The sequence below is a fragment of the Scyliorhinus canicula genome, chromosome 19 (genome assembly GCF_902713615.1).
Source record: "Scyliorhinus canicula chromosome 19, sScyCan1.1, whole genome shotgun sequence".
Classification (NCBI taxonomy): Eukaryota; Metazoa; Chordata; class Chondrichthyes; order Carcharhiniformes; family Scyliorhinidae; genus Scyliorhinus; species Scyliorhinus canicula.
In genome coordinates this window covers 67,129,371-67,190,318 of record NC_052164.1, presented here as the reverse complement: position 1 = coordinate 67,190,318, position 60,948 = coordinate 67,129,371, and the positions used below count along the sequence as shown (strand labels likewise).

At 46.0% G+C, this 60,948-nt stretch overlaps 1 protein-coding gene across 4 annotated transcripts; it reads left to right on the top strand.

Annotated features, from left to right (window-relative positions):
• Nucleotides 1-680: 680 nt before the first annotated feature.
• chek1 (checkpoint kinase 1) lies at nt 681-50,916 on the top strand. 4 transcript variants are annotated; one of them, XM_038779177.1, is made up of 13 exons: nt 697-794; nt 2,994-3,082; nt 4,071-4,294; nt 15,352-15,416; nt 17,427-17,496; nt 22,475-22,663; nt 24,895-24,999; nt 34,909-35,004; nt 37,404-37,515; nt 39,477-39,654; nt 43,288-43,419; nt 44,403-44,504; nt 48,617-50,916. In XM_038779177.1, the coding sequence occupies exons 2-13, from the start codon at nt 3,018-3,020 to the stop codon at nt 48,710-48,712; spliced, it is 1,434 nt and encodes a 477-aa protein (XP_038635105.1). In that variant the 5' UTR covers nt 697-794; nt 2,994-3,017; the 3' UTR covers nt 48,713-50,916. The 4 variants fall into 4 exon arrangements, with proteins under 4 accessions (XP_038635107.1, XP_038635105.1, XP_038635106.1 ...); XM_038779178.1 differs by having other exon boundaries at nt 764-890; XM_038779179.1 differs by lacking the exon at nt 4,071-4,294 and having other exon boundaries at nt 681-794.
• Nucleotides 50,917-60,948: the final 10,032 nt, after the last annotated feature.

Below are 60,948 nucleotides of genomic sequence, written 5' to 3'. Positions count from 1 at the left end.
TTTACGCCTTAATCACAGACTTTCCCTATTGTTCTTTTCCACCCTCCCTCATTTCTGTACTTAAAAGTTACAACATCTGTAATCTGCCCCCGGTTCTGATTAAATGTTGACCTGAAACATTAACTGTTTCTCTCTCCACAGATAGTTCCATAGAATCATAGAATTATCATAGAATTTACAGTGCAGAAGGAGGCCATTCGGCCCATCGAGTTTACACCGGCCCTTGGAAAGAGCACCCTACCCAAGCCCACACCCCCACCCTATCCCCACCTGCCCTTTTTGGACACAAAGGGCAATTTATCATGGCTAATCCACGTAACCTGCACATCTTTGGACTGCGGGACGAAACCGGAGCACCCGGAGGAAACCCATGCACACACGGGGAGAACCTGCAGACGCCGCACAGACACTGACCCAAGCCGAGAATTGAACCTGGGACCCTGGAGCTGGGAAGCAACAATGCTAACCACTGTGGTACCATGCCACCCACTACCTGAGTATTTCCAGCATTTTCTATTGTTGTTAAGTTGTTGTTGTGCATGCAAAATTTAACTTGCCAGATTTCCAGTCCATGTATTTAACATGACCCTTCAATGTTGTAAAATCACCCCCAGGGGCCAGGTTTGAATCTCCCGCCCGTGTCGACGTCATGGGCTGATGTAAGACGCCGGCAGCGTGACGATGTTCTTAGCGTCATGACGTACGCGCGACGTGATGTCGATACGCAAGGCGCCAAAACTTGATGGTTGTCTGAGGCGAGAGAGTTTCTTAGCCGGAGCCGGCGGCGGAGCCAGGTGCAGGAGGCGGCCGGAGCCTTAATCCGGGGTCGGGCTGCTGCTTCGGGGATCCGGGGAGAGGGGATCACCAGGGCGAACATCATTTTTTTCGGGGTGATGTGGGGTTTGGGTCCTGGTTCGGGGGGTGTGGGGTTAGGGTCGGGTGTGGGGTTAGGGTTCCGGGGGGGGGGGGGGGGGGGTGGTGGTGTGGGGTTAGGGTTCGGGTTCGGGGGGGGGGGGGGTGGTGGTGGTGTGGTGTGGGGTTAGGGTTCGGGGGGGGTGTGGGTGTGGGTGTGGGGTTAGGGTTTCGGGGGCGGGGGGTTGGTGGTGTGGGGTTAGGGTCCTATTTTGGGGTGGGTAGGGTAGGGGTCCTAGTTGGGTTGGGGGGGAAGGGTGTGGGGTTAGAGGTCTGGTTCAGGGGGTGGATGGAGTTAGGGTCCTGGTTCAGGGGGTGGATGGAGTTAGGGTCCTGGTTCAGGGGGTGGATGGAGTTAGGGTCCTGATGTGGGATTTTGGGGTGGTGTGGGGTTGGGTCCTGGTTTCGGGGGAGGTGTGGGGTTAGGGTGCTGGTTTGAGGGAGGGGGGTGGAGTTGGGGTCCTGATGTGGGGTTGGGTCCTGGTTTGGGGTGTGTGTGTGGTTGGGTCCTGGTTTTTGGGGGGGGATATGTGTGATTAGGGTCCTGGTTTTCGGGATGTGTTCGGTTAGCGTCCTGATGTTGGGGGAAGTATGGGTAGGGAGAGTCTTGTTCTGAGAATCGGTTTGTGATGATCCTGGTATGGGTGAGTTTGGAATGGAGAGTCATTTTTTGGTGTTGTCTGGTAGGGGTGAGACACCTGGTTTGGATCTCGTGGTAGTGCAGATTTCTCGCTTTGGTCTTGAGGGAATGGGCCCTGATATTGGGCTTACAATGACTGTCACTGGGCTGATGCTAAAAGGTTGTGTAGAGAAGATCTTGTTTGTCTGGTAGAAAGCAGTGGAAGAGTTGGGATTGAAGGACCTCAAGCAAATAAAGCGTTAAGAGACAGTCTTTCTGACATATACTGGAGCCTGTTAGACTGAAGAAATTTCAAAAGTGCAGCAAGTCATCAGACTTGAACATACTGTCTACAGGAAGGCAGGAAGATAATAGTGCTGAATTGATCAAAAGCACACAGCTCTTTGCGGGATTCTACTGATGAGAATTTGATGTTGCACAAAATTCTTGATTGCGAAGAACTTCAATGAGAGATTTTGAATGCTGTGTTGAACATAATGGACTCAGTAATGGAGTACATAAATGCAGGACGATTGTTGACCATTCTCCTGTATTTGGCTCCTATTGTGATAGTGGGATTGATGTGTGGTGTTTACCCTATCGTGGTCTTTTAAAGCCTTGTATCATTCAGGATAGAGATTGTTGGAAGTAGTAGAAGAGGGAACATGTGAATTGTGAACAATTTTGCAGCGGTTTCTCTGCCGCAGATTAGTTAGAAAGATGTTTTACCATCGTTCACATCCTAATAGTTAATGATTTGTAGCCTATTGATATGTTTGGGATGCTGCCGATGCAGACTTCATGCAGTACAACTGATGACATGCCAACATGGAGTTTTACTTTAGCTGCCTTTAGTATTCTAAAATGACTTGAGGAATGGAGGTTACGTGCAGTAATTGGAAGGTAGTTTTTAAGGAGGCTGTTAAAGGTGGGACAGAGAGAGTTACTGACTATAGTTCACTGAACTCAGTTTGTACATTGGGCCAGAAGAGTGGTAGCGTACCGGGGTCTGGCAGCTTTCCTCCTCACAGTAACTGGAAAAACTGCAAGACCAGATTTAAAAGAAAAGGTTTCTCAAAATGGATGAAAGACAGCAGTTTGTTCTTTATATCTCAAAAAAAATTAACTTTGCAAACCTTGTTGTAAAACTCTATTTTAAAATTTGAAAATGTGTACCCAAAATACAATGTACCCATCTCTTTGGATTTTGTTCCTCTGCTCTCATTAGCAGGGAAATGAGAAAGGACAGTAACCTGGAAAAAAATGTCCAGATATTACTTTCCATTATGTATAAGTCTCTATCTTGATTTTACTTTAATATTCAGCTTTCAACGAGATGATGGTGTCAGGGGTTAGTATCCTGGGTCAGGAGTTTTATTTGGATGCGGCAAAAGAAAAGTTAGATCTTGAGTACCTAATGATTACGTTCTCTTGTGTTGACAAATACTGTTTATTTTTTCAGTGCTCTTGGTGATTGGCTGGGAAGATGGCAGTTCCATTTGTCGAGGATTGGGATCTGGTGCAGACGCTTGGTGAAGGTGCATATGGCGAGTGAGTCTTAGCTGCTAATCCATGCTTTTTCAAAGAGGTGAATAGTCGATGTATCCCTCCTGTGGATATTTAGGAGAGTTGGGACTCTTAAAAATAAAAACGGCCACTAGGACCTCTCCATAAGACAGAGGAGCTGAATTAGGCCACTCGGCCCATCGAGTCTGCTCCGCCATTCAATCATGGCTGATATTTTTCTCATCCCCATTCTCCTGCCTTCTCCCCATAACCCCTGATCCCCTTATTGATCAAAAACCTATCTATCTCTGTTTTAAAGACACTCAGTGATTTGGCTTCCACAGCCTTCTGCGGCAAAGATGTCCACAGATTCCCCACCCTCTGGCTGAAGAAATTCCTCCTCATCTCTGTTTTAAAGGATCGTCCCTTTAGTGTGAGATTGTGTCCTCTCCTTCTAGTTTTTCCTACAAGTGGAAGCATTCTCTCCACGTCCACTCTATCCAGGCTCTCAAATTGGTTAAAAATGAAATCTGAAAAGTTAGCTGAATCTTCAAACCTTGCTCAAAATGTCAAGTTGCTGAAGTAGATGGAATGGTTTTGGAATAAAAACAAAATGCTGATTAAAATCTCAACCGATCTGGCAGCATCTGGGGAGCGAGAAACAGAGTTGATGTTTTGTGGCCCTTCACAGTTAGAGGGAGAAATATACTGAATAAGAGGGGTGGAGTAGAGTAGGCCCGTGATAGGTGGGGGAACAAAAGATGTGGAGGGCAGGTGGAGAAACCAGGGAAATGGGATGGACCACTTAAGAAGTGGGGTGTGAGGAGGTGCAGTCGAGATAGCTGTGGGAGTCAGTGGGCTTTTAATGAATATTGGTGGTCAATCTATCACCAGGAATGGGAGCAGAAGTATCGGAGGTGGACCATGTGAAGGTGAGAGAGGGGTGGAAATTGGAAGTGAAATTGCTAAGTTTTTCCAGATGTTTTTGGAATTGCTTTGCATTGTATTTTAAGCAACTTCTGCTTGCCTGTAGGGTGCAATTGGCTGTGAATCGGCGAACAGAGGAGGCGGTCGCGGTGAAGAAAGTGGACACTGCACGGGCTCTCGATTGTCCCGAGAATATCAAAAAGGAAATCTGCATCAATAAGATGTTGAACCACCCAAACATTGTTCGTTTCTATGGACATCGGCGAGAGGCCAACATCCAGTACCTTTTTCTGGAGTATTGCAGTGGAGGAGAACTCTTTGACAGAATAGGTAGGAGCCTTAGATACACCTCTGGGTGATGGGGAAGAACAACAATTTTCATTAATATCGCACCTTTAATATCTCAAGGTATTTCACAGGAGAATTGTCAAACATAATTTGACGCTGTATCTTAGAGATATTAGGACAAACAACCAAAAGTTAGGGAAGGTGATCGGTTTAAGTTTGCTATGAAGGAAGAGAAAGAGATCTCGGGAGAAAATTTTATAATTTAGGGCCGAGGCAGTTGTTCAGTGATGAAAATTGGGTGATATGCAAGAGGCCAGAGTTGGAGGAGTGTGGGTACTTGCAGAGTTGTGTGGCTGGAGGAGGGTATAGCAATAAGGAGGGGCAAAGTCTTGGAGGGATTTAGAAAGAAGGAAGGAATGTTTTTTTTTAAATTTAGAGTACCCAATTGATTTTTCCGATTAAGGGGCAATTTAGCGTGGCCAATCCATCTAGCCTGCACATCTTTGGGTTGTGGGGGTGAAACCCATGCAAACACGGAGAGAATGTGCAAACTCCACACGGGACAGTGACCCAGAGCCAGGATCGAACCTGGGACCTCGACGCCGTGAGGCAGCAGGGCTAACCCACTGTGCTACCGTGTTGCCCAAGAAGGAAGGAATGTTGATGGACTGGGTGCCACTGTAGATCAGGAGGCAAAGATAAATAGATTTAATAGCAGAGTATTTGGAAAACAGAAGTCGAATAGAACAGAGTCAGCATGGAATTACGAGAGGGAAAACCGATGTACTGGAATTCTTCGAGGATGTAATTGGTAGAGTTCATGAGGGAGAACTAGTGGATGTGGTTTATTTAGACTGTCAGAAAGCTTTTGGCAAAGTCCCACAGAAGAGATTAGCTTGTAAAATTAAAGCATATGGGATTGTGGTTGCGAAATGAGATGGATAGAAAACTAGTTGACAAAGATGAAACGAAGAGTAGGAATAAATGGGTCTTTTCCCAAAAGGCAGACGGTGTCTTGTGGGGTATCGCAGGGATTGGTGCTGGGACTCCGGCTATTTGCTATATAGGTTAATGATTTACATGAGGAAACTAAATGTAATATCTCCAAATTTGCAGATGATACAAAGCTGGGTGGGAGGTGAGCTGTGAGGAGGATGTATCGCCTTTATAGCGACAGGATTTGAGTACAGGAGCAGGGATGTATTGCTGCAATTCTACAGGGTCTTGGGGAGACCACACCTGGAATATTGTGTGCAGTTTAGATCTCATTATCTGAGGAAGGATGTTCTTGCTATAGTGGGATTGCAGTGAAGGTTTATCAGACTGATTCCTGGAATTACGGGACAGACATACGGGGAGAGATTGAGTCAGAATTGTATCAGCTGGAGTTCAAAAGAATGACAGGAAATTTCATAGAAACCTATAAAATTCTAACAGGACCAGACAGGGTAGATGTAGAAAGGATATTATAGGAAGGATATTGTTAAACTAGAAAGAGTGCAGAAGAGATTTGAAAAAAAAAAGAAAAATGAAAATCGCTTATTGTCACGAGTAGGCTTCAATGAAGTTACTGTGAAAAGCCCCTAGTCGCCACATTCCGGCGCCTGTCCGGGGAGGCTGATACGGGAATCGAACCGTGCTGCTGGCCTGCTTGGTCTGCTTTCAAAGCCAGCGATTTAGCCCAGTGAGCCAAACAAGCCCCTCCAACCCAATTTGAGGAAGCTACCAAAACTTGATGAGTTATAAGGATAGGCTGGGACTTTTTTCCCTGGAGCATAGGAGGCTTAGGGGTGATCTTGTAGAGGTCAATAAAATAATGAGGAGCATCGATAAGGTAGATAATCAGCATCTTTTCCCAAAGGTAGAGGAGTCTAGAACTAGAGGGCATAAGTTTAAGGGGAGAGATACAAAAGAGACCAGAGGGAAAATTGCTTCACACAGAGGGTGGTGAGCATCTGGTATGGCTGCCAGAGGCAGTGGTAGAGGTGGGTACAATTTTGTCTTTTAAAAATCAGTTAAACAGTTACATGGGCAGCGTGGGTATAGAGGGATATGGGCCAAATGTGGGCAAGTGGGACTGGCTTAGTGATAGAAACTGGGTGGCATGGACAAGCTGGGCCGAAGGGCCCGTTTCCATGCTGTAAACATCTATGATTCTATAAAGTTGCCAATGGCGGGGGAGTCAAGAACCAGGGATCATATTCTCTGGATACGGGGTAGACAACTTACGACTGAGATGAGGAGAATTTCTTCATCCAGTGAGTGGTGAGCCTGTGGAATTCACTACTGCAGAAAGCAGTTGAGGGGGATTTCCAGTGATGTGCTGAAGTGGCGGGTCAAAGACACGCCAGAAGTGGCGGAAAGAACCACGAGAAGCAGGTGGAACAAACGGCGGACCCATGAGGCGAAGGAGCCCCGGTCACCCAGGAGACCGGGTGGCCATCAACCCGACCATCAGCACCCCCAACCACCACCACCTGGAGACAGATGGGAGAACTTCCTTATGAAGGAGCTGACCGCCATGAAAGAGGTGATCAAGGCAGAAATCCAGGTTGCGGTGGCAGAGGTGTTGGCCACCATGCAAATGGCAATTGGTGGGCTGGGGAAGAAAGTAGAGACTCTGGAGAGGATGATCCTCGACCAGGATGGACCTGAACGACAGAATCGTCATCTTGGAGACAGCGTGAGAAGGTTGGTGGCGGCCCAGGGGAATGTCGAGGGCCAAGAAAACAGGTCCCGACTCAAAATATTCAGATTGTGGGCCTGCTGGAAGGCATCGAGGGCAGAGATCCGACGGGCTATGTCACCCAAGTATTGGGCAACCTAGTTGGGAAAGATAGCTTCCCCAGAGCTTGACAGAGCACACCGGTCGCTCAGGCTGAGACCCAAAGCCATGGAGCAACTGAGGCCGATGGTTGCAAAGCTCCACCAATATCAGGATCATGAGAGGATCCTGCGGTGGGCACGCCAGATGAAAGCGAGCACCTGGGAAGGACATAAAATCCGAATTTATGAGGACATTGGAGCTGATCTAGCAAAACGCAGGGCTGAGTTCAACCAGGCGAAGCCGACCCTGTACACGAACGCGGTGCGATTCGATAAGCTGTTCCCAGCCAGGCACTGTGTCATGTGCCAGAAGAAACAACATTACTTTAACAAATGAATTTGTCCAAGCCAACAGCCTGAGAAAGGGAATAGAACAGGAAAATTAAGTTGATTTTTGTATGGGAGACATATCTGAATGAGAAGAACTGACTGCTGACTGCAGGTAAGAAAGGGCTGGGTGGGACAGACGTGTACCATTCATGCTACGGAATGAGGGCTTCGGAGAGTAGCCATATTGATTAATAAGATGACGAGGTTCACTGAGACAAGGACTGTTATGGACAAAGGGGAGCGGTACTTCATGGTCAGCGGTGTCCTAGACGGGCACCGGTAATCCTGGTAAATGTGTGCACGCTCAACTGGGAAGGCACATGTTTCACAAAAAAGGCCATGGCGGAAATCCCCGACCTTGACACACACACCGACGGATCATGGGGGGGGGGGGGGCGACTTCAACTGTGTATAGGACTCACTGTCGGACCGATCGAACCCCAGATCGGGGAAAAGGACGGACATGGCTAGGGAGCTTGGAACATTCATGGAGCAGGTGGGGGCGGTGGACCCATGGCGGTTCCTTCACCCCGGTGAAAAGGAATTCTCATTCTTCTCACCGGTCCACAAAGCGTACTCGAGGATAGTCTTCTTTGCAGTGAGGAATGTGGTGCTTCCTGGAATAGTACGGCTGGACTACTCCACGGTAGTTATCTCCTACCACGTTCCACATTACGTGGGTGTGAGGTTGGAGATGGGCCTTGCCCAACGCCTCGCGTGGAGGTTGAGCACGGACCTATTGGCCGATAAGGTCTTCTGCCACAAAATATCAGAAGCCATAGGTGAGTACTTTACAAATAACTGGAATGGGGAAATCTCATCTTCCATGTTCTGGGAGGCATTGAAGGCGTGATTAAGGGAGAGATTATAGCCTACAAGGCACAAAGAGATCGGGAAAAGAGGGTAGTCAGGAAACAACTGATCGACTCCATTCTGGAGGTCGACATAGTTCTCCGAGGCCTTGATCGTGGAGTGTCTGGCGGAGAGGAAAAAGCTGCAGATGGGCTTTGACATGCTATCCACCAGGAAAGCAGTGCACCTTCTCTCAGACACTGGGGACCTTCGACAAACGCTGGGAAAGAGCTGGCTCACCAGCTGAGAAAGCAGGCAGCCACAAGGGTGATAACGCAGGTGAAGGATAGCAGAGGCAGGCTGCTAATCGAACAAAAAATAGGCCAATCAAGCATTTGAGACCTTCTACCGAGGGCTGTGCACCTCCGAATCCCCCAAAGGGGATGAAACGGTTCCTCGATGGACTGGGCATGCCAGTCATGGGGGACGATAGATGGAGGGAGCTGGAAGTACCAATATGACTGGGAGAGATCATGGAGAGCATCAGCTCCATGTAGCTGGGGTAGGCACCGGAACGCAACAGGTTCCTGGCGGACTTCTATCCAAAATTTGCACCAGCCCTGGCCCCACACCTGGGGGACATGTTCGCAGACCCGCTAGCAAGGGGTGCCTTGCCTCCTACGCTAACACAGGCCACGATATTGCTGATACCCAAAAAAGACAAGGACCCGACGGAATGCGGATCATACAGATCCATTTCGCTGCTTAATGTAGATAAGATACTTGTGAAAGTCCTGGCCAAGAGATTGGAGAACTGCATACCAGAGCTGGTCGTAGAGGACCAGATGGCTTTGTCAAGGGTAGGCAGCTAACTGCGAACATCTGGCGGCTGCTGAATGTAATTATGATCCCATCCGGGGAGAGAACACCAGAGGTGATCGTCTCTCTGGGCACAGAAACGGCCTTCAACACAGTTGAATGGAAGTACCTCATTGAGGTACTGGAGTGGTTTGGTCTAGGGACAGGGTTCACCTCGTGGGTGAAATTCCTGAACAACGCTCCCAAGGTAAGCGTTTGGACCAACGGCACTAGCTCTGAATATTTCCAGCTGCACAGAGGAACAAGGCAGGGATGCCCACTGTCCCCGCATGTTCGCCCTGGCAATTGAACTCCTAACAATCGCCCTGCGAGACCCGAAAAGCTGGAAGGGTATCCAAAGAGGGGGGCAGAGAGCACAGTGTCGCTCTATGCGGATGATCTGCTCCTCTACGTCTCGGACCCACAGAACGGCCTGAAAGTAATCATGTAACTTCTCCGGCTACAAACCCAACCTGGGCAAGAGCAAGGCATGCCTGGTGAACCCGAACGGGGGAGAGGCCGAGCTGGAGGGACTACCATTCAAACTAGCCCAAAACAATTCCCGCTACCCGGCGATCTAGATAGCCCAGACTGGACACAGATTCGCAAGTGGAATCTGACCAGCTTGGCGGAGGAAGTTCAGAAGGAACTACAGAGATGGGACACGCTCCCACTCCCTGGTGGGGAGGGTGCAGACAATCAAAATGAACGTGCTGCTGAGGTTCCTCTTCCTGCTTAGTTCCATACCGATTTTCATCCCCAAGACCTATTTCCACAAAGTAGACAAAATGATCACAGCATGTGCGTGCGTGTGTGCGTGCGCGCAGTATGTACCGAAGGATCCCTAAGTCGACGCTGCAAAGGAGGAAAAACATGGGCGGTCTGTCCCTGGTTTCACAGGCTGGAGGATTCCTCTGCAAGGGAACCACCCTCCGAGCCCTCGCCACAGCAGCACTCCACCCCCTCCCCCACAAACAATGTACACATCCCAGTGGTGGTAGCCACTTTGAAAACATGGAATCAAATGAGGCAGCATTTCGGTTTAACTGAGATGGCCCCGATCTGTGGCAACCACAAATTTCCGCCAGCCATGCTTGACGCCACCTTTAAAAAATGTAGATAGGACAGGGGGAAGCTAGCGGTCATGGACTTTTACATAGGGGACAGACGCGCGACTTTGGACGAGCTGATGGAGGACTTCGACCTGCCAACAGGACAGGAACTCCGGGACCTCCAAATTAAACACTTTCCTCAAGGAGACGCAAGATACCCCAGGGCCCCGGGAGACACAGTATTAGGGGAACTAATAAACATGGACAGTAGGAGGGGGGGTTAATGTGGGAACACATACAGATGGGTTGCTGGACAGGGAAAGACTACCACTGGATGAAGTCATGGAAATGGGAGGATGAGTTGGGGCCAAGTGGGTTGGGGACTCTGGAGCGAAGTACTGAGTGGGGCCAACTCCACCTCCTCCTCCTCCTCTTGCAGTTTAAAGTGGTGTACAGAGCTCACCCAACCAGAACCTGAATGAACAGGTTCTTCCCAGAGTGGAAGATAAATGTGAACGGTGCAAGGGATGCCCGGCCAACCATACCCCCATGTTCTGGGCTTCCCCCCCAGACTTGTAGGGTTCTGGACAGCCTTCTTCGAGGCTATGTCCAAGGTTGTGGGGTGTAAGATTCTCCTTATCTCTCGATCATAGATCAGTCTCAGTCCGGTTGAATAGGTATAAGAAGCACTCTTTATTTCTTTAAGAATTCATTTGATACCTTTGCACAAAATTAAATCGAAAAACTTTTCTGTGAGTACATGAGTACATTGAAATGTCCTTGAGACACTGAAGAGTGAAAGCAAAAACGTCAAAATAATAGTGACTCTAGATTTACAAATTAAAAATAATTTCAACAAAAGGCCTTTTTAAAAGTAATGTACACGGATGCTTCAAGGTCCGACAGCTAAAATTCTTCTCTCTAATCAGTCATACGGATCACATTCTTAAGGGAATCCTTATCTGGGTTTAGCCCCTTACTTAGTTTCATTGGCTCTAATTCTCAGCTGAGGCTTTCTGATTTATTCAAACAACTGTCTGTCACTTTGAACATGATTTATTATCCAGGCATTGATCATTACTTAAAATTCACCAATGTCCATCAAATTAATTAAATGTCTACATGCATCTGCCATGTATCCCAATTCTGCAGAGATAATGTGCTTGCACTAACTTTGCTTTTGATACATTTTTATTACTAAACGTATTGTGGAACAAAGGCCTATTCATTAAGCAGGCCTTATGAAAGTGTCTTTTGAAACACTATTAGCTTTGACCAGCAATTCTCTTTTTCTATCTGAAACCATGACTTTGGCTTTGTGGATATTCCACTTTCTGTCTTAAGTACTGAATTTAAAAATTATACTGCATCAATTCTTAAACGTCCTCAATGAAGCAATTAATAAATGAATAAACCTGTGATCTGTCATGGAGTGAGGGTGGAGCCGTGCCCGAGAGTGGCAATCTCTGGGTTATCGGACCAGCCAAAACGACACATAGGGAAGATGGCTGACGCCCTAGCTTTTGCTTCCTTAGTCACACACCGGAGAATCCTGCTCAGCTGGCAATCAGCGGCATCACACACAGCTGCAAACTGGCTGGCACACCTGTCGGAATTTCTCTATTTGGAGAAGATCAAGTACATCATCAGAGGAGCGGACGATGGCTTCCACAAAACGTGGGGACCATTCATCAGCCTGTTCCAAGACGTATTCAAGGCCAATAGCGACTAGGAAGAGGGGTGGAGGGGAGAAAGAGAGGATGGAAGACAAGGGAAGACAGACGAGGGGTGGGGGAGGAGAAGGGAACTTAAGGGAATCATAGAACAAAGTATAGGCGCACTACTGGATACTGATCTACCAGAACTTGCTCTCCAAACCTCTGCAGCTCTCCCCATCCAGAAACCTTGGATAATGCAGCACAGTGGTTAGCACTGTTGCCTCACAGCACTAGGGACCTGGGTTTGATTCCGACCTTGGGTGACTGTGCAAACTCCACACACATTCTCCCCATGCCTGCGTGGGCTTCCTCCGGGTGCTCCAATTTCCTCCCACGGTCCAAAGACGTGCAGGTTAGGTGGATTGCCCCTTAAGTGTCCAAAGGTTAAATGGGGATAGGGCGAGGGATTGGGACTAGGTAGGGTGTTCTTTCACAGATTCGGTGCAGACTCAGTGGGCCCAATGGGCTCCTGCACTGTAGGGATTCTATGATTCTAATGCTCTGGGAGCCTGTGTCCAAATCTCACCATGGCAGATGTTGAAATTTGAATTCAATTAAAAAAAACTTGGAATTCATCATCTAATGATGAGCATGATACGGTCATTGATTGTTGTAAAGCCCATCTGGTTCATTATTGTCCATTAGGGAAGGAAATCTTTCTTCCAGACCTGGTCTGGCCTATATGTGACTCCACACCCACAGCGATGTGATTGACTCTCTATGGACAATAAATGTTGGCCCAGCCAGTGACACCCACAACCCCCGAATGAATTCAAAAAAATCCAGCACATTAGCCTGGACATTGGAATTACGTGTACGTGCACCTGTCACTGCAAACAGCTGAAGGAAACACTTTGGGACTAGAGATAAGAGGCAATATCTAAGTGATCATAATGGACATAAACACCTTCGGAGTGCCACTTAGTGTCAGTTTGCCAGGTAGTGTCAGATTGCCAGTCTGTCTCCAGCCTATCTCGTCTCGACGCCCATCACGTTTTTGGATTGTTCCCAGCACGGGGCAATTACCCTCTGGAGATTTGCACTTCTGGGCGATTGCTGTGCAAATCTTACCCATGAACTCCCAAGAGGGGTTCCCAGTACATTTTTAGGGTACCCCGTCCCTTCCAATCCGACACATGGGGAGTTCGAAAGTGATGGCCCGTAAATTCTTTGCAGGTTTGAGCTGATGCTGCCCATGCTTGGTTGCAGAGTTTTGGATTTGGAATCACAGCTTCCGGATGAGGGATAAATCATTTAGGACTGAGATGGGGTTTACTCTATTTACTCAAAATTATGAATATTTGGAACTCTGTCCCAGAGGGTTGTGGATGCTCAGTATATTTAAGAATTAAATCAGGTTTTGGAGCACTGATAAAAGGATAGGGTGAGGTGATTGAGTTATGTAAAAGTCCAATCATTGTTGCATGGTGGAGCTGGCTGGAGGGGATTCAGTCCAGCTATGTGAATAAGGTGTTAAATATCTATCCAGGCGTGGGACTATGTTCAAATATTGCACAGATGTGGGCTTTAAAAAGAATTTCAATAATTGAAGGGCATGGGGAGAAACAATCTAATTTATCTAAAGGAAGAGACTAGATTGATTGGTTAGACTGGTGTAAGAGGCTCTTCTAAGAAATTGAGAGAAGCTGACTTTTAATTGTGCCTTTCCATGGCACTGAGGTCGTCAAGATTTTCTTTTTATTCCTTTCAGGAGATGTGGGTGTGACTGGCTGGGCCAGCAATTATTGTAACAGCCTCCCCGAACAGGTGCCGGAATGTGGCGACTAGAGGCTTTTCACAGTAACTTCATTTGAAGCCTACTCGTGACAATAAGCGATTTTCATTTCATTTCATGTCCATCCTTAATTGAACAGAGTGGCTTGCTAGGCCAGTTAGTAGTCAACCACATTGCTGAGGGACGGCAGATTTTCTTCCCTAAAGGTAAAGCGGGTGGGGTTTTATGACAATTGATGATGGTTTTTAATTCCAGATTTTTGTTGAATTCACCATCTGCTGCGATGGGATTCAAACATAGGACCCCAGATCATCACCCTGGGTCAAACTAGTCCAGTGACAATATCACTACGCCACTGCCTCCCCCTCCTGCCTTGCAGTGATTGAGTGGTGGCATTGCAAGAACAATGAAATCAGTTAAATGTAAAGTGAAAGTATCAGTGAAAGAATGGGAAGGATTGTTTGATGTTTGGAGAAGATGACCTGATGTAAAGAATACGGAGGACGTCGCAGCCTGAGGGACTCTTCGTGATTTGGGCCCTTGCTGCTAAACTGAACCATAATCTTGTCTTTTTCACAGCCTGTTACGAAAGACTGATACTGATATCTTGACAAGTTACGCCTCATGAGCAATACAAAGCTTTCAATCGTTAATGATTTTGTGTATTATAAAATAGCACAAACTAAGGAATGCCTATCTGGATCCTAAACTTGCCCTGATTTTTAGACAATTGACTGCTTTATGCCAAAAGCTGCTTATCATCTGTAACCATTAGTCTTGTAAATGATGCTGATTTTGTCCACGGTGGTGTATTGGAATGGAATCAGTCACTCGTGAGAATGGCATTACTGTGGTGCGCATTTCTGAGCTTGCTTGGGCAGCCGGGTAGAGGAAAAAAAGGAATACATTTCCATTCATTTCATGAGTTGATGAGGCGGACGTTACCATGTGGAATGTTTCTAACAGCACTCTGGAGACTAGAATGTTTGCTCTGGTGTTTGGTCTAAACTAGGTCTGGAAATAGGGATTAAAGTTAAACGATTAATTCTGATGTGAAGTGAGGTGCTTCAATTTCAGATGCAAAAGTTTTTAATCATTCAATGACTGGCTGAATTCAAATGTGACAAAGTAGAATTGCGAAGCAGGAGTGTTATGCTAAAGCTGTATCAAACCTTGGTTGGACCACAGTTAGAATACTATCTTGTATACAGTTCTGGTCACCAAATCATAATACGGTTATCTAGGCACTGAGCAGATTTAAAGGATGATGCCAGAAATTCATGAGGGCACAAAACAGGAATGGATTGACCGGCAGGGTATATCTTCTCTTTGGGTTTGTGTGTGTGGGTGTGGGGTGCCGTTTAATAGAAGGCTGAAGTGCTGCCTAATGGAGGTCTTTAAATTTCTGAAAGGTTTTGATAAAGTGAACTTTGCGAGAATGTTTCCTCTTGTGGGGGAGTGCATAACTAAAGGCCACTGATATGAGACGGTCACCAAGAACTCCAGTAGAGAATTCAGAAGAAATTTCTCCCAAAGTGTAGTGAGAATGTGAACCTCGATACCACAGGCAGTGGTTGAAGCAAATAGTGTTGATGTATTTAAAAGGAAACTAGACGAGCAACAAGTGAGAAGAGAAAAGAGGATTATCACGCTAGGTTTGGAGGAGGAAAGATGGGGGAGGCTGAAGTGGAGCGTAAACACTGACGTGGCCTGTTTCTATGCAGTTTATCCAATGTAACCCTCTTATGATAGCAAATTAAGGCAATGATTTGATTTGTATTCCTACAGAACCTGACGTGGGGATGCCTGAAGTGGATGCACATAGGTTTTTCCAGCAACTGATAGCAGGAGTGGTGAGTATTGTTAATTCTTCATTGAATGGAGGCCGAGTCAATCACCGTCCACCACCGTTAAATTGAGCAAGAGCTCCTTCACTCACTTTGGAAAAAGATTTTGCTTGTGAACCTGTATGGGTCTAAGCTATGTACACATTTTTGTGTGATTCATGGGATAGTCTTTGTTCCTTTTGAAAGTGCTGTCCAGTACTCTTTTTTCTGGTATGTTTGATGACCGTATTGGCCCAGGAAGTAATTAGTAAAGGTAACAGAATGTTATCATTTATTGCGATACATATTTAGGGAGGTTATGCTTCAGTTGTACAGGGCATTGGTGAGACCAGAGCTGGAATACTGTGTGCAATATTGGTTGTCTTATTTAAGGGAGGAAGGATGTAAATATTTTGGAAGCAGTTCAGCGAAGGTTTACCAGACTAATAACGAATGGGTGGGCTGTCTTGTGAGAAAAGGTTGGACAAGTTGAGTTGGTATCTACTAGAGTTTAGACGAGTAAGAGGCAACTGATCAAAACCTTTAAAGTGAGGGGTCCCTTGACAGGATGGAAGATTCTTGTGGAAGAATCTAGAACTAGGGGTCACTGTTTAGAATTAATGGGATGATCCACTTAAAACTGATGTAAGGTGAAATTTTTCTCTGGTCATGTGTCTTTGGAATTCACTTCCGAAGCGGTGGTGGAAGCAATGTCTTTAAATTAAAAAAAAAAAAAATCCAATTAAGGGGCAATTTAGTGTGGCCAATCCATCTACCCTGCACTTCTTTGGGTTGTAGGGGTGAGACCCACGCAGACATGGGGAGAATGTGCAAACTCCACATGGACAGTGAGCCGGGCCAGGATCAAACTCGGGTCTTGGCACCTTGAGACATCTTTGAATATTTTTTAAGATTGTGGTGAATAGGTTCTTGGTAAGCATGGGGGTGATAGGTTATCGGCAGGTAGGCAGGTTGCAGATATGAGGTTGCAATCAGATCAACCATGATCTTATTAAGGGCAGCAAGGTGGCACAGTGGTTAGCACTGCTGTCTCACGACGCTGAGGACCCGAGTGCAATCGCATCCCCGGGTCACTGTGTGGAGTTTGCACATTCCCCCTGTGTCTGCATGGATTTCACCTCCACAACCCAAAAATATGTGCAGAGTAGATGGATTGGCCACGCTAAATTGCCCCTTAATTGGAAAAAAGAATTGGGCACTCTAAATTTATTTTAAAAAAAACAATGATCTTATTAGATGGTGGAGCAGGCTTGAGGGGCTGAATGGCCAACACCTGCTCCTTGTTCGTATGTTTTGGACCACTTCCTCCTCATTCCCTAACCTGAAAGATTTTGCCAACTATGCTTCCAATTCCTAGTTTCCCCTTGCCTTCACATGGTCCACCTCTGACTCTGTATTTCCCTTCCTCGATTTGAACATTCAGATGAAGGTCATCAACCTGAAACACTAACTCTTGTTTCTCTTCCTGCAGATGCTGCTGGGCATTTTCTGTCATTTCAGATTTATAGCATCTGCAATATTTAACCTTTGTAATGTTAATCCTTTGCCTTTTTGATTTTATATTATTTTAAACTCTGATGTGTCGAATGGATGCAACAGGGGGATTTTCTTTATGTAACGTTGCAGTGTGGCAATAGGTGGATTGTGGAATGCGTACTTGCTTGCGCACGCATTCTAAATGAATTTTGTCTGCCAGAATTTGACTTGTCCGTGCAGCTAATGGTGTAAGGTCCAAGATGACTGTTTTCCTGTTTCAAATGAGGAACAACAAAATAAGTGTTGGAAGCTCTATCCGAACCCAAAGCAAATCGATGTGCCGTAAATTAGATGTCCCAAGCTGTGGCCCAACAAACATAGCTGGGCCGTTAGCCCTGCCAATGTGATCCTCAAACATGTTCTTTTGGACTTGTAATCCTCACTTGTGTCTGTACCCTTGCCATCTTTTATGAGTCTGGAGATTTGGAGAGAGCTGTCAAATAATTCAAAATAAAAGCCTCTGCCGTTGCCTTTTTCCAGGAATACCTCCACAGTATTGGAATTACGCACAGGGACATCAAGCCGGAGAACCTGCTGCTCGATGACCGAGGTATAGTGCGCAATGGCAAAACATCTTTAGTGATGAGAAAACACAAAGGCCAATCTTTCTTCATGTGCTACACTCACTACATTTCTGGGAAAGCTTCAGCTTGAATTTTCACAACAGAAATCCGATTAGTAATGAACAGTGCATGGTGTGTAACTGATGTGGGTAATGAGGGAAGCACAACTGAGTGTGAACAACGAGGTCAATCTTTGGAGCATCACACTCTTCCTCTGACAGGCTGTGCTAACTAGCTTTATAGCAGCTGATGGAAGGTACGGGGGGTTTATAGGGCTCCCACATGCCACAACAGTAGGGTGAGGGAAGAGCCAGCAGCTGCGAGTGTCCTGCTGGATGTCGGGCCAGATTTCGGAGCTGCTGCTCCAGTCTGCACTTGCTGCTACTGTCTGGAGCGGGGCTTGAGCTCTGCACTTATTGACTGCTAAGTGAAAGGCATGTTCCTCACATAAATATGGTAAAGAGATTATTTTATTCTCGCTGAAATATATTTGGCACCTCATTGGTTTATCTCGACGAGATTCAGTATGAGGATGACATATAAACTTCACTAAAAGGACTGACCAGTTGACGCAAGGAAAGCTGGTTATTTGGCTCAATCACCATCACTGATGAAAGATCAGACCTCATTTAGAAGAAACAGGTGGTCTCAATACCTCTGAGCTAGGGAGGGCATAAGCAACCAATGTTCCCACCTCTGATTATTGTCCATTGGTTTCCATTACTTATAAAAATGCTGGTGTAAATGGTAGTTGAACAAAGGCTACATGTCCTCTTCAGCTGATTATCTCACCAATACTTTTGTATCTCAATGTGGGGGTGGTCCCTTTAGGCGGCCATTAGTTCCTCACTAGTGCTTATGCTCAGTTTGTGTCACTGCTTTCAGCAAGTCAATTGGATGGAAACCAAATTATTTCAAGCTGATTTTTTGTTGGTCTGCAATAACCTGCAATACTGTTCAAGGAAAATGGTGGGAATAAGTTATTTTATGGTGCTCAACCCTTTTCATTCCCTTCTTCTGAAGCTGGTGGTGCATGGGTAAAAGTGCTGTGAGGAATGATCCGTTGGCTAAGTTTTAATTATTCAGTGCAATAAACAATTATTGCTCTAACTGTGAGATTCTGTGAAATCTTTAGATACTTATGCTTACCCTGTGATCTATCTTAAGCTTGTCTCTCCTTCCCATGGTAATGGTGTCCTGTCCTGAGGTATTTTCTTTCGTTGACTAGTGCCCTTGAACATATTGCTCTGCTACCTTCACATCTCGGTTAAGAGTCCCGTTGTAGTTCAGAACTGGAATATTGAACAAAATAGCACAGGAACAGGCCCTTTGGCTCTCCAACCCTGTACTGGTCATGATACCACCCTTGGCCAAAGCCCTCAGCAGACGTCCCATTCATACACAGGGACCCTTTCTCTGCAAACAAAAGGAATATGTTCAAGCCTTCTATCTGTTTTGAATTACCAAGAGCTTGGGGAACCTATAGTTCCACACTGCTTTCTCTATGGCAACCCCATGTACTTACCAATCACTCAGCACCCCTTTCTCATGTACAATAAATTGTTGCGATTGTTTGAAATTTGACATTCTTGGATTTGTCCTGATGAGTGCAAGATGTAAAGCTTCAGCAGTATGCCTCCCTTCAGCGATTATTCCATAGCATTTGCAGTGCAGAAGGAGGCCATTCGGCCCATCAAGTCTGCACCGGCCCTTGGAAAGAGCACCCTATTTAACCCCACACTATCACACTATCCCTGTAACCCAGTAACCCCACCTAACCTTTTTGGGGGGACGGGACACTAAGGGCAATTTATCATGACCAATCCACCTAACTGCACATCTTTGGACTGGGAGGAAACCCACGCAGACACGGGGAGGACGTGCAGACTCCGCACAGACAGTCACCCAGCAGGGAATCGAACGTGGGACCCTGGAGCTGTGAAGCAACTGTGCTACTGTGTTGCCCAAGGCTAACCTCTGATTTTTATATTCATACCAAACCTCGAAAATTAAATTGAGATTTTTATAAATAATAAAAACCCTTTAAAATCAGATTGAGATATGCCTACATCTGTAATCATGTCCAGGCACTAAACAATATTGTTCCAACATGTATCTTCTGCGTGCAGTAGCATGGAGTAAATGGCGGCAAATGAATATCAACACGTATCAGTGTGAGGTGTTAAACTTTGAAATGGAAGAAAGACTTGCATTTGCAGAGCACCTTTCACGACTACAGGATGCCTCAATATGCTTTATATCCAATGAAGTATGTCAGAAATGTAGTGGCCATTGGAATGTATTGCAATGTGCCTATTTGTGCACAGCAAGCTCCCACAAACAACAATGACAATGGGTGACCAGCTGTTTTTGCAATGTTGAGTGAAGGATAAATATTGACCAGGAAACAGGATAGCTCTCCTGATCTACTGGAGGGAAATTAGTTGTCAAGCTTGGCTGAACCACACTTTTGGGGTGCTGTTTGCAGTTTTGGTTGACTTATTTAGATGTGAATGATCTACAAGGGCAGCATGGTAGCATTGTGGATAGCACAATCGCTTCACAGCTCCAGGGTCCCAGGTTCGATTCCGGCTTGGGTCACTGTCTGTGCGGAGTCTGCACATCCTCCCCGTGTGTGCGTGGGTTTCCTCCAGGTGCTCCGGTTTCCTCCCACAGTCCAAAGATATGCAGGTTAGGTGGATTGGCCATGATAAATTGCCCTTAGTGGCCAAAATTGCCCCTAGTGTTGGGTGGGGTTACTGGGTTATGGGGATAGGGTGGAGGTGTTGACCTTGGGTAGGGTGCTCTTTCCAAGAGCCGGTGCAGACTCGATGGGCCGAATGGCCTCCTGCACTGTAAATTCTATGAAGTTTGTAAATCATTTTATCATGGGAAGATGAACAGGAAGGGTCTCTGTAATGGGGGGCTTCCAGGCAGGGGTCTCTGTAATGGGGGGCTTCCAGGCAGGGGTCTCTGTAATGGGGGGCTTCCAGGCAGGGGTCTCTGTAATGGGGGGCTTCCAGGCAGGGGTCTGTATAATGGGAGGCTTTCAGGCAGGGGTCTCTGTAATGGGGAACTTTCAGGCAGGGGTCTCTGTAATGGGGAGGTGGTCTCTGGGGGGGGATTGGGCTGGATTTGCATTGTTGCAGGGTATTGGGGAAGGGTGACCCTCCAATGGACTTTTGGCTCACTGCAAGGTCCACCGCGTCAGGGCCGCACTGGGAAATACCTGCACCAATTCTCGCCCACATGAACCCCAGCCCAGAAGATCGGAGATTCACACGGGCTTGGAGAATCCGGTGCCCAGCCCGTTAATAGGATGTAAATGGATCAATGTGACCATTGGCACCCCTCTGCTGGTACGGCGGGCTAACTTCAATGCCGTCCCCAGCGGGGACCGGAGCATGGGAATGGACGCTGATCCCGTTATTTGGCCAACGCTCGGTTCTCCGCCACATCAGGAGCGCTGCTACTGTCGGCGGAGAATCCAGCCCAGTGTTTCCTCTTGTGGGTGAGAGCAAAACTAGAGTCCATATAGCCTAAGATAAGGTGGTTTTGACTCGACTAGACTAAGATAGTCACCAAGAAATCCAATAGGGAATTCAAAATAATCGTCTTTACCCAAAGAGTGGTGAGAATGGAAAGTTAAGTACACCATGAGGGGGCAATTGTGGTGTTCTACTGGTGATGGCAGCCATTTATTCAGTCCTTTAAAGAGCTGGTCGCCGTTAGTTGTTAGGTGGGGGGTTGGGGGTCTTTCTGTTGACGGTCAGTCACACGGGTGGGTGTCTGAGGTGTTTCAGGGTTTTAAAAAATTGTTCTATTGTGTTAATATATATGTCTAAAATTTGAAAAATATGAAGAAAAATATTTTATTTAAAAAAAAAAAAAAAAGTGGTTGGAATGTGGAATCTGCTACCACGGAGTGGTTGAGGTGAATGTTATAGAAGCATTTTTAAAGGGAAGCTGGACAAACATTTGAGGAAGAAGGGAATAAAGGGATAGGATGATAGATTTAGATTTGTAATGACGAGGGGCGGCACGGTGGTGCAGTGGTTAGCATTGCTGTCTCACGGCATCAAGGACCCGGGTTCGATCCAGGCCCTGGTCACTGTCCGTGTGGAGCTTGCACAATATCCCCGTGTCCGCGTGGGTCTTACTTCCACAACCCACAGATGTGCAGGGTAGGTGGATTGGCCACGCTATATTGCCCCTTAATTGGAAAAAAAAATATTTGTAATGATGAGTGAAGACTCCAGTGTATTTTGCTAGTAAGACTGACTGATCTAAATTACCTATTTCTGTGCTCCTCATGGAATGTAGTTCCACGTAAATGAGGGCTCCCCTCAGCTTAACATGTAAAGCTTTGTCTTTCCCTATGCGTGCCTCCAGCCCCCTTCCCAACCCCCAAAATGTACATGCACCAATTCATAACCGACTGAGCCTTGGCCAGTGACTGAAATACGATTTGGGGGGTGCAAAGGGATGGAACAGACTTTTCCCATCTTCCTGCTGCCGATATGCCGAGAAATACCTCGCTTCACTCGATGGCTCTCACTTGGGTCTCCAACCAAGTGTGACTTGCTGAGTGGCAGGAAATGTTAAATCCACCCACCTTGGGTCAGTGCAGGGAAATTCGACCTGGCTCATTACTCTGCTTGTCCAAGGAAAGTAGCCTCCATTCACAGATCAGTAAGCAATAAACGCTATGTCAGTATTTCTTTTAATTCCAGTTAGAGGGCTGTCAACTGCAGCTCTTTGCAATCCACAAAAAGTCAGGTTCTGGCATTGTCACTGTTGTGTAGTTCAGCTGTCATTGATTCTGTGGCAGTAGTGGAGAGAATCCTGCAAAGCTACCATTGTTACTCATCACTGATCATGAAAACTGTGAATTAGCTACTGTAATTATACCAATGTCCAGGAAAGTAGCCCTCATTCACATCACTTCTTTCCCCTTCCCTCTAGATAACCTGAAGCTATCTGACTTTGGCTTAGCGACAGTATACAGACACAATAGCCGTGAGAGGTTACTGAATAAGATGTGTGGCACGCTGCCATATGTTGCTCCAGAGCTGCTGAGGAGGAAGGAGTTCCGTGCCGAACCTGTGGATATCTGGTCGTGTGGAATTGTCCTTGTTGCGATGCTGGCTGGAGGTTGGTTCAACTTTTAAGTAGTGAGATCAGGAGGGATCCTGCATTTTATAAAATGGTATGGTTGATTGTACAGTACTGATTCTCTGTCTGTCTGATTTTTCTGCATGCTTCTTTCTAATGGCAGAAGAAGCAAGCGGCAGTTTCTGAATTGCCGAACGCATTGAGAACTATGCACACTTACTTTACCATGAGCAGTATTCAGCTTAGGAACAATACAGAGCAGGTTTTGGGTCTGTTCCTGATGTTGGGGAGTGAGTCCAAGTCAGTGTATAATGTGAATGTGTCCCCATGCACCACCTGTCCTTGTTTTCGGCTGTGGTGGTCACAGGTTTAGCAATTCCTGCCATAGGAGCTTTGGTGAGTTATTGTACTGCATCCAAAGGATGATGCAAAGGTGTATTGGACCATTTTGTCCAGCAATGAGTATCTGTGTTAGCCATTGTTAGTATTGTGGAGAGATTTTCAGAGTTGTGAGAAGATTTACAAAATTTGTTGGTGGCAGATGTCAGTGTGGAATTCCCTATTGTGAAGGCAGGGTAACAACAGTGAAATAAAAATAGAAAGTACTGGAAAAACCCAAAAGAAGTGTCATGTTGGACTCTAAACGTTAACTCTGTCTCTCTCTCTCCAAAGTTGCAGCCAGACCAGCTGAGTTTTTCCAGCACTTTCTGTTTTGATTTCAGATCTCCAGCATCAGTAGCGTTTTGGGGTTGTTTTAGTGAACAATGACACAGGATTGCCACTAGAGGAGGTTGGAGTTCAGAGTCTGATTTTATTATTCTAACCATAGTAAAAATGTACAGTGTCAGGGACTGAAGACAGGGTGGTATAATATTTGCTGAACTACTGTTGCAGATGGTGTGAACTTGTTATTGATCAAACTGACTGAACATCTTTGAATTTTGTTCTAAAATGAGTCGGGTTATGATTTTGTGCTTCTATTCGCTGCCCTTGTTTCCTGTCGAGCAGATTTTTCATGGAATTTGCTTCAATCAATGTTGAGTTAGATAGAGAAATACAGCACAGAACAGGCCCTTCGGCCCACGATGTTGCGCCGAACTTTTGTCCTAGGTTAATCATAGAATTTTGGACAATTTTTCATGGCCAATCCACCCAACCTGCACATCTTTGGACTGTGGGAGGAAACCGGAGTACCCGGAAGAAACCCACGCAGTCACGGGGTGGATTCATGCTGAACAGGTGGCCCTGAACTATTTTCCTTCCTTTGCAAGTATCTTTGCAGACCAATTCTGGTTTGCTCACAACCATTGGCCTCTTTTTGCCTGAAGTTAGAATTTTTTTTCCATTTGCGGCAGAGAATTTCGAAGTCTATTCTACTCGCGACAAGGTTCGCTCCTTTCCCAAATCCTTTTGCCGCCTCCCACAGAGCATGGTTCTTTTACAGGAGCTGGCACAATGATTAACCCAGGAACCTTGTAAGCTGTGTTGATTTGATCCCTTACTGTGATGGTTTTAGCCATTAACGGAAGAAAGTTCCAAACTATCAATGTCAGAAACTAGGACCCTGATGTTCGGACTCCTCTGACTGTCTTTTCTTTTATTTTTGAGACTTCAACGTTTGATGAATGCTGTCAAAAGGATTCCATAAGATTTTGTTAATTGCACTGTATTTTTTTAAGGATGGTGGGGGTCAGGCAGGAACATGGAGCTGGGCAGCATGGTGGCGCAGTGGGTTAGCCCTGCTGCCTCACGGCGCTGAGGTCCCAGGTTCGATCCTGGCTCTGGGTCACTGTCCGTGTGGCGTTTGCACATTCTCCCCGTGTTTGCATTTCCCCGTGTTTACGGGCCCCTGCAACCCAAAGATGTGCAGGCTAGGTGGATTGGCTACACTAAATTGCCCCTTAATTGGAAAAAATGAATTGGGTACTCTAAATTTAAAAGAAAAATAAATAATATAGGAAAATGGAGCTAAGGCCGTAATCATGAGCCATGGTCTTATTAAATGGCTCGAAGGACCGAATGGCCCTATTCTTTAGCTCCTGGGTTCTCCTAAGCTGCATGTGGGGACACGCAGCAAGCAGGAAGATACGTCGCAGAGCACTCAGATTTTCCTGGAACCACACAAAAAATTTAAGGTGCCATGTATTGAAATTAGCAGGCTGTGCACAGCAATGAAAACCATTCGGGAGATGGCATTAGTGGAGGGATAGTAAGGGATCATGCTCAAGTGCTTGTTCATTTCTTTACTGATAGATGGTTCTCTGTTGCAGAGCTACCCTGGGACCAACCTGAGGACAGTTGCCAGGAGTATTGTGATTGGAATGAGAAGAAACTATACCTGACACCGTGGAAAAAGATCGATCCTGTTCCACTAAGTAAGGAAATGATAAAGAATCTCTTTGTTCCTTGGCAAGTCCAGTATTTCTTGGTACATTTACAGAGGGGGGGAATTGTCACCACGTTAGGAGTTTGTGGTTCAGTGGGTAGCATTCTTGCCTTCGAGTCAAGGCTGCAGGCTCCAGTCACGTTGAGCATTATAATCTGGACTGGCTCGGTGCAGTGCTGAGGGAGTAACTGCAATGTATTTTATGATCTAATTGAATGACAGAACAGGCCCAAGGGGCTGAATGGACTATTCCTATTCTATTACTCTTGACACTATTGTTACTTAAGCAGCTGAAGCTAGGAATGGAGAACAGGCCAACTCACAACGTGAGTGGAACAAAAACAGATTTGTGCCAGCAGCGTGCTAACGATAAAGCCCATCATTGCAAAGAGCTGAAATCCTGATTTTTTTTGTTTTTGTTTTGAGGGGTTCAGTTAATTCCATTCTTTTTATTTTCTTTGATAGTTTCTCCTCTCTTATCTTCTAGTTAGCCATTACGTGCTGGGTTATGTCCCATAGACAGCCAGTTGCTAGTCACTTGCCCATGTGACTATTCCCTGTGAGTCCAGAGAGTAAGTCAAGCTGTTCAAAAACGACTTCCGGTTGCGGCTCTGCCGAGGTAGGTCGCACGTTCGGCAGCTCCCGCCAGGAACGGACTTTTGGGTTCTTTTGAGGGGCCCCAACAGCATTTATTTGACGGTTCCTAGTGTGGGAAGGTGACAGTACGGTTCCCCCGGCACTGTATGGATTGGACCAGGAGTGGAGCAGTCAAGAAAGTGATTTTAGTGCAGCGGGAAATGCGAGGGAGGAGAAGCAAGATGGCAGCGGGTGGAGACCAAGCAGCGTGGGCGCAATGGTCACAGGAGCAGCAGGAGTTCCTCAAACGCTGCTTTGCAGAGCTGAAGGCAGAAATGCTAGCGCCAATGAAGGCATCGATCGAGAAGCTTGTGGAGACCCAGAAGGCCCAAGGGGCGGCCATCCGGGAGGTGCGGCAAAAAGCCTTGGAGAACGAGGATGAGATCTTGGGCCTGGCGGTGAAGGTGGAGGAGCACGAGGCGCTGCATAAGAAGTGGCAAAAAAAATTTGAGGACCTGGAGAATCGGTCGAGGAGGAAGAATCTTTGGATTCTGGGTCTCCCTGAGGGAGTGGAGGGGTCCAATGCCGGGGCACATGTGGTCACGATGCTCAATTCGTTGATGGGCGCGGGAGCTTTCCCGAGGCCCCTGGAGCTGGATGGGGCTCATCAAGTCCTGGCAAGGAGACCCAAAACCAACAAACCGCCAAGGGCTGTAGTGGTGAGGTTCCACCGCTTCATGGACAGGGAGTGTGTCCTGAGATGGGCCAAAAAAGAACGGAGCAGCAGGTGGGAGAATACGGAGATCCGAATCTACCAGGACTGGAGTGCGGAAGTGGCCAAGAAGCGAGCTGGTTTTAATCGGGCTAAGGCGGTTCTACCTCGGAAGGGGGTGAGGTTCGGGATGCTGCAGCCAGCACGATTGTGGGTCACATTTCAGGATCGACACCACTACTTTGAGACGCCAGATGAGGCGTGGACCTTTATTCAGTCTGAAAAGTTCGACTCGAACTGAGGGTTTGTCGTGGGGCGGTGCTTATGGGGGTTACTGTGTTTTGGGAATGTTCTGTTTTTGTTTGGTGCTGGGTGGGGTTGGGTGAATGGATTTGATATGAGGGCTATGTGAGAGTGTGGGTGTCGGAGTTGGAGGGGTAGGGCCCCGCGGAGCAAGAGGGGGGTTGGAGGCCCGGGGATGGGGAGTTGGGGGTTAGGCCGCAAAAAGGGAGCTGCGCCAGAGGGGGCGGGGCTGGCTTGGGTGGAAAGCGCAGGCTTTTTCCCGCGCTAGGGAAGAAAAGGGGGGTGGGGGGCTGGTGCTGGAGAGGAGCGCGCACTGATTGCCAGGGGGAGGTGGGGGGGATTCTCACACTGGGGGGGGGGGGGGGGGGGGGAGTCGTTGGAATGGCGGGAGAGGCTGGGTCAGCAGAAGTCTTCATTGGACGGGGTATTGAGTACAAGAGTTGGCAGGTCATGTTACGGTTGTATAGGACTTTGGTTCGGCCACATTTGGAATACTGCATGCAGTTCTGGTCGCCACATTACCAGAAGGATGTGGATGCTTTGGAGAGGGTGCAGAGGAGGTTCACCAGGATGTTGCCTGGTATGGAGGGTGCTAGCTATGAAGAAAGGTTGAGTAGATTAGGATAGTTTTCATTGGAAAGACTGAGGTTGAGGGGGGACCTGATTGAGGTCTACAAAATTGAGAGGTATGGACAGGGTGGATAGCAACAAGCTTTTCCCAAGAGTGGGGGTGTCAGTTACAAGGGGTCACGATTTCAAGGTGAGAGGGGGAAAGTTTAAGGGAGATGTGCGTGGAAAGTTTTTATGCACAGGGTGGTGGGTGCCTGGAACGCTTTACCAGCGGAGGTGGTAGAGGCGGGCACGATAGCATAATTTAAGAGGCATCTAGACAGGTATATGAACGGGTGGGAACAGAGGGAAGTAGACCTTGGAAAATAGGAGACAGGTTTAGATAAAGGATCTGGATCGCCGCAGGCTGGAAGGGCCGAAGGGCCTGTTCCTGTGCTGTAATTTTCTTTGTTCTTTCTTTGTTCTTTGACTTACGGGAGTGCCATGGGGGGAGCAAAATGGCTAGATGAGGATCTAGCTGGGGGAGGGGTGGGTGGGTGGAGGGAGGGGGGGGTGGAGGAGGGGGTGGGGCGGGAAGCCCCCTGATCCGGCTGATAACTTGGAATGTGAGGGGCCTGAACGGGCCGGTCAAGAGTGCCCGGGTGTTCATGCACTTAAAGGGACTGAAGGCAGACGTGGATATGCTCCAGGAGACGCAACTGAAGGTGGCAGATCAGGTTAGGCTGAGAAAGGGGTGGGTTGGGCAGGTCTTTCACTCGGGGTTGGATGCGAAGAATAGAGGGGTGGCGATTCTGGTGGGGAAGTGAGTGTCGTTCGAGGCGCTGAACATCTTGGCGGATAATGGAGGTCGGTATGTTATGGTGAGTGGTAGGTTCCAGGGGGTGCGGGTGGTGCTGGTGAATGTGTATGCCCCGAATTGGGATGATGCCGGATTTATGAAACACATGTTGGGTCGGATTCCGGATCTGGAGGTAGGAAGCTTGAAATTGGGGGGTGGGGGGGGGGGGGGGGGGACTTCAATACGGTGCTGGACCCAGCACTTGACCGTTCTAGGTCGAGGACGGGTAGGAGGCCGGCTGCGGCCAAGGTGCTCAGGGGGTTTATGGACCAGATGGGGGGAAGTGGATCCTTGGACGTTTGCTAGGCTGGTGGCCAGAGAATGTTTTATTTTTTTTCCCCACATTCATAAAGCCGACTCCTGGATAGATTTTTTTCATCATGAGTAGGGCTCTAATCCCGAAAGTGGAGGGAACGGAATATTCATCCATCGCCATCTCGGATCATGTGCCGCATTGGGTGGAGCTGGGGGAGGAGAGGGACCAGCGCCCGTTGTGGCGCCTCGATGTGGGACTGTTGGCGGATGAGGAGGTGTGCGGGCGGATTCAGGGGTGTATCGAAAGATACTTAGAGGCTAATGACAATGGGGAGGTGCAGGTGGGGGTAGTCTGGGAGGCGTTGAAGGCGGTGGTTAGGGGAGAGCTAATTTCCATTAGGGCCCATAGGGAGAAAAGGGAGAGGGAGAGACTGGTGGGGGAGATAGTAAGGGTGGACAGGAGCTATGCAGAGGCCCCCGAGGAGGGGCTACTTGGGGATCGACGGAACCTCCAAATGGAATTCGATTTACTGACTGGGGAAAGCAGAGGCGCAGTGGAGAAAAGCGCAAGGGGCGGCATACGAGTATGGGGAGAAGGCGAGTCGGATGCTGGCACATCAGCTTCGTAAGAGGGAGGCGGCGAGGGAGATTGGTGGAGTAAGGGATAAAGGGGGGAACACGGTGCGGAGTGCGGTGAAAATAAACGAGGTAATTAGGTACTTCTATGGGAATCTGTATAGGTCTGAGTCCCCGTTGGGGGAGGAGGGGATGCGACGATTCCCTAGATCAGCTGAGGTTCCCGAGGATGGAGGAGGAGCAGGTGGTTGGGCTGGGGGCACCGATTGGGCTGGAGGAGCTGGTTATGGGATTGGGGAGCATGCCGGCGGGGAAGGCCCCGGGGCCGGATGGGTTCCCGGTTGAATTTTACGGGAAGTACGTGGACCTGCTGGGCCCGTTGCTGATGAGAACTTTTAATGAGGCGAGGGAGGAGGGGACCTTGCCCCCGACAATGTCCAGGGCGCTGATTTCTTTGATTTTGAAGCGGGACAAGGACCCATTGCAATGTGGGTCGTATAGATCGATCTCGCTCCTCAATGTTGATGCTAGGTTGCTGGCGAAGGTTTTGGCCACGAGAATTGAGGACTCTGTCCCGGGGCGTGATTCATGAGGACCAGACGGGATTTTGTGAAGGGTAGGCAGCTGAATACTAATGTGCGGAGGCTCCTCAATGTGATTATGATACCCTGGGTGGAGGGGGGAAGCGGAGGTAGTGGCCTGCATGCACCCCAATCCCATAACCAGCTCCTCCAGCCCAATCGGTGCCCCCAGCCCAACCACCTCCTCCTCCATCCTCGGGAACCTCAGCTGATCTAGGAATCGTCGTATCACCTCCTCCCCCACCGGGGGCTCGGACCTATACAGATTCCCATAGAAGTACCTAATTACCTCGTTTATTTTCACCGCACTCCAGAGGTAGTGGCGGCTATGGACGCGGAGAAGGCCTTCGATCGGGTGGAGTGGGAGTATCTTTGGGAAGTGCTGCGAAGGTTTGGGTTCGGGGAAGGGTTCATAAGTTGGGTCAGGCTACTGTACAAAGCCCCTGTGGCGAGTGTGGCTATGAACCGGCGGAGGTCGGAGTACTTTCGGTTGTACCGGGGGGACGAGGCAGGGGTGTCCCTTACTCCCTTGTTGTTTGCACTGGCAATTGAGCCGTTGGCCATGGCACTGAGGGAGTCCAGGAACTGGAGGGGATTGGTTCTGGGGGGGGAGGAACACCGAGTGTTGTTGTATGCTGATGACCTGTTGTTATATGTTGCGGACCCAGTGGAGGGGATGGCGGAGGTCATGCAGATCCTTAGGGAGTTTGGGGACTTTTTGGGGTATAAACTCTACGTGGGGAAGAGTGAGCTCTTTGTGGTGCATCCAGGGGACCAGGAAAGGGGGATAGACGAGCTTCCGCTGAAGAGGGTGGAAAGGAGCTTTCGGTACCTGGGGATCCAGGTAGCTAGGAGTTGGGGGGCCCTGCATAAGCTCAATTTGACGTGGCTAGTGGAGCAGATGGAGGAGGATTTTAAAAGCTGGGACATGTTGCCACTCTCACTAGCGGGTAGGGTACAGTCGATTAGTAGGAAGTAGGGTACTTCCGAGGTTTCTCATTGTGTTCCAGTGCCTTCCCATTTTGATCCCTAAGGCCTTTTTCAAACGGGTAAGCAGGAGCATCATGGGATTCGTGTGGGCGAATAAGACCCCGAGGGTGAAGAGGGTGTTTTTGGAGCATAGCAGGGACAGAGGGGGGCTGGCGTTGCCGAACCTATGTGGCTATCATTGGGTAGCCAATGTGGTGATGTTTCGTAAGTGGGTAATGGAGGGGGAGGGGGCAGAGTGGAAGAGGCTAGTAGAGATGGCGTCCTGTGTGGGCACGAGTCTGAGGGCGCTGGTGACGGTACCGCTGCCGCTCCCGCCGACAAGGTACACCACGGGTCCGGTGGTGGCGGCGACTCTGAAGATCTGGGGGTAGTGGAGGAGTCACAGGGGCGAAATGGGAGCCTCGATTTGGTCCCCGATTCGAGAGAACCATCGGTTCATTCCGGGAAGGATGGATGGGGAGTTTCTGAGCTGGCATCGGGCAGGGATCAAAAGAATGGGGGACCTGTTCATTGATGGGGCGTTTGTGAGCCTAGGGGTGCTGGAGGAGAAATTTGGGCTACCCCAGGGGAACGCTTTCAGGCATATGCAGGTGAGGGTGTTTGTGAAACGACAGGTGAGGAAATTCCCACTGCTTCCAGAACGCAGGATTCAGGCCAGGGTGATCTCGGGGGTATGTGAAATGAAATGAAAATCGCTTATTGTCACGAGTAGGCTTCAATGAAGTTACTGTGAAAAGCCCCTAGTCGCCACATTCCGGCGCCCGTCCGGGGAGGCTGGTACGGGAATCAAACCGTGCTGCTGGCCTGCTTGGTCTGCTTTAAAAGCCAGCGATTTAGCTGAGTGAGCTAAACCAGCCCCAGTCTGGTATGGGTTGGAGAGGGCACGGTCTCAGTGATTTACCAGGAGCTGCAAGAGGAGGAGGAGGCCTCTGTGGAGGAGATCGATGAGGGGTTGTGGACTGATGCCCTGAGCGGGATCAATTCTTCCTCCTCTTGCGCCAGGCTCAGCCTAATACAGTTTAAAGTTGTTCACAGAGTGCATATGACAGGGGCGAGGATGAGTAGTTTTTTTGGGGTGGACGACAGGTGTGTGAGGTGCTCTGGAAGTCCAGCAAATCACGCCCATATGTTCTGGACGTGCCTGGCGCTGGAGGGGCTTTGCGAGGACTATGTCCAAGGTGGTGAACACCCGGGTCAAGCCGAGCTGGGGGGTACCATTATTTGGGGTATCGGACGAGCCGAGAATGCAGGAGGCGAAAGAGCCGGTATTCTGGCCTTTACGTCCCTGGTAGCCCGACGGAGGATTTTGCTACTGTGGAAGGATGCGAAGCCCCCTAGCGTGGAAGCTTGGATTAATAACATGGCTGGGTTCATCAAGTTGGAGAGGATAAAGTTACTGGCGTGTTTATTTGTTAATTGGGGGGCTATTGTATTTTGTTGGAAGCCCCATGTATAATCTTTGCTTGTTTTATGCTTTATTTCTTTTTCTGTTTGGAGTGTTTGGTTGAAAATTTTGAATAAAAATATTTTTTTTTAAAAAAAAGCTGTTCAAAGACAGTGGACATCACAGCCATCTGAATCCTGCCTTCAAAACATGTACTGTGTCCTTCCCTGATGTTTATCCATTTACCTCTGGCTGTGGTCATTGGCAGTATAAAACATCTGTTTCTCTGACAGTGCTGTTGATGTAGTTTACATGGACTTCAGAAAGACTTTTGACAAGGTCCCGCATGGGAGACTGATCAGGAAATGAAAATCAGAGGAGGTCAGAGCCAATGAGATCCAGGACAATTTGGCAAATTGGATCCAAAATTGGCAGGAGGCAGAGGATATTGGTCGCAGATTGTAACAATAATGCGGGCCTAAGCATTGATTTTGCTTACTTTAAAAAAAGATAAAGATGCGGAGGATTGTGGGTCGTATCGACCATTATTGCTTCTGAATGTGGGCAAGAAGTTGTTGGCCAAATCGTTGGCAACGCGCCTGGAGGACTGTGTGCCGGGGATGATAGCCGAGGACCAAACTGGGTTTGTGAAGGGGCGACAGTTATCATCAAACATTATAGGAACTTGTTGAATGTGGTGATGACACCCTCGACGGGTCAGTGAATGGAGGTTATAATATCCTTGGGCACGGAGAAGGCGTTCGACCAGGATGAGTGGGAGCACCTTTCTGAAGTTTGGGGCCGGGATTTGTCAGTTGGATTAAGATGTTGTATGGGACCCCATGGTGAGTATACACATGAACACTACAAGCTCAGAGTATTTTTGTCTGCATCGGGGAACGAGGCAGGGATGTCATTGTCCCTGTTTTTGCATTGGCGATTGAGCCACTAGCGATGGTGCTTGAGGTTTCAATGGAGTGGAGAGGAATAGAGCGGTGGTGGAGGGGGGTAGAATATCATGTATCCCTGTATGTGGAAGGCCTCCTACTCTATGTCACAGACCTGATTGCCAGCATAGATAGGATTATGGGGATTCTGATTAAATTAGGTCGTTTTCGGGGCATGATCTCAATGTGGGAAAGAGCGAGGTGTTTCCGGTCAATGCTCGGGTATAAGGGAGGGAGTTTTAGAAGTTACCGTTCCACCTGGTCAAATCACGCTTTTGTTATTTGGGACTACGGATGGCACATAGTTGGGCACGGTTACATAAGCTAATTTGGTGGATGGGATAAAGGAGAATTCCAAGAGGTGGAATGTTCTGTTATCATTGGCGGGGCAGGTCCAGCCTTTTTCGTACTCCAGAAATTTTTGTTTGCCTTTCTCCCAATGTTCGAGCCCAAGTTGTTTTCCTGGGAGAGTAAATAGGATAATCTCAGACTTTATATGGCCAGGGAAGGAAGCCTGGATTCTGAGAGTATTTTTGGAGAGGGATGGGGGGTGCTTTGCTCTGCCAAATGTGTTGAAGTATTACTGGGTGGTGAATGCCGGGAAAGTGCAAAAGTGGGTCTTGGTGTGGAGGCAGATGGAGAAAGCATCATATAGGGGGACAAGTCTGAGGGCACTGGAATGGCGCCCCTTCCATTCTCGCTGGCTTAAGTATTCCACCAGCCCAGTGGTGGAAGCCTCATTAAGGTCTGTAATCCGTTCAGGCAGCATTTTAAAATTGTGGGCACCGATCTATGGCAATCACTGATTTATCCCAGCAAGGTTGGATGCAACGTATAGGGCGTGGAAGCGGTAGAGGATAGAGAGGTTTCGAAATTTATTCATAGAAGGCAGGTTTGCAGAGTTGGAGGTGAAATTTTTTGTGACAATAATAAGGATTATTATTATTATTATTAGAGGCGGTCACATGGACACTCCATGAGTATAGATTACATCTCGTGTGTGTGTGTGTGTGGGGTCAGGTGTCCTGAACCCAAGAAAATGTAAGATCAAGTGAAATCAGTGGTCCTAACTTTTGCCTATTGTTTAATTTTTGCTTTCGATAAACCTTATATTCTATAAACTAAGTTGCATACTCTAGTTCATCTGTAGGCTAGGAGAGCATTAGCTGTCAATTCTGATCAGCTCATTAGACTAATGGTTTATCATTAAGCTGGGACTGTGGATATAAAGTCACACTTTAATTTATCATCTTTATTGTCGTCACAAGTAGGCTTACATTAACACTGCAGTGAAGTTACTGTGAAAATCCCCTACTCACCACCCTCTGGTGCCTGTTCGGGTACACCTGAGGGAGAATTCGGAAAGAACAATTCATCTAACAAGCACATCTCGCGGGACGTGTGGGAGGAAACCGGAGCACCCGGTGGAAACCCATGGAGACACGGGGAGAATGTGCAGACTCCGCACAGACAGTGACCCAAGCTGGGAATTGAACCCGGGACCCTGGAGCTGTGAAGCGATTGTGCTATCCACAATGCTACCGTGCTGCCAACTTGGTTTGGCTTAGCAAAAGTAACCTACGCTTTCTGCCATGTGTAAAACTTGTTATTTTTAATTGTATTCATTTCCAGTAATGATGTGAGAATCATGAATCCTACTGTGCTCCGAATCAGTGACCAGCGTGTTCCAACAGCACTATTAACGCAGAAGTGAAGAAATTATATAAAGAGAATAAATCCACAATGTTCATTTCATAACTACCTTCAATAGGAAGTTGTTTCCAGACCATAACTAAATCTTGGGAGTTTGGATTGAGATATATGTACAACTTCGAACGTTAATATTTTGTTCTTCCTTAATCATTCCCAAAAACAAAACAAATGCTTGTGGTCGGTAAATGGAGTTAAGATTTGACGTATTGAACAGTCTACCCCTGGTTCTATGTACGAGCTGCTTTTTCTCTATCTGCCTTGTTGGTATAGCTATCACCTTGCTGCTGGGAAGCTAAATTCCACAGTTGTAAAGTTTGATGTGCTGTGGTGTGATAATGGGCACCTTGTTACAGGTGGAGAGGGGCAAGTAAGAGACCCTTGCACCTTGACATTGACAGTAGCTCATTTCCATGAAGACTTTGTAACAGTGCCCCCCCTGTCTGGTTTCTGCAGGCCTGTTGAACAAAATTCTGATGGAAGGTCCAAAGAACAGAGCCACCATTTCAGATATCAAGAAGGACAGGTGGTTCATTAATCAATTTAAAAAGGGTAAGTTAACCTGATACAACAATTATATCTCAAAGCTTCTACAGCTTAAACTCTTAAGTGATGTAGACTCATTGTACATCACAAATAAAGTTCAATTAGTTCCTTTAGGATGCTTAACGGAGACAATGTTATTTTGTTTGGGAGCTGGTTGGATCATTTGAAATTCTACCCAAGTGTGCAGGTTACCCCACTGTTCAGGATGTGATTGCAATGGGGAGGATCCAGAGGAGATGTACATGGCTTGGCAAAGTTTGGTTGTGAAGAAAGATTGGGTAGGTTGGGATTGTTTCCTTTGCAACAGAAGTAACTCAGGAGAGATTTCAATGAGCGATATAAAATTATAAAGGGCCCTGACAGAGTGGGTAGACAGGACCCATTTTTCTTAGTGAAGGGATCAATAACTGGGAGACATGGATTTAAAATAATTGTTAGAAGGATTCGAGAGGTGTTGGAAGGGAAATTTATTTTTCCCCAATGCGGTGGGAGTCTGGCTGAAAGAGTGGTCGCGGCAGCGTCACTTTCAACAATTACTTGGATATGTAGGTGCTGGAACCTGCGAAGCTACAGATCAAGGGCTGGAAAGTGAGATTAGTCTGGATAGCTTTTATTGCTGTACCAGACATGGTGGGCCCAATGGGGTTGAACATCAGTATGGAATTGCTTCATGAAGAGTTCAGTGCTATCCTGCTATGGAGCACATGAAGGTGCACTCCTGCTCAAAGGGGATTGGGTTGCATTTGTGTTGTACTCTGCTGGGATGGAAGGAGTGAGGATTCACTCAGTTCAGTTCAGGCATTTTGGAATTTTTTTTGATATTCAGCCACTGCTGGGTCATTTAGTATTTAAAGCTCATAACCTCAGGCCAATTGGCCCCTCAAAACTAGTAGGCGGCCCCCCTAGTTCCCTCCTGTCCCATGAGCACAGGCATTCTCACTTGCCTGTACTAATCAAAAACATTTAGCACGTATTTTTGGAAATAAACTACTCTCAATGTTGGGTTTGGCCACTTTAAGTTTAATGTCCTTGTTCCTATTTAGGGTAGGTTCTGGTTATATGCCATCTGTACCATTTAATATTTTTTGCTTTGGATTTGTTTATTGTCACGTGTACCAAGGTACAGTGAAAAGTATTTTTCTGCAGGCAGCTCAACCGGTCATTAAGTACATAATAGGGCAGCACAGGGTACACAATGTAACTACATAAGCACCGGCATCGGGTGAAGCATACAGGGATGTAGTGTTAATGAGGTCAGTCCATAAGAGGGTCGTTTAGGAGTCTGGTAACAGCAGGGAAGAAGCTGTTTTGGAGTCTGTTCGTGCGTGTTCTCAGACTTGTATCTCCTGCCCGATGGAAGAAGTTAGAAGAGTGAATAAGCCGGGTGGGAGGGGGGGTCTTTGATTATGCTGCCCGCTTTTCCCAGGCAGCGGGACGTGTAGTTGGAGTCAATGGATGGGAGGCAGGTTTGTGTGATGGACTGGATTGTGTTCACGACTCTGAAATTTCTTGCGGTCTTGGGCCAAACAGTTGCCATACCAGGCTGTGATGCAGCCAGATAGGATGCTTTCTATGGTGCATCTGTAAAGGTTGCTAAGGGTTAATGTGGACATGCCGAATTTCCTTAGTTTCCTGAGGAAGTATAGCCGCTGTTGTGCTTTCTCGGTGGTGGCGTCGACGTGGGTGGACCAGGACAGATTTTTGGAGATGTGTACCCCAAGGAATTTGAAACTGCTCACCATCTCCACCTCGACCCTGTTGATGCTGACAGGGGTGTGGACAGTACTTTGCTTTCTGAAGTCAATGATCAGCTCTTTCGTTTTGCTGGCATTGAGGGAGAGATTGTTGTCGCTGCACCACTCCACTAGGTTCTCTATCTCCCTCCTGTATTCTGACTCGTTATTCGAGATCCGGCCCACTATGGTCGTATCATCAACGAACTTGTAGATGGAGTTGACACCAAATTTTGCAGTTGTGTGTGTACAGGGAGTATAGATGGGGTCTAAGTACGTAGCCTTGCGGGCTTTTATATCCCTAATCAGATGTCCCATATTAACCACTTAAGGTTTAAGCTCTGCAATCTTAAAATATTTTCCACTGTAGCTTATCCCCATTATATTTGGCATTGCCATTATTGTTCTGCGTTTGGATATGTTTTCACAGCACAGTGAGCTGGGTTGAAGCCAGAATTCCAACTACTTGTGAATCTTTTTTTTGTTGGGCTTGGTCCAACTTGGAAAACATGCAGGTACTCTTATGCTAGGACTGAAACCTAATCAGGCACCGAGCTCCATCCCCAAGGGAGAGTGATCCACTTTGTGAGGGGCAAGTGTTCTATTCTGTGCAATGTTACGAAGCTTTCTGGCTGGCCCTCAGTCCCTTCTGTTCCTTTTCTTTTCCCACAGGTGTGAAGAGAGCTCGGTTGTCCTCCGGCAGCCCCAATGACTCGCAGGGTCCTTTCTCTAAACACATTCATTCTAACGTGGATCTGTCCCCTGTCGGTAATGTCTCCTTGAGGTAAATGCACTGTTGATCTGAAAGATTTGTACTTTCAATAAACCCAACAATTGTAGGTTTATTTATTTATGAATAGGTTGATGGGAATGCATAAAATTAACAGTCCTGCCTTCCACTGCCTTAAACACTCAATTCGAGATTGTTGCTTTACACGATTTACAGTTTTCATGAATTGTTTGGAAAGCTGGATCACGCGTCTCTTGCTGCTCAATCACTGTCAAACTCAGGCAGTATCCTGCAGTGATAAATCATTTCCTCAGCTGTAGTGGATATTTAACTTTTTAAAAATATTTTTCGTGAATCCCAAAGATTGGTATTCCCTGGGTACAAATAAATACGTATAATGCATTTTGAGCTGTGAGAACCACACAACAGGCCCATTGTGACCTAACAGGATTTGATGAATGTTGTTCCTAATGATGACATTGTTATGGCTACATAATTCAACCCCTGACATTTTATCTCTCTGACATACACTCTCAAAATAAAACTGATGTGTTTATAACAAATGTCCCTAATGTTTATGATTATAGTTGTTCCCCCTCAGATTGAAATGTTTATTACTTTTGAGTCAAGATCGAGTATTCACAATTTGAGTACTGTGTGTACTTCTGTTCACCTCATTACAGGAAGGATGTAGTTGCATGAGAGAAGGTCCAGAGGAGATTTACAAGGATGTTGCCAGGCCTGGAAAACTTCAGCCAAGAGGAAAGACTGGATAGGCTGGAGTTTTTCGCCTTGGAAAAGAGGAGACTGAGAGGAGACTTGATTGAGATGTTGAAAATTGAGAGGGGCTGGAATAGAGTGGATGGGAAGGGCTTATTTAATTCAACAGAGAGATCAGTGGCTAGGGGATAGATTTAAAGTGATTGGTCGATGGATAAAAGGGAAGATGTGCAAAAATGTTTTCACCCAGAGGATTATGGGGTTCTGGAACTCGCTGCCTGAAAGGGTAATGGAGGCAGAAGCCCTCAACTCATTGAACAGGTGTTTGGATATGTACCCTGTAGGGTTACGGACCAAATGCTGTAAAGGGGAATAAGCTGGGTGGTTTGTTTTTTGGCTAGTGCAGACAGGAGATGGGCTCTTTCTTGCTGCAAGCTTTCTATGATAAAGATGCTCTCTCTCTCTTTAATACTAATTTCAAATTTACTTATTCATTTATATTTGTCTAATTTTTGTGGCTAAATTTTGAAGTAGTCATCTGGCTTAACCTTTAAATTTTGTTGTACCTTGACGAGTTCATCTTTTTAGATTTTAAAGCTTATGTTTCCACATGGCTGATCTCCTTTATTTTGGGGTGAAAGAAATAACTCCATATGGTGGTTTCTCTGGCTTCAGAGCATCCCAAAACTCTACTGCTAATAAAGTACTTTTTGTAGTCATGGTTGCAAAATAGGAAACGCAGCAAGTGTGGCGACTCCCGGCGAGTGCTCCCATGTGCTTAATGATCTGTTTGAGCTGCTCGCAGAAAAATACTTTTCACTGTACCTCGGTACACGTGACAATAAACAAATCCAATCCAATGCATAGGACGGTCTTACAAATAAGAATGTGATAAATATTAGGTCATGTTGGTTTGGGGATAGATATTAGCCTGGTTAGTGAGATAATAGTCTTTTCAACGTGGTGTTGAGTTCCTCTGCTCTCCAACATGGTGTCATGAGATCTTTTATGTCCACCTGCAATGACATGTGTGGCCCCGATTAACCTCTAGCGCTTATAAGCTTGTTTCAGTTCTCCCATCCACTTCAGTATTTGTAAATGCCCATGGTGCAGTGACCAGAATCGAACCCTGTCCTCCAACTGTAACTGCACTGTGATACTTGTTTATACTCTGTAGATGCTCCAACATATGCCGCTTCTGACACCCAGCAATGTATATATTCGAACCAGAAATGTCATCCAGCCGCGCATTCTAAATTCCAGTCTGTATTTTCTACCACTTTTAACATTTATAGTGAGGATCGAACCAGGTACTCGAGCTCCCAGCCTGAACCTCGGGCTGCTGTATCATCGTGGGATACCAATCACTCCAGTATTGATAATCTAGTGCAGGGGATTAGCTTCTCCCAGCCTATCTGCACGGATCACATGCTTGTCGGCAGCCAATTGCAAAGTACACCTGGATCGTCACAGGTAAGCTGATTCATTTACTGACACTTAGCAAGGGTTACAAGGCTGCACTTGATTTAAGATGCCATCAAGCTCCCTCAACAACAACTTGCATGTTTATAGTGCACTTGATCTGGTAGCAAAGGAACATCTTTACTTTATTCTTTCTACATTTTACATCTTTATTCAAACAGAATTTGTCACCAAACCACGCAAAAGAGATATTAGGACATGTGACCAAAATCTTGGCTTGAAGAGGCAGGTTTTGGGAAACTAGTTAAGAGAGGCAGACAGTTATAAATTGGGAATTTCAAAACTGGGGGCCGAGGCAACTGAAAGCCTGGCTGCAACTGAATGGCAGATCTGTTTCTTGGGTACAAGAGCTGGCTAGGGTTGATCACATAAATAGACTAAAACTTATGGCGGTAAATAAACAGTGAGAAATAGTTAGAGATAACTCGATGTTTGTTCCTTTTATTAAAAAAAATATAATAATTCTCAGTGGCTACTAATTACGGAGAGTATTAAATTAAATTAAATTAAATTAAATTAAATTAAATTAAATTAAATGAAGAGCATTACAATGTTGTGAAGAATAATAGGAAGCCTGAGGATTGGGAGAGTTTTAGAGATGAACAAAGGGTAACCAAAAAATTTTTTGGGGAGGTGGGAGGAGTAAACGATGGAAGTAAACTAGCCAGGAATATAAAAACAAATTTTAAGAGCTGTTACACATATATGTAAAAAGGAGAGTAGCTAAAATCAACACTGGTCCCTTGGAGACCAAGACAGTGAAACTGTAATGGGAAAATGGCAGGGATGTTGAGTGATCTTTTTTCTGTCAAGTAGAAGATGTATTTACATACCAGAAATAAAGGGTAAGCTAGATGCTAATGAGAGAGGCTAGTCAACAGAGGAAAAACTGTTGAGAGAAACTTTAAAAAAAATTAATTAATGGGATTTCGCTGGTTAGGCTAGCATTTATTGCTCATCCCTAGTTGCCATTCAGAAGGTGGTGATGAGTTGCCTTCTTGAACCGCTGCAGTCCTTGAGGTGTAAGTACATCCACTGTGCTGATAGGGAGGGAGTAACAGGATGTTACGCCATCCTGGATGGTGTTGAGCTTGAGTATTGTTGGAGCTGCACACATCCAGGCAAGTGGAGAATATTCCATTATACTCCTGTCTTGCGCCTTGCAGATGGTGGACAGGCTTTGGGAGGCCAGGTGGTGAGTTGCTCGCCTTAGGATTCCTAGCCTTTGACCTGCACTGGTAGCCACAGTATTAATGTGGCCAGTCCAGTTCAGTGTCTGATCAGTGGTAATCCCCAGGATGTTGATTGTGAGGCGATTCAGCGATGGTAATGCCATTGAATGTCAAGGGGCGGTGGTTAGATCCTCTTGTAGGAGATAGTCGTTGCACTTGTCAGCCCAAGCCTGGATATTGTCCAGGTCTTGCTGCAATTGAACATGGAGTGCTTTATTATCTGAGAAGTTATGATTGGTGCTGAACATTGTGCAGTCATCTGCAAACATCCCCACTTCTGACCTTATGATGGAAGAGAGAGGGCAGCACGGTGGCGCAGTGGGTTAGCACTGCAGCCTCATGGCGCCGAGGTCCCAGGTTCGATCCTGGCTCTGGGTCACTTCATGCGGATTTTGCACATTCTCCCCGTGTTTGCGTGGGTTTAGCCCCCACAACCCAAAAGATGTGCAAGCTAGGTGGATTGGGCATGCTAAACTGCCCCTTAATTGAAAAAAAAAATGAATTGGATACTCTTTTTAAAAAAAAAAAAAAATTTTTTTAATAAAATAAAATGATGGCAGGGAGGTTATTGAAGCAGCTGAAGATGGTTGAGCTGAGGAACTACCCTGAGGAACTTCTGCAGTGATGTCCTGGAGTTGAGATAATTGACCTCCAACCACCACAACCATCTTCCTTTATGCCACATATGACTCCATCTTCCTTTGTGCCAGGTATGACGCCAACCAGCGGACAGTTTTCCCCCTGATTCCCATTGACTCCAGTTTAGCTAGTGCTCCTTGATGCCATACTCGGTCAAATGCTGCCTTGATGTCAAGGGCAGTCACTCACACCTCACCTCTGGCATTCAGCTCTTTTGTCCATGTTTTTACCAAGGCTGTAATGAGGCCAGGAGCTGAGTGACCCTGGCAGAACCCAAACTGAGCGTCCGTGAGCAGGTTATTGCTGAGTAGGTGCACTGTTGATGACTCTTTTATGTTCCCGTAGAAGGAACATAAAACTGGTATACACGTACAGCAAACAGCACGTTGACCTTTCTGGCAAAGGGATATGGAGCACAAGGATAAAAACATCTTGCTACAATTGTTCAGAGCTTTGGGGAAGCCACACCTGGATGACTGCTCAGTTTTATAGTCTCTTTAGTTAAGGAAAAATATACTTCTCTTGGGGCTGGTACAGCAACGGTTCACTAAGTTTGTACCTGGGATGAGAAACTAGACCCAACGTCGTATACTCTCTAGGTTTAGACAAATGAGAGGTGATCCCAATGAAAAAGACCGTGACCGGGTGGACACAGAGGTTGATTTCCCCGGCTGCAGAATCCAGATGAAGGTTTAAGGGTTTGGTTATTTAGGACTGCGATGAGGAGATTTTTCTTCGGTGAAAGGAATGTGAATCGGTGAAATTTTCTCACAGGTGGTTGTGGATACCATCAATTGAGTAAATTGTAGGCTGCAGATTCTTTAGCTTCTCACCAAGGGACATAAGGGAGCACTGTGAAGTGGACTTGAGTCTGTAGATCAGCCATGATTGTATTGAACAGCAGTGCAGGCTTGAGGCACTATATGGTCTACATTTTTTTTTTTGTTCCCACTAAAGCTGGGACCAGTACGTGTTTTAGTGAGAAATCTGGATTTTATTGCGCCGGTTGCATTTGTAGTTAGTGCTTCCATCAGTGGTGCTATATCCCAAGTTGGCTGGAACAAGAATTTAGGGCAGCACGGTAGCATAGTGATTAGCACAATTGCTTCACAGCTCCAGGATCCCAGGTTCGATTCCCAGCTTGGGTCACTGTCTGTGCGGAGTCTGCACGTTCTCCCAGTGTGTGCGTGGGTTTCCTCCAGGTGCTCCGGTTTCCTCTCTCAGTCCAAAGATGTGCAGGTTAGGTGGATTGGCCATGCCAAAATGCCCTTAGTGTCCAAAATTGCCCTTAGAGTTGGGTGGGGTTGCTGGGTTATGGGGATAGGGTGGAGGTGTACGGTTGGGTAGGGTGCTCTTTCCAAGAGCTGGTGCAGACTCGATGGGTTAAATGGCCTCCTGCACTGTAAATTCTATGAAAGATGTGCAGGTTAGGTGGGTTGGCCTTGCTAAATTGCCCCTTAGTGTCCAAAGATGTGCAGGTTAGATGGGGTTATGAGAAAAGGATGGGAAATGGGCTTCGTTCGAGTGCTCTATCAGAGGGTCAATGCAGACTCGATGGGCCAAATGGCCGCCTCCTGCACTGTAGGAATTCTATAGTTGTAAATCCTAAAGCAGAGCTATGATGGTCAGATCCTCCTAGCTTGGCATTCAAAAGCGAATGCATCATTATCTTGCTCTTCAAAGCAGTTTTAATAAGTTTTTTTGTGCACCGTATCAGAGTTTCTGTGCTAACAGCACACTACTTGATTTACAGAATCCTTGGCAAAGGCTAGTGAAACGAATGACTCGGTTCTTCACAAAGTTGAATGCTGAGCAGTCCTACCTGGCCCTGAAGGACGTTTGCGAGAAACTGGGTTACACTTTGAAGAAGAACTGCAATAACCAGGTAGGATAGTAAACATCTGGGATGGTTAACAGGTTAAACTTGGTTAACATTTTGCTGCATTTCATTCTCTCACGTGTTCGTTCGTTTTATTTAGAACTGAAGGAGTAATAAGCACAGGTCAGTAATGGGTGGTACGGTAGCACAGTGGTTAGCACTGTTGCTTCACAGCGCTAGGGACCTGATTTTGATTCCCGACTTGGGTCACTGTCTGTGCAGAGTCTGCACGTTCTCTCCATGTCTGGGTGGGTTTCCTCCCACAAATCCTGAAAGACGTGCTTATTAGATGCATTGGACATTCTGAATTCTCCCTCCGTGTACACGAACGGGCGACGGCGTGTGACGACTAGGGGATTTTCACAATAATTTCATTGCAGTGTTAATGTAAGCCAACTTGTGACACTAATAAAGATGATTATTTGCGTGGGTTTTGTCCCCACAACCCAAAAATGTGCAAGTTAGGTGGATTGGCCACGCTAAATTGCCCCTTAATTGTAAAAAATCAATTGGGTACACTAAATGTTTAAAAATAAAGTTTATTATGTAGGAATGGAGAGAATGGGAACAGGTTGGCAGTGTATGAATGAGGAGTGGCACGCTGGCGCAGTGGTTAGCAGTGATGCCTCACGGTGCTGAGATCCCGGCCCCAGGTCACTCTGTGTGGAGTTTGCACATTCTCCCGTGTCTGCATGGGTTTCACCCCCGCAACCCAAAGGTGTGCAAGTTAGATGGATTGACCATTAAATTGCCCTTAATTGGAAAGAAAATAATTGGGTACTCTAAATTTATTTTGAAAAAGTAATGTGGGAATGAGAGAGCAATGAGCATAGATCAATAGTGTATGAATATAGAGAATATTGAACACAATCTCTATCTCCAAGCAAGATTGAAAAAAGCCTCCATATGGGTAATGTGAGCTGGTGGCATGATTTATTGTGGAGCTCTGCAGATTAAAACATTAATGTGCGTGCGTGCTGGTTTTCTAGGTGACCATATCAACAATGGACAGAAGGAACAACAAGTTGATAATCAAAGTGAATCTGATCGAGATGAACGAGAGGATTCTGGTGGATTTCAGACTGTCCAAGGTAAAATGAATTGGCTGCGAGTCAATCTTATTTACAGATTTTCTTGCACGGAACGATTTAAGGGAATTGTCGAATGTTATTAAGTGGTTCTTTTTTTTCCCTTTTGGCAATTATCTATTTTCACTGACCGGATTACTGAGGTTTTTTAAATTGTGTTTACTCTACGAAGAAGCAGAGTTCCCTACCTACATTACCTTGGAATCTCACTAATTTATCAAATGGGCGGTGTTTTGCCTCTTGTCACCTAGGATAATGGCATTTACCCCCATACAAATGAAAAATGTAGGAAAAGCATTGAATAATGCACGCCAGCAAAAGACTATGCAGGTCGATCCAAACATGTTATGTTTAGTCCCTTGAGGTCGCTCTAGAATTGGTGCTCAACAAGTTACAGGGCTGTGGTTGACAATTCGTACACATAGATTTTCCAACAATTAACTGCAGATATTCTTGCAGTAATTTCAAAATAAATTCCAATTAAGGGGCACTTTAGCATGGCCAATCCACCTACCCTGTATATCTTTGGGTTGTGGGGGTGAGAGTCAAGCAGGCACGGGGGGGGGAATGTGCAAACTCCACACGGACAGTGACCTGGGGCCGGGATCGAACCCGGGTCCACGGCGCCATGAGGCAGCAGTGTTAACCACTGCGCCGCCCTGTCCCTTCAGGTTTAACCTATGCTGTTCTTTTATTTTTCCCTTTGGATTTAATTGAATAAAGCCTGATGAGAATAAACTTAATAAAGCAACAAATCCTGATTATCAAATTTACTTGGGGCTGGGGAAGTGAGGAGAAGGTGTTTGCACTTATTTGATCAGGATTGGCGCGCAGAAAAGCATTGCAGGCTTTGAGCCAGTGGCTATGGGAATGGTCAAATATCCGTTGGTTGCTCCAATACCAAGAGTACTGTAATACTGTGACCCAGTACACATTCTGTTGAAGATAACTAAATCAAGCTGAGGTTTTGCGTGGTATGTCTGACATACAGAAAGTTCTGTTCAGATTCTGAGACATAAAGCTTGTAGCAGTGACACCCTGTCAGTTAGCCTACACATCCCAGCACAGTATTTTCCCTTTTGTGCGATGCATGCGTCCTTTATTCTGTTATGGGATGTCGGTGTCGCTGATGAGGCCGGCATTTGTTGCCCGTCCCTAGTTGCCCTTGAACTGAACACCTCAGAGGAGGTGAGTAGGAGTCACATGGAGGGCAGAGCAGGTAAGGATGACAGATTTCCTTCCGTAAAGGGCATTAGACATCCTTCTTCCTGGACACCTGGGTAGGTCCTAAAATCCCGTGACAACTTTGGAGCAACATTATGCGTGTGCAGCATATTTTCCATTGCTGGGTCAGCTCCACAGTGTAAACAAGCAGATTTGGCATCAGTAAGAATCAGCACAATTACTGAAAATAGTTAGAAAAGGAGTGAGTGTCCCCAATGGCTTTGGATTTTAATTTGATTGAATCTGATGTCTGCTGTGCAAACCAGACTGTGTAAACTTTTGAACTCTGAATTGGCCCAAGTCCATCTGCAGATTTATGTCTGAGATTCTGATTCAGTCAAGAGCATTGGTGAATGAAGGGCCAACTGGATTTGTGTCCAAAACCCCTGCATCTTACTGTACTGGAAGGTTGGATGAATGTAATACCGGGGGAGGGGGGAGAATGTCATGTTTCACTATTTTTAAAACACTTTTAAATTCCTGATGTGCTGGTGTTTGTTTGCACAGGAATTGTCAGGGAGCACCCCGCCACAGTGATCATCTTTCATGTGTCACTATATGCTGCAATACCTTTAAGTCAAAGTCAAGGGAGCTCAACCTGTCTCCACCAGATACATTTTACTTGCAGGGGTCACTGAGAATCATAGAATAGAATCCCTACAGTGCGGAAGGGGGCCATTTGGCCATCGGGTCTGCAGCGACCCTCTGAAAGAGCCCCCCACCTCGGCCCACTCCACCACCCCATCTCTGTAACCCCGTAATTCCATCTAACTGTTGGACACCTAAGGGACAATTTAGAATAGCCAATCCACCTAACCTGCACATCTTTGCACTGTGGGAGGAAAGCGGAGCACCCGGAGGAAACCCACACAGACACTGGAATGTGCAAACTCCATTTCACACATAGCCACCCAAGGCCGGAATTAAACCCTGGTGCTGTGAAGCAGCAGCGCTAACCACGGCTGCCCATAATAGGAATTCTAGAGAAGGGCAGCACAGTGGTGCAGTGGCCACCGTGCTGCCCTTATCTAGAATTCCTATTCTGGGCAGCAATGGTTAGCACTGCTGCCTCACAGCGCTGAGGACCCGGGTTCGATCCCGGCTCCAGGTCACTATCCGTGTGGAGTTTGCACATTCTCCCCGTGTCTGCGTGCGACTCACCTCCACAACCCAAAAGATGTGCAGGGTGGGTGGAATTGGCCACGCTAAATTGCCCCTTAATTAGAAAAAATGAATTGGGCACTCTAAATTTATTTTTTAAAAGTCTACATTCCTCTGCCTGGTAACTAAAAACTGCTGAATCAGATTGTTTACGACCTTAGTGTTGTATATAGCTCCGAAATGGTCTTCCGACTGCGTATCTGCACCATCGTTAAAACTGCCTTCCTCCCCCATCATAACAGAATGCAAATCCACCCCTGCTTCATCTCAGCTGCTGCGCAAGGCCTTATCCTTGGTTAGCTCGAGACCTGTCTATTCCAACATGCTGATGTTCAGGCTTCCATCCTCCATACACTTAAGCTCTTCCAAAACTCTACTGCCTGTACCCTAGCTTGCACCAAATTTCAGTCACCCAGCACCCTGTACTCACTGCCCCATATTGGTTCCCGATCCCTCAACACTTTTGTCTTAAGATTGATGTTCTTGTTTTCAAATCTCTCCATGGTCTCATTCTTCCCCCATCTCCATTGCCTCCCCAAACACTACAACCCACAGATATCTGTGCTTCTCCAATTCTGGCCTTTTACACATCCTGATTTAAGGGTGACATGGTGTCAATATCACTCGACCGGTAATCCGGAGGCCTTGACTAATGTTCTGGGAACATGGGTTCAAATCCCCCTTCTGTACAGCAGTTAATGGAATTGAAAAGCTAACCTCCGTGGTGATTACCATGAAACCATCATTAATTTCTGTAAAAACCCATCTGGTTCACTAATACCCTTTAGGGAAGGAAATCTGCCATTCTTACCAGGCCTGGCCTACATGTGGCTGCAGACCCACAGCAACTTAATTGACTCTAAACTGCCCTTGGAAATGGTCTTGCAAATCACTGAATTCAAGGACAGTTAGGTATGGGGCAACATTCTGAACTCTGGAATAATGTCTCCACACCTCTGCTTCTGATTCCTCATTTGAAGTTGCTCCTCAAAACTTTGACCAAGTTTTTGGCCACCTGTCCAAATATCTCCTCGTGTGGCTTCATGACACATGTCTGATAATGCTCCTGTGAAATGCCCTGGGGCTATATAAATGCAATTTTGTCTCAATTGTTGAGACAACCTCTTATCCATTCCTGCAGTAGGATTTGATACAGATTGAAACTTGCTCGCCCTCCAGTAAAAGCTGATTTGAGCCTCTCCTCGGTCTTTGTTAACTAGTTTGGATGAACCCAGTGCAATCGCACACCCGGCAAACACCCCAACTGAGGCCAGAAATAAAACATAACAGAAATTGAACCTGTTTGGGTGGCATTGTGTGGAATAAGACTTGTGTTAATGCAGTGCCCCTCACAGTCGCCGGATATCCTACAGGAGTTTACAGACATGTGAAGTATATTTTGAGGTGTGGTCAGGTTGTAATGTAAGAAATGCGGCAACAAGTTTTTATGCACAGTGAGCTCCTACACACAGCGCTGTAATAATGATCAAATAGACCAGCTCTGCTGACTGAGGAGAAAATGGCTTTTCTGGTGGGTTGTGGGGCAGGTATTCCCAACAGAACACAACAATCCCTGTATAATGTGACCCCTCCATCCCTAAATAGGGGGCATACGTTTCCCATGAAGCATATGATGGGGAGACATAAGTATTGCAGTTCATTTCTCTCTGGAATTGTCTTCTAATCCATGTATTTGCACTGATCTTTATTTATTTATTTCTTCCTTGCAGGGAGATGGTCTGGAATTCAAAAGGCACTTTCTGGCCATCAAACACAAACTGAGTGACATCATCTACACTCAGAAAGTCCTCCTGCCTGTAATCTGACCTTTCTGCATCGTATCACTGCTGGGACGAGGCTGCCAAAAGAAATTGTGTGGGATAATGGCCGTTCCCACCCAGCTTGTAGGCCCCGTTGAGCTTGTGTGTATGTTTGAGCGTCGGAAGTTAACCCCCTACTGTAGTTAACGGAGAGACTTCAAGCAATGGATCATCTACTGAAATGTAGATTTTAAACCCTGAGCAATTGACCCTGCACTTCAGATTCTAGTGCTTCAATCCTCCAGACTGTAGCAGAGTCGATACCTGAATGTCTGCCAGATCTACTGGGCGCTTCATTCATTTGCATTTTTTTTAAGTTGGGAGGAGCTTCTGAAATTTCGGAACTTTCCCCAATTATGTGCAACACTATATGAAATTCATCCGCCCATGTGGAGCATCAAAACCCAGCCTGTGGAGAAATGTGTGATTGTTATCCACAAAGATGAGAATGAAGGAAACAGTGATTTCCTCCCTTTGGTGGATCGACCAAATATTGCAGCATCTCCCAACCTGTTGATCAATTGGAACCCAAAACATTCAGGAAAGGCTCCAGATTTTTTCTTTTAACAAGAAGTTTGCTAGTGCAGCCAAGATGTGATTCACATGAAGAGGTATATTATAGAGTCCAGGGCCTGTAGATTGAGAAAGATGTCAGACTGTTTTGGATGCGTTTCACTTTTAATGCCAGTGTCATACACATAGCATTGCTAATTCTGAGTGCAGAGATGGGTGAAGGATTAGAATTGATGGGGATTTGCAACTTGTCCATCAGGTTCTGTAGGAGTCACTGCTGTTAGGGTCATTCGATGCACAATCATAGATTTAGTGTCTAGTTTAACTATTCAAATTTGAGCCTTTTACAAACTGCAGTATTAGTTTTTCAAATTATCTATGAAAGGACTGTGTGGAGCACTGCATCTGCGTATCACTGGAATGCTTAACTACACAGTCGGATCAACATATCTTGTAATGAATGTACTGGCAGGAGAAATAGCTACTCCAGCATTGGGCTTTTTTTATTTTGGATACCCCACTTCACATCCAATGATTCAGTCTCAGGCCATAGCATAGTAGAAAATCCTGCCAGTTCTCAAGCTGCTGAATCGGATGTGCAAACCTGACACACCTTTATCAGTTAGCTATTATTAAATGTTCAAGTAAGTATCTAGCTTGCATGGGATCAACTAAACTATTATGGACTGTGTACCCTGAATCGGCTGGTACAGTATCAAACCCCTTTATGGTAGATCATACATAATTTTACAAAAACAAAACCAGCACTTTGAGGATTAAGTTACAATTAAGGGTTCTGAATGATTCAGCTATGATCAGGTTTGCAAGTTAACACTAGCAATACAGAACACCAGAAATTATAAATATTTTTTTGGAACACTGCCTCTCAACCTGTCTGCTGTGAATAGAACCTGATTTCATTTCTATTTTCTGGGAAATAAACACTTTTAGGTACAAATATTTGGTTCAAAGAATCGGGCTGTTGTAGTGACTCTCATTTGGGTTAAAATGATTTTGTCCATTGCCATGCCAGCTTGATGTTTCTCTTTGATTTAAAATAAATAGGCCGCACAAAATTACTATCCATCAACTCTTTTTTAAAAAAAAACCCAGTCTGCTTTTTTCCAGTTTCCTGTTTGTGTTTGTAGATATGTTTGTATATGTGAAATTCTAACTTCTTTGTAGAGTTTGCAAGAGCTCAGTTTATTGAATCGTAGGGAAACAAATTGTTCTGTAGAAAGGGGAACTTTCAAGATTAGATGGTTCTCTCTCCTGCACCGCTGACCACGACAAGTCAAATGTGAGAGATACTAGGGAATTGTCGGGTTCCTTGAGGTCTAATGTTTCGGATGTGACTGCTTTTCTCTCTCTGCCGACTGATCCATTATGTATTTTCATTCCAAATTTCCAGCATTTTAAACATTTTCTCTATCCCTTTTGCTCTGACCCTTGCACATCTTAAGTAAAAGTTGACATTTTTGCGTTAGAATGCTGCTTTGTTTTGTCCATGAACTTCACTCGGTTTGGTTTCGTTTTGCCAACTGGACATGGAGCCTGTGTGCCGATATTGTTTGTGCGAAGGAAGGGAGTTGGTTGAACACGTCCACAAGACTTATCATTCTGGAAAAGTTTCTAACAGACTTTTAAAACCTGTATGGAAATGTTTGAATAATTAATAAAGAGTTTCCGTCTGTGCACACTGCTGCATTTTCTAATAACGTGGAACGGTGATAGGATTTGAGATCCAAGTCTCAAGTTATATACAAATTGAAATGGTGTGATGAACCTAGCCTCTTATTAGGGTGGCACAGTGGTTAACACTGCTGCCTCACAGCGCCGAGGACCTGGGTCGCTGTCCGTGTGGAGTTTGGACATTCTCCCTGTGTCTGCATGAGTCTCATCCCCACAACCCAAAAGATGTGCAGGATAGGTGGATGGTCATGCAAAATTACTCCTTAATTGGAAAAAAAATAATTGGGTACTCTAAATTTATATTTAAAAAGATCTGATCTCTTATTAGTTTTTAGTATGCATCAGATTCATCAGCTGAGTGCACAAACTACTAAAGCCCATTTGAAAAAATGTAGCACCTATTAATAGGCAGAGGGATATGGGTGTACAGGTCACTGAAAGTGGCAATGCAGGTGGAGAAGTTGTCAAGAAGGCATTTGTCATGAAATGAAAATCGTTTATTGTCACGAGTAGGCTTCAGTGAAGTTACCTTGAAAAGCCCCTAGTCACCACATTCCGGCGCCTATCCGGGGAGGTTGGTACGGGAACCGTGCTGCTGGCCTGCTTGGTCTGCTTTAAAAGCCAGCGATTTAGCCCAGTGAGCTAAACCAGCCCCACATGCTTGTCGGGGCATTGAGTTCAAAAAATTGGCAAGTCATGTTGCAGCTTCATAGAACCTTAGGCCGCACTTGGAATATTGTGTTCAATTCTGGTCGCCCGACTACTAGAAGGATGTGAAGGCTTTGGAGAGGGTTCAGAAAAAGTTACCAGGATGTTGCCTGGTATGGAGGGCATTAGCTATGAGGAGGCGTTGGAGAAACATTGTTTGTTCTCACTGAAACGATGGAGGTTGAGGGACAACCTGATAGAAGTCTACAAGATTATGAGGAGCATGGACAGAGTGGATAGCCAGAAGCTTTTTCCCAAGGTGGAAGAGTCCGTTACTAGGGGACATAGGTTTAAGGGGCAAGGTTTTTTTACACTGGGTGATGGGAGCCTGGAGCTCGCTGCCAGGGGAGGTAATGGAAGCAAATGTGACGTTTAAGGGGTGTCTTGACAAATACATGAATAGATGGGGATAAAGGGATATGGTTCCTGGAAGGGTAGCGGGATTTAGTTCAGATGAGCAGCATGACGGGTGCAGGCTTGGGGTGCCGAGGGGCCTGTTCCTGTGTTGTAATTTTCTTTGTTCTTTCATGACATCGCCCAAATTGCTTTACAAACAATGAAATATTATTTTGAAGTTATTCACTATTGTAATGTCGGGGACACCCCACCAGTTTCACCCAGCAAAGTCCCACAAACAGCAATGCAATGATTTGTTGATCGACTGTTTTAGCGATGCGGTTTGCTGGATGGTGTTGCATGGGCGAGAAATCCTTGGCCGTATCAGGAATCCCTTCTCTCCCAAGAGGGTATACAGCATCCTGTCCAATCTCTTATTTCAAAGAGAGAACCTCCCAACAGTGTGGCACTCCCTCTACGGCAACTAGGTTGTTAATATGGCTATTCATACTGTAAACCCACTGTAATCCTCAGCAGGCTCTGAGGCCGGGTTTTATTGAGGGGGGGGGGGGGGGGAGGGGGAGTGTGAAATCGTATGGGCGGAATTACAACCGGGTTCCCACCTGCCTCGACTCTGATTTTAGGCAAGGGCGGGTAGGGCCTCTGCTGTACTAAAGGCCCTTGGCTTTCCGACCCAGCCTCAACATTTTGGCAAGTGGGCGGATGATAGTTCTGGGAGTAGAGGGAGCTGGGTCTGTAACCCTGACACTTAACGTTTTCTCCAGTTCCTAGGACTTTGCTCAGGAAACCTCATGCAGTGCTTCTTCCAGCCACTGCAGCATTGTTCCTGGAGAACTGCCAGCCAAATGGCCTTCTAACTCGGTGGAGAGAGCTGTCCCCGAACCATACATAAGCCCATCATGCCGTTTGTAATGAGGTATTTAATGAACATATTTATACTTTCCTACCTAACTAAAGACACTATTAATAAAATTGATAATTTTTTGGGACTGGTGGGTAGGTAGGTTGGACAACGTTAACATTTGGTTCTGGGCTTGAATGCGAAGGATGAGATTGCGCTTCTTTTGGGGTTACTAAATAAACTAAAGCAACAAATTGAGGGATAAATTAAAAGGCAACTCCTTAAAGGGATACAACATGAAAGTAAACAGGACCTCAAAGCAATGGATGAGATATTAAAGATCAATAAACGGGCAGCACGGTGGCGCAGTGGTTAGCACTGCTGCCTCACAGTGCCGAGGTCCCAGGTTCGCACCCGGCTCTGGGTCACTGTGTGGAGTTTGCACATTCTTCCTGTGTTTGCGTGGGTTTCACCCCCACAACCCAAAGATGTGCAGGGTAGGTGGATTGGACATTCTAAATTACCCCTTAATTGGAAATTATTAATTGGGTACTCTAAATTTATTTTTAAAAATTAAAGATCAATAAACCACGAATTGTTTCCTTGAGAGGCTTTTAGAGGGTGAAAAGCAGTCTACACTCTATTTGGAAGGGATATCTCGCATTCAAGAAAATATTCAAAATGTTTCTCTAATATATTTTCTGGATTAATTCTAAAATCTTCTTTGAAGAATTTAGCAGAGACTCCTAGGAGGATGGGAACAGGCGTAACATGAAGAGGCCACTCAGTGGAGCATATATCTCGATCGTGCTGTGTTAACTTTTATGTACTTTCTCAAAAGCTTTTCCGTACATGGTTAATGCTCTGTAACTCAGAAGTTGGAAAAAGATTTTTTTCACCTGACGGAGGTGCAGGCCTATCCACGTCCAATAACCTGCTCTGAAAACTCTGCTCACATTTTGACAGCTGTGACAAATTCCACTACAGCAGCTGGAACAATCCACAACATTCTCCAAATAAGTCAATTCGCCTAATGTTGATGGCTCCTCTAAACATTTCTTCCTTGGGCCATGCCATGTCTGAACTGAGTTTCCGTAAAACCCATTTGTTAGTTTTTGAGTCATATCGGCCTGAATTTTTCAAGTTTCACAGCTGCGCGCAATGATTATCCTGACCCGCACTGCTGAGTATTTCCCCTGCGATTATCCAATCCCATCTGTCACATCTCCGGGACCTCTGTCAGATCCAATTTCAATTCAATGAAAACGATCATGTTCTCCAAGTCTCCCTCCCTCTCCCCTAATTTGGATTTTCTTTATTGTCACGTGTACTGAGGTACCGTGAAAAGTATTTTTCTGCGAGCAGCTCAACAGATCATTAAGTACATGAAAAGTAAAGGAAATAAAATAATTTACATAATAGGGCAACACAAGGTACACAATGTAACTAGATAACATCGGGTGAAGCACACGGGTGTAGTGTTAATGAGTCAGCCAATAAGAGGGTCGTTTAGGAGCCTGTTTACACAGTGGAGGAAGCTGTTTTTGAGTGTTCGTGCGTGTTCTCAGACTTTTGTACCTTATGCCCGATGGAAGAAGTTGGAAGAGTGAGAAAGCCAGGTGGGAGGGGTCTTTGATTATGCTGCCCGCTTTTCCCAGGCAGCGGGAGGTGTAGATGGAGTCAATGGCTGGGAGGCAGATTCATGTGATGGACTGGGCTGTGTTCACGACTCTCTGAAGTGTCTTGCAGTCTTGGGCTGAGCAGTTGCCATACCAGGCTGTGATGCAGCCCGATAGGATGCTTTCTATGGTGCATCTGTAAAAGTTGGTAAGAATTAATGTGGACATGCCGAATTTCCTTAGTTTCCTGAGGAAGTATAGGCACTGTTGTGCTTTCTTGGTGGTAGTATTGACCTGAATGGACCAGGACAGATTTTTGGTGATGTGTACCCCCAGGAATTTGAAACTGCTATCCATCTCCACCTCTGCCCCGTTGATGCTGATGGGTGTATACAGTACTTTGCTTCTTGAAGTCAATGACCCGCTCTTTAGTTTTGCTGGCATCGAGGGTTAGATTTTTGTCGCTGCACCACTCCACTTGGTTCTAAATGTCCCTCCTGTATTCTGACTCATCATTATTCGAGATCCGGCCCACTATGGTCGTATCGTCAGCAAACCTGTAGATGGAGTTGGAATCAAATTTTGCCACGCAGTCATGTGTGTACAGGGAGTATAGTAGGGGGCTAAGTACACAGCCTTGTGGAGCCCGACAGTGATAGGTACCATCTGCTGTCAAAGTCTGGTCTTTGAGTATGTGTTGGTGAATGGGAGGGGAGTGGATGAGGTGGCTGGTTGGTTGAGTAGGTAGGTTGATGAGTGAGTATGCTTGGGGTAATATGGTGGTCGGGGGTAATCGGGTTGAGTGGTCAGGTGAAAGGTTGGGTGGAGCTGGGGGCTGGTAAAGTCGGTACAGTTCGGATCAGGTTGGGGGACGAGTCTATCAGGAGTAATTGGTTTTTGGGAGGTTGGGTTGTGGTGTTCGACCAACACCTTGCATTCCCTGGGTAACTATCCAGGTAAGTACTACAAATCTAGTCTGTCTCCAGCCGTAGGTCAGAGTCTTGAGACATTCGCATGCAAGGTCCTTGGGAGCAGGGAAATATCCATTGGAATTTTTAAGCTTCAAGAGCAATTCTGAAATGTGTCAGGAGATCCGCAGGCTTCGGACATGCATCTTCAGTTGTACATCTGGAGACTGGAAGATTTGGCACAATGTTTACAAATGGGTGAAAATTACCCCCCACCTTCAGTGGCAGAGGTAATTGTGCAATTAGATCATAACTATACGTCAATTAAATTTTCTGTCTTCTCCATATCTTTTAATACTGTTACTCCACAAAAAAAATTATTGATCTCCATTCACTCCCTAGTCATGAAGCACAGCTTCCCAGCACCTGTGCTGTCAAGCTCTTTAAGAATTTTATATGTTTTAATGAGATCCTCCCTCAGTCTTCTAACCCTCTGGAATATAAGCCTAGTTAATGCAATTTCTCAAAGGACAAAAAAAAACCTCTTTCCCAAGAATAGGTTTAGTGAACCTTTGTTGTCTAAGACAATATTTCCTCCTTTGTCTTGGACAACAAAGGTAGCTAAATCTTTCTTCCTTCAGCCAAGGACACCGAAACTGTGCAATGCTCCAAGTGTGGTCTCAACAATCCTTGTACAATTTCAGGAAGACTTTTTTACTCTTGGATGAGAATTGCCCAGATTTCTATTACCCCCTGAGTGGGGGGAAAAAGATGCTTTTAATTCCCCTTGTCAAATAACTGACTCTAACTTTAAGGTTATGGTCAGTGGTTCTGGGTTTTCCCCATGAGAGGAAATAGTTTCACTATCAACCCCTTAAAAGATTTGAAATATTTTGATCAGATAAAATGTCAAGCAGGTTGCAATTGAATATGATGCATTTTGCAGCTGCCTGTGGATGTTGGTGAATACTTTCTAACATTTATCTCATCTTGGGCCCGAGGAATGAGAAACATTTTCTGAGGTGCGACTATCCTGGTAATTCCTGAACAATGAGCTGAGCCTCTCGAGTAACATATTCCCAGCAATGATGACATAATCCACATACTATGTAGGTAAAACAAATGTTTTTTAAACTGCTTTGATGTCAGTGTGGAAATATTTCCATTTTGTTCTGTGACTGCATGTGCTGTGTATCTTGTTTTACAGTCAATTTGGAATTTAAATTCTTTAGTAATGAGTTAACAAACCCACATTTTGTTTTTCTTTGTAGCACCTTTCGCAACCTCAGGACATCCCAATGTGCTTTACTGTACTTTTGAGGTGTATTTTTTTGTTGTCGGAAACAGCAGCCAATTTGCACAGAGCAAAATCCCCCAAATTGCAATGGTGTAAATGACAAGATAATCAGTTTCGCGATAAATGTTGGCCAGGGTGCTGGGAGAAACTGCCCTCTCTTAAATAGACCCATGGGATCTTTAATATGAACATAGGAATATGAGGAGGCTATTTATCCACTTGAGCCTGTTCCGCCATCCAATGAGATAGGAGCATGGGAATTAGGAGCAGAAGTGGGCAATTCAACCCTTCGAGCCTGCTCTGCCATTCAATCAGATCATGGCTGATCTCTTCCTGGTCTCAAAGCCATCTCCCTACCTGTTCTCCATATCCCTTTAGGCTATTTTTAAAATCAGAGATATATCTATCTACCTCTTGAAACTATTTCATAGAATCATAGAATATACAGCACGGAGACAGGCCTTTCGGCCCAAACTGGTCCATGCAATCCACAAAGCCCAGCTAATCTAACCCCATATACTTCTAAACCTTTCTTATTCATGTATCTGATTCAGACTCCACCGCACTATGGGGCAACGAGTTCCACAAATTCACCATCCTCTGTGAGAAGTTGTGTCTCAGCTCAGTTTTAAATCTACCGCCTCTCAACCTATATCTGTGACCTCTTGTTCAAAGTTACCCCGCAAGGAGGAATATTTGGTCTACGTTTACTTTATCAATCCCTCTTAGTATTTTATGTACCTCAATCAGACCTCCTCTCACCTTCTAAACTCCAGCGAGTATAAGCCAAAACTGTTTAATCTCTCGTCCGACATCAACCCCTTCATCCCTGGAATCAATCTGGTGAACCTTCTCTGAACTGCCTCCAATGCCACCACATCCTTCCTCAAATAAGGAGACCAAAACTGGACACAATACTCCAGATGTGGACTCACCAACACTATACAATTGCAACAATATTTCTCTACTTTTATACTCCAGTCCTTTTGTGATAAATGCTAACATTCCATTTGCCTTTCTTATTACATGTTGTACCTGCATATCATCTTGTGTTTCATGAACGAAGACACCCAGATACCAATGCTAACCACTGTGCCACCATGCTGCCCCGTGTCTGCTACTCTTGTCCTTCTAATTGGTAGAGGCCGCAGGTTTGGAAGGTGAGTTGCTGCATTTCTTTGTAGATGGTACACACTCCTACCATGGTGAATGAGGCAGTGAATGTTTAAGTGATTGAGGGGTGCCAATCAAGCAGGCTGCTTTGTCCTGGGTAGTGTCAAGCTTATTGACCATTGTTGGAGCTGCATTCATCCAAGCAAGCGGAGAGCCCCATCACATTACTGACACGTGCCATGTAGACTGTGGACAGGTGCTCGGGAACCAGAAGGTGAGTTATGTGCTGCAGGATTCCCAGCCTCTTCACTGCTCTTGTAGCACAGTATGTATATGGCTGGCCCAAGGCAGCTTCTGGTCAATGGTAACTTCCAGCATGTTGATGGAAAGGGATTCTGTGATGGTAATGCAATTCAATGACATGGGGAGATAGTTTATATTCTCTCTTGTTGGAGTTGGTTATTGTCTGACGTTTCTGTGGCATGAATGTTATTTCCTATTATCAGCCCAAGCCCGAAAATTGTCTAGGTCATGCAGCTTATGAACACTGTCTGCTTCAGTACCTGTGGAGTCGCGAATGATGTTGAACATCATGCTATTATATGCAAACTTCCCCGCTTCTGACCTTATGTTGGAAGGAAGGTCATTGATGAAACAGATGAAGGTGGTTGGGCCTAGGACACTACTCTGAGGAACTCCTGCAGCGATGTCCCGGGACGGAGTTGATCAATCAACAACCACAACCATCTTCCTTTATGCTTGATATGACTTCAGTCAGCAAAGAGTTTACCCCCTGGTTTCCCATTGACTTCAATTTAGTTGAGACTCCTTGATGCCATAACTTGATTGAATGCTGCCTAATGTCAAGGGCAGTCACTTTCACCTCACCTCTAGAGTTCAGCTCTTTTGTCCATGGTTGAACAGGATTGTAATGATGTCAGAAGCTGAGTGACCCTGGTTTTTCAAGAAAATCATCACGCATGAACTAAAACTGCTTGTCCTTTCTGTCTGAGCTGTCATGTCTCACGTGTTGCTCTTTACCTTGATGTTCACTACAAGCTCCACACTGGCTGATGTGGTCTTTAATCTCATTTCTCATGTTCGGACAGGAGAGCATTTTTCTAGCCTTCTTCAGAGTAGACGCCTTTCCTTGATGCTTTTCATGGATGCGCTTCAGGATCTCTTTCCTCATCTCCTTAGAGATGATGACTCTAGTTCCTTTGCACAAGATGCCACCTTGGGCAATTGCTTCACCCCTGAATGCCCAATACTCTCTTATAGTGACTAATGTGTCCTTCGTGGTTTCAGGTCATCCTTTCACCATCCTTCCTGCAGCCTGAGTTGCATCCCATTGGGCAGTTTGCTTGGTCTGAGTGAGATGCGGTCTGTCAGATTCAAAGCCTCTGTTAGACTGATGGCTTCCAGAGAATGCCACGCACTTGTGTCTCATTGAATGTGGAAGATTCCGTATTTGCATTCTCAACTTTCTTCAAAGGGAGTGCAGATCTTGATAGGATGTTGGTACTGTGCACCTGCTTCTCTTGCTCGTACTTCACTTCCAAAGGATAATCCCGCTAATGAAGTAACAACATCCTTTCCAGATGTTTTGGAGCAGATAGAAGTGGTTTGAGAAATACGCTTTCGAGTGGCTTGTGGTCAAATTCCAAGTCACTTTCTCTCCAACAAACAGGTACTGATTAAAATGCTCGCAGGCAAAGGGCAATAACTAGGACCTCTTTCTCAATATGTATGTGGCGTTGTTCAGTTTGTGTTAACACTCTAGATACAAACATAACTCTGGTTGTCCTCGCTGCACAAGGATTTCTTCAAGTCCTGTCCCACTGGCATCATACTGAATAGGGACTGGGAAGTTGACATTACATTACCTCAGAACCAGCACTGTCGTCACTAGTTGTTTGATGTGAGTGAAAGCTGCTTCTTGTTCTGTGCCCCAATACCACTGAACATCTTTTGCGGTGAACTTAGAGGTTGGCTAAGTAATTCACAAATCTAACAAATGGTTGCACCAACTTCAAACCTATTGGTTGCTGCAGCTTGCATCTTATAAGGATTAGGGCAGAGTCTTTTTGCTGCCAGTACTTGACCTCTATACTTAACTTCAGTCTTCTTCAGTTGCAATTTCTTCTTGTTCAGCTTCAGGCTCATCTGGTGGGCTCTCCCCAGCAGCCTCACTAGATTCTCACCATGATCTGCAATGGCTTCTTCCATCCATAGACTAGCAGACCATCCACATTCACTCCCACTCCTGGAAGATCGTTGACTATCTCAAGCTCTTGGCTTAATACTCTTCCAGAGCAATAGAAATGGCAAGTGGCATGAGCAACCATTGGTATCTCCCAAACTGGTGTTCAGAAGATAGTCAGGAAACAGCTACTTTCGTCAAATTCACTTGCCCATATCTATCCTTCACATCTAGGTAAAGACCTTTGCCGTGCCAGGTTGTGGCAAATTTCTTCAATGGTTGACAAGGTGCAGTAAGATTTCTTCAAACCTTTATCGAGGTTCTTTGGATCTATACACACTGTCAACTTTCCAGGTTACTTCACTGTTCCCTTGCTGCTAATCCAGTCTGTAGGAGTTGACGCTTTCTTGATTACTCCCATTTTTTCCAGTATCTCCAGCTCCTCTATCTTTTATTTCAGCATGGACGTGAGGGAAGTTGGAACTCGCCTCGGAAGATGCTGATTTGGACTCTCTCGCTCACCAAATTTAAGTTGATATTCACAAAGACATTGAAGATCCATGTAATTTGTCAGGATCTGGTCAGCACTCGATGGATTTGTGCTGTGCGTTTTAAAGATCTCAGTCAGATCACCCCTCACACTCGATGGAATCCAATCCCCCACGGTGCACCTCACTGACCTGACTACGCACAACTCTAAGGGATTGAAAAACAGTCCGAAGGCAGTCAACATGCCTGTCTGATGTGCATCAGGTGGGTGGGGGTGCTGGGCCAGGTTTCGGGCTTGTTCTCTCTGCCAGATAAGGAAACTGAAAGGAGGAAACCAAAGTAGGCCTGGAAATAATTTACTTACATTATTCAAACCTCGAAGGATCACAACGGATTGTGGCGTCTGTGAGGGATCTATGAGGAACGTGATGAGCTATCCTTCAGGCTGAGAACCTAGGACTGCCCCAGGCTCACTGACCAGGACCAGGCCCACACCCACTGT

What these genes read in the sequence shown, in the direction of transcription:
- chek1 (XM_038779177.1), top strand. Translation starts at nt 3,018, where the DNA reads ATGGCAGTTCCATTTGTCGAGGATTGGGATCTGGTGCAGACGCTTGGT. An exon ending in AGCAACTGATAGCAGGAGTG is followed by an intron (nt 15,417 to 17,426) that starts GTGAGTATTGTT and finishes GCCTTTTTCCAG; the next exon opens with GAATACCTCCACAGTATTGG. An exon ending in CCTGCTGCTCGATGACCGAG is followed by an intron (nt 17,497 to 22,474) that starts GTATAGTGCGCA and finishes CCTTCCCTCTAG; the next exon opens with ATAACCTGAAGCTATCTGAC.